The sequence below is a fragment of the Telopea speciosissima genome, chromosome 7, assembly GCF_018873765.1.
Source record: "Telopea speciosissima isolate NSW1024214 ecotype Mountain lineage chromosome 7, Tspe_v1, whole genome shotgun sequence".
NCBI classification, from domain to species: Eukaryota; Viridiplantae; Streptophyta; class Magnoliopsida; order Proteales; family Proteaceae; genus Telopea; species Telopea speciosissima.
In genome coordinates this window covers 17,312,719-17,371,831 of record NC_057922.1, presented here as the reverse complement: position 1 = coordinate 17,371,831, position 59,113 = coordinate 17,312,719, and the positions used below count along the sequence as shown (strand labels likewise).

Here is a 59,113-nt window from a genome sequence, read left to right as displayed (position 1 = left end):
GACGACTCGATACGTCTCGATACATATCGTTTTTTAAATATAATAAAATAATCTTTTTAAAAAACTCTCGACTGTATCGATACGTATCGTATTGTATCGGTACGTCTCGATCGATACGTCTCGGTCGATACGTCTCGATACAGTCGAGACATTTACATTTAAAAAAAAAAAAAGATACATCTCGGCCTGTATCGTATTGACCACGACCAATACCGAGACGTATCGGCCGAGACGATACGATACGGACCGAGACTTAAATCCTTGGTTGCAGGTGTTATTTTTATTTTTTTTCCAAGGGTATTTTTGTCAATTCACCTTTTGTTTTTAATGTTGTTAGCCCTATACTAATGGAATGGGGGCATGATTTCGATCACAATCGTGTTATGTTAGCTGAAGTTGCTTGGAGGCTGTTTCATGAAGAATTTTTTTCCTGTACGGTTCCCTGATCGATGCGGTTCCCTAGTTCCTCTCACAAGAGGAGGGTGGACCCCACCTGGGCAAACTGTTCGGTCAGGTGCCCAGGTGGGTCCCATCCCCCTCTTGTGAGAGGAACTAGGGAACTGCACCGATTAGGAACCGTAGACGATAATTATCCGTTTCATGAACCTCCTTCCAACTGGACAACTTTCATGAGATCGGTGTACTTCCAAGTTCCAACGGGGTGACTTTCTTCACGCAAGTATAGGGAACCAGCCGTCTTGGAGCATTCTATAGGGTAGGAAAGTCCGCTTACAAGGTCTTTTATGGAAAATTACCACAGGAGAACAGATTAACATTTGGGATGATAAGTGTATTCCCAATCTAAGAGATCGATCACAAGGGTACAACAACATAAAAAGCCCTATGATTGTGAGGTGAATTGGGTGTTCGAACTCAGATCGATTAGTCGAAGCCACTAAGTTTTCTTGTGAAATTAGATCATTCGATTGGCGTGTTGTTCCTCGGGATTGGCTAAATTGCACTCCTTGGTTGAAAGAAACTTGTATTCCAATAACTATGTGTTCTTTAGGTTTGAATGAATAAATGTTAAAACAAAGGCAAGGGCGATTCTTTTTAGATTCTAGACAATTCCGTGCAGTTAAAACAAAAGCATATGCTTCTATCATATAGAACATACACATATAGATATACATAAAAGGAAGGGTAGACTTTTAGGATTCCGAGATCCGACCGGGATTCAAAGAATAATCTATTTCTGTCCAAAAAAGAGTAAAAAAAATGGATGTTAGCTGGACTAAGAATCGGACAGATTCGCTCCATTTTTATGCCCTAATTCAAATTTGTCAAAAGGAACCGAAAGAAGGAAAGCTCGAGGACTTCACGTAGAAAACTAGAAAATGTCGGAGCGAATCAAAATTTGAAGTTGGAATATTCAAAAACAAAAGACGCGAGTTAGAAAGAGAAAGTCAAAATAGTGAGGGATTTGCCAAAGTCTCAGTCCTTTGATCACTGGGCGCCTAGAGAAGTAGGCCAAGGAAATACCCTGTATTTGTAATCCAGATCCTCTACGGTGTGATCTGCCCCCAACTGTGGTGCTGCTGCGCAGATACAAGACGGTTTATAATGATTGCCTTATTCCTACGTGAGTCACTTTGCTCGAGTGGGGGTATGGCGGTCATGGAGCATCGCTTTGTGTCTGCACAAGACGGCCGTTTGTACAGCTCGCTCCGCAGAGGATTGCTGGGCTGGAACTTCCAGCTCCCGCCAGCTGGAGGAGAGCCCAATACCTCACCCATGCGATAAAAATAAGTTTCAACGACTTATTTTTCAATTAATAATACTAAAAGTTGTCATACTGGAGGATGATACCGTGTGTTGACTTTCTCGATTTTGAATATCTCTCTTCTAATAGTAATATAAAAGGAGGTCTAACCTTCACAAACTTCCTCAAACAGATCGATCGTCTGCAATTCCAAACGAATTCATCATACCTCCTTATAACTTCAACCAAAGTACTCGATCAACGTTTCTTCACCTTTCTGGATTTCTGTTTGTTTCAACCATTCGTTTCTGTTATTCTCTACATCTCTTTCAATCTTGAGCTTATTCACTTCCACAGCTTTCCCTCCGGGTTTTGACTCGTCGACAAGTTCAAGATGGAGGAAATCGATGTTCCATCCTATTTTCTCTGCCCGATCTCCATGGAAATCATGAGAGATCCGGTGATTGTATCCTCCGGAATAACCTACGATCGGGGTTCCATAGAGAGATGGATATTCTCAAGCAAGAACAACAATACCTGCCCAGTCACGAGACAACCCTTATTATTGTCAGAAACGGATCTCATGACCCCAAACCACACTCTCCGACGATTGATCCAATCATGGTGCACTCTCAATGCCATCGACCGAATCCCAACACCAAAGCCTCCTGTCGATAAAGCCCAGATCCTCAAACTCCTCAACGAGGCTAAGATCCCGCAACATCAGATGAGATGCCTCCGAAGTCTCAGATCTATTGCCAACGAAAGCGAGAGGAACCGGAGAAGTTTGGAATCTGCAGGAGCAGTTGAGTTCTTGACTTCAATTGTAGAAGAGGACAATGAAGGCCCCAGTACTGATGAAGCCCTATACATTCTTCACCGTCTCCAGATCTCAGAGGTTGGCCTCAAGAAACTTCTGGTCAGAAGAAATGGTGATTTCATTGAGAGATTGATGATGTGGGTCTTGCAACATGGGAGCTACACATCTCGTGCTTACGCAACATTGCTTCTGAAATCCATATTCGAGGTATCTGATCCGATTTACCTGATGGCCTTGCGAGTGGAACACTATGTTCAGATCGTCAACGTTTTGCGTGACCAGATCTCGCAACAGGCATCTAAGGCTTCATTACAGATCTTGGTCGAGCTCTGTCAATGGAATCGAAACAGGATCAAAGCCGTGGAAGCTGGTGCAGTTTCGGTGTTGATAGAGATACTCCTAGAGACGACAGAGAAAAGAGATTGTGAGATGGTGTTGGTGGCGTTGGATCAGCTATGTGGATGTGCAGAAGGGAGAGCCGAGTTGTTAAGGCACGGAGCCGGAATTGCAGTGGTGTCCAAGAAGATAGTTAGGGTTTCACATGTGGCCACTGATAGAGGAGTGAGGATACTGTCTTCGGTGTCGAGGTTCTCTGCGACTTCAAGTGTTCTTCAGGAGATGCTGCAAGTTGGTGTTGTTTCCAAGTTGTGTTTGGTGCTTCAGGTGGATTGTAGCCTCAAGACCAAAGAGAAGGCCAAGGAGATGCTTAGGTTGCATTCTAGGGTTTGGAAGAAATCTTCTTGTATCCCTCTCCATTTACTCTCTTCTTATCCATCACATTCTTAATTAATTAATTTGTAAATTCACAAACACACAGAGAGAAACAGTGGGAAGCTAGGTGAGAGTAGTTAGTTAGTTAGTTATAGTTTTCTGTACATTCATTATAAATTGGCTAAAAGAAATACATGGTCATGGAAAAGCAATTTCCATTGAAGCTTCCTCAATTCTTTTAGCAAGTTTTCATTTATGTTCAATTCAAACAATGAGGTATGGTATCAAAAAGGGCAAACTTTTCCTCAACAACTAGTGGGATAAGTATATCTCAATGGCCCAAATATTTTCCGCAACCCACCTCCCCTCCCTCCCCCAACAAAAAAAAAAGTATTTCAAACACAAAGAAATGGAAAAGTCATAAATCCTCACACATTAATTAATGTTTTGAAACTTCCACTCTCTTATATACACGGTTTACACGACGGTGTATGAAAATTTTTTCCATGAAATTAAGAGAAAAAAGGATAAAAAAGATTAATTCGTAAATAAAATTTGATTAGGTGTTATTAATGTGTATATATTGGAAATAGGGACACCGTAACCATAGCCCAGCCATAATAACTCCATAAGACTAGGGATGTAAATGAATCGTCGAAATCCATTTTCGTATCCGTGTTCGTATCCGTTTAGCACTATTCAAATCTGTTCGAAAATTAAACGGATGTGGATACGGATAGGCTATAACTATCCAAAAAATTATATTTACATGTAAACGGATAAAATATCCAATCTATATCCATGTCTGTATCCTTTTAGTACTATCCGAATTCATTCGATAGCTAATTGAATGCGAATGCAGATATAACACTATCTGAACCGAATCCAATCCGTCTACAGCCCTACATAAGATTGCAGGGAAGGATCTTAATTAAAGGATCAAAATTGTGTGGTAGAGAGAGAGAGAGAGAGACTTGCTGTCATGTGCATGGGTTCCACAATTAGGTGCAAGAGTACATTAATGCCCACAACTTTACCTAATCATCCAGTGAAAGGTTACACAAGAAGATAGGATAGACGAATTGAAGAGAGGTCATCTCCATGTGTGTAGTCACACTCGCCCAATTGATCGATACATGTGTTGCAATTGATGTGCCACTACAAAAGGTCTACTGAAAACAGAGTGAGAAAAAAATGCAAGACAAAGCTATTATTGTCCATTAAAGCCCTCTGATCAGTCACTCTCCAAAATACGGCTCACTTCTAAAGGTTGACAGCTATCCAACTTAATTCCATCCAATTATGATTTATGACCCCTTCACGATTAACCAGGACTTGGTTCTGATGCAGCTGTGGCGGGAGCTGTACAAGTGTAACACGAAACCACACAAAATATGTGAGGTTCAGGTGAGACCCACCTGTGAAATAACTATCTTAACCTTGATTTTGTTGAAATGTAGCAGTGCTGCATCTGTAGCTCCCGTCACAATTGCACAAGATTTTTTTTCTGATTAATCATCACATAATAAGATTAATGAAGACTTTATCCAACGTGGATTTAATTGGTTCAGTAACCGCTAAATCTTAAGGTACTTAAATTCCTAATTCAAGATTGAAGCATGAACAGATTAAGTACACATTAAGAAAGGCTTTGTCAGTAACGTATATGGTAGTTTGACCTTGTTTAAATCCAAGAATTCAAAATCAATATTTGACATTCATGAGCTCTTAAAATTTTTTTGCATAAATTTGATAATAGGACCGTGCAGTATACACAATCGTTACAAGACCTGTTGCCAATTTATATTTACTAAAAATGTACTACTTTTATAAGGATTCAGATCTTCTAAAATAGGAAAGACAATTTGCGGCGGCTGCTAAAAATAGGAAAGACAATTTACGGCGGTGGGTGGGCACCATTTAATGCAAAGAAAAAGCCTGTTTTGGCGGCCATCATGTTACCTCTCTCCTCTTCCTGTCAATTTCTCACCAAGCCACCGAAGGAAGTAAAATTCTCCACTTTCCAATGTAAGGGGGCACCCACAAAAAAAAGAGACCATGTAGCGCTTCAATGTCACTCTTGAATGTCTCAGAAGGTTTAGTGGTGGCTTTTGGCATAACTCGTTAAGGTGATTAAAACTAATTAAGTCTAAGTCTTTCTCTTTAAACAAAATTAATCAATAAATTTTTTTTAGCACATGGCTCGTATGCGGTATTACAAGAAAATTAGTGTAGATGGTAGGTAATATTGTTCAAGAAAATAGTGGTACGCATATTTAACTTGAATTGTAGTTTTGAAAGAAATTCCAAATGAAGCGGCTCTAGGTCTTGTGGCAATACTAATGGGGTGAAATCAAGTTGATATGGTATACACGTCATGATTTAAGATGAGACTTAATGGGAGAAGAATTGGAGATAAGCTCAGTTCTCAAGTCTAGAGGACTTGCAATCCATATTCACTTAGACCATATGCATGAGAGAAAAATATGCTAGATAGATTCAACATTAAAACCATAGTGTGGTGAGGGGTTCTTCTAAACCCAACTTTGCTTCAGAATGTGCATCGCTGGATTGCTGACCTCAATATCCAACCCCCTCTCTTTCTTCTCCCCTTGGTTTATCTGATCAAGGGTATCTTGCTTGTTCCCCTAGCTGTGTTTCTTATTCTCTTCCTATACTAAAGCATCATACCTGTTCTTTTTATTAGGCATCTAGCTCATAAAGCAATGAGGAGTTGATTAAATTTTGTTATCTTTGGAAGCAATGTGGGTTAAGAGTGTCAAAATGAAATCAAAATCGAAACCGAACTGAGTCGTGTATGCCGAAATCGTGAAACCGTTTACTAAATGGTTTGGTTTGATTTTAAAATTGAGACCATTTAGTCAAACGGTTTAAACTGAACCGTTTAAATTGATGGTAAACCATTTAAAAAACCATTTAAACCAAATCAAATATTAGTAATATTTAATGACAATAATTAAGCATTAATGGTAATTCCTAAATATATAATGTGACAAATAAAAAAGTATTTAAAGAAAACCTTTTTTTTTTTTTTGTTGAAGTTTTAAAAAAAAACATATAAGTATTCAATTCATACTTTCATTTCAATAAAAAAAAAATTTAAAAGACATGTAATGAAATGCAGACATTTGAATAAAAAAGAAATTAAAAATCCTTATAAACAGTTTAAAATCGATTAAACTGAAACCATTTCCATTTATAAATGGTTTCGATTTTAACATATAAAATTGTTTATTAAATGGTTTGACTTTGATCTTACTTTAAAAAAAAACTTGTACCGAACCATTTAACACCCTTAAATATTTCTATACGCTTCATCATGTAGAACACATTATAATGACATAATAAGATGGGGGAGAGGATTCCCAGAATCGATCAAAATGAACAAAAGACGAACACTAAAAATAAAAATAAAAATAAAAAGAAGAAGAGCAACAAATAAGGAAAGCTTGATGACTTGACGTAGAAAAATAGAAAGTGTTGAACCAAAATTTTAAGTTCGAATATTCTTCGAAAAGAATAGTCAATAGACACAAGTTAGAGAGAGAGAGAGAGAAAACCTTTTTTTTTAAGTTTTTAGAGAGAAAAAGTCAAACGGAGAGGCAATGAAGGATTTGCAAAGCCTCACTCCATTAATGACCATTGTCAAACGAGGAGAACGAGTGGATTCCATGTGAGGGGAAAAATTCTATCCAATTCTTTAAAGGTGTAATCCACTGCCCTTAGGGGTGGAAATGTCGACACCCAGCAAACATGACATCCATCGATGCCAAGCCTTATATGAAAGAAAGAAAAATTGGGGTGGTGGAGCTTGGATTGTGAGATGTTAGACGTGTACCGTAGGGGAATTGGAGAGACTTTAAATCCCCATGCAAGTGGCCATGAAGGCGCCTCGGACGGTACATGTCCGAGGACATGATCCGGTCTCACCATCTAGACGTAGGAAGCAATCTCCCACCCATACAATAAAAAAACAAAAGTTTCGAAGATTTTTTTTTTTTTTTGGGTTAATAATACTAAAGAGTTTTGACTTTCTCCTTTTGTCAAAAAAAAAAAGGTTTTGACTTTCTCCATTTTGAATCTCCCAGTCTCTATTATAAAACCAGGTCTAACCATCACAAACTTCCTCGAACCGATCATCTGCAAACTCTTAACGAATTCATCATCTCCTAATTTCAATCAAAGTACTCAACGTTTCTTCACCTTTCTGGGTTTCCGTTTGTTTAAACTATCCGTCTCGGTTACTAGATCTCCAGATCTCTAGAGGAAATCTTGATGGATGAAGTGGATGTTCCATCCTACTTTCTCTGCCCGATCTCCCAGGAAATCATGAGAGATCCGGTGACTGTATCTTCCGGAATAACTTACGATCGGGAGTCCATAGAGAAATGGATATTCTCCAGCAACAACAACAATAAGTGCCCAGTCACAAGACAACCCTTATTATTGTCAGAAACGGATCTCATGACCCCAAACCACACTCTCCGACGATTTATCCAATCATGGTGCACTCTCAATGCCATCGAACGAATCCCAACACCGAAGCCTCCGATCGATGAAGCCCAGATCGTCAAACTCCTCAACGAGGGTAAGGCCCCCGAACATCAGATGAGATGCCTTCGAAGACTCAGATCTATTGCCAACGAAAGCGAGAGGAACCGAAAATATTTGGAATCTGCAGGGGCAGTTGAGTTCTTGGCTTCAATTGTAGAAGAGGACAATGAAAGCCCCAGTACTGATGAAGCCCTATACATTCTTCACCGTCTCGAGATCTCAGAGGTTGGCCTCAAGAAACTTCTGCTCAGCAGAAATGGTGATTTCATTGAGAGATTGATGATGCGGGTTTTGCAAAATGGAAGCTACACATCTCGTGCTTATGCTACATTGCTTTTGAAATCCATGTTCGAGTTGTCTGATTCGACTTACCTGATGACCTTGCGAGTGGAACACTTTGTTCAGATCGTTAACGTTTTGCGTGACCAGATCTCGCAAGAGGCATCTAAGGCTTCATTACATATCATGGTTGAACTCTGTCAATGGAGTCGAAACAGGATCAAAGCCGTGGAAGCTGATGCAATTTCTGTGTTGATAGAGATGCTCCTAGAGACGACAGAGAAGAGACATTCAGAGATGGTGTTGGTGGTGTTGGATCAGCTATGTGGATGCGCAGAAGGGAGAGCCGAGTTGTTAAAGCACGGAGCTGGAATTGCCGTGGTGTCTAAGAAGATAGTTAGGGTTTCACATGTGGCCACTGATAGAGGAGTGAGGATACTGTATTTGGTGTCGAGGTTCTCTGCGACTTCAAGTGTTCTTCAGGAGATGCTGCAAGTTGGTGTTGTTTCCAAGTTGTGTTTGGTGCTTCTGGTGGATTGTAGCCTCAAGACCAAGGAGAAGGCCAAGGAGATGCTTAGGTTGCATTCTAGGGTTTGAAAGAACTCTTCTTGTATCCCTCTCCATTTACTTTCTTCTTATCCATCAGATTCTTAATTAATTAATACATTCATATTGGCCGAATACGGGATTTCCCTTTATGGGGAACTCTTTATTCGGTTTCCTTCTCAAACTAGGATTCTATATATTATATAACTTGTCTCTCAAGACTCACTCATATGTTAGGTTTCTCATGGACGACTTGGGTGTCCCATGTAATGAATACTTTCTTTCATGATGAAATTGTGTGGAAAATATTATATTCTATCATGGTATCACAACACTAGGGTTTTTTTTTTTTTTTTTTTTTTCCCTCTCTTGCTCCCACGAATAAGGGTGCTTGTGCGTGCCTTCTTCTTGGAAAAGGATTCTGTCTAACTGTAGCGGGAGCTGGGTCGTCCAGCCCCGCTAAACGTACTACAGCAAAATCAAGGGTGAGCTGGTCAATTCATAGGTGAGTCTCACCTTCGCCCCACATGTGAAATGATCACCCCACCCCTGAATTTGCTGTCGTTTTGTAGGGCTGGACCGTCCAGCTCCCGCCATGGCTAGACAGGAGTCAAGTCCCTACACATTAGTTGCCTTAATGTCTACCAAGTTTGATTTCTCGGTTACCTCTTCCTCTTCTTCTACCATCCATATCATCCCAGCTGTCCTTTAGTAATAGAAATGAAAGGGGAGACCGTTGACGCATAACATAAATCGAAGAAGCTATTCATGAGGGAGGATGCCCTAATCGATGATGCCAGACATCAATGGAAGTATGTTGTGCTAGATGGACCGTGGGAGAGACAGGTGGAAAAGACAAAACAATGTAAAGGTCCCTTTACTCGGTCCGGAAAGAATAGTTGCCCGGGTTACTTGGTCTTTGACAAGAAAGAAAGATGGGTGAAATTCCAAATAAACACCTGAGAAAAACGTTGAACAGATAATAAAGATTTGGAAATAGAAGGGGTGAGAGTAGTTAATTTTGTATACATAATTGGATAAAAGAAATAAATGGGCATGAAAATTTTTGTCCATTCAACACAAAAGCAATTTCCATTGAAGCTTCTTTTAGCAAGTTTTAATTTATGTTTTAGCCTTTCTGGTTTACTTCAGACAATGAGATGTAGTCTCTATCTTTTTCTTCAACGGTGTTGAGATAAGCCTATCTCAATGGCCCAAATATCTGTCACAGGGCAAATTGGATGAGGCATAAATGATATTGTAGGTTGTTATGTGCCTAATGGGCCGGGCTCAAAGGCTTGATTTAACGTGTTCCATCAACTCTAGAGCTTTTGACGTATCGATCAAGTACCTAACAAAGGGACAGACCATGTTAAGTTTCAGATCAAACCAACAACGGAAGAGCATGTGCTCATCATAAGTCTGAAAATTGAAAACGAAAATAGTCATATTCTTTTGTTATTAGAAAGGCAAGCTCCAACCCCTTCTTCTTCCTGTAAGCCCAGTTGCTCCTTTCCCTTCATATTCTTCTTACAATCCCTCCTGCACCTCCTGACACTACTTCTTCTTCTTCTTCTTCTTCTTCTTCTTCCTGCAATCCCACCTGCACCCATTGCTGCATCCCAAACTGCCCCACTGACCCAATCGTTATCCCCTCCAATTCGCTGCCACCTTTCAATTCCTCCAATTCCTCACATGGGGGTGGAAATGACCACTTTACCCTCTGCCCGAAAACACTGCCCAAGGTGGAATCCACTCCCCCCTATTAGAGGAATTGGAAGAATTGAAGGTGCCCGCGAATTGGAGGTGATAATTATTCCACACCGACCCCTCCCTGCCCTCTCCTCTCTATCCTCTCCACCCTCACCGTACCCCTGCCTTCCTGTCCTTTCTCCTTCCTGCAACCCCACCCTATAAGAGGCTGGTTCAGAAATTCCTCCTGTTACCACTGCACAAAGTGCTAACATGGCTAGTGTCAAGGAATGTGTAGGAAACAGTAGGATCAGAGAGTACATAGATAAGGGATTTGTAGGTATGGCTTGATGTGAGGTCTTCGAGCTAATTGGTAACCCTAAACTGGGTCCTGTGATTTCTACCTCGTCGTATACATTTCCTTTATAAAATCTGAAGTTTTCCTTTTGTCTCCATGTCGTCAATGAAAACCCATTATGAGAAAGACAGGAATCTCTACACTTACAATTTTAACTATATATAGATTTTAACCCCACCTCTTCAAAAATGTTAAAAAAATTATTTACACAAGTAATTTTCAAACGATTTCTCATTCTCAATTCTAATATGTCAACAATTACCAATCCGTTTTATTTTTTTATAAAAATGATTTTCATCAGTGATTTTTTTAGTATGTCATAAACAAAAACATAAATGATACCAAAAATAACCTACATTATAATGTACAGACACAATGACAAATGGCTAAAGATGTAAGGATGCAAACCAATATTTGATTGTAATAAGTTTTTGAAATTTGAATTGTGGCTATTCCAAACATAGGCTAGCTTGTGATCCTTCTTGTCTACCGATGGTTGAAAACCCCCGCATAACTCAGTGTGGGGTTGAGATCTCGACACGTGGAAGATGTTAATTCAACAGCGCGAAAAAAAAAAAAAAACTAGGTCAATTGAGTTTGGTACCGTTGAATTTAGCATCTTCCACGTATCGAGCTCTCAGTCCCGAACTACATCGCACTGTACGTTTAGAAAATTGGAGAGAATTTTAATCCATAGGCACCAAGTTGTCAATTGTCATATTGTTTCTCGATCGCTTGAATGAGAACAACGACATTGAAAAAGTCAAAGCAAGTGGGTTACTATTATTAAAATTGAAGAACTAACGGAAAACGTAAGCAATGGAGCTGGAGACTGAGAATTCCATTTACTCCCGTCAGCTAAGTTGGGTTTGTTAAACCTATCTTATAACAACTAAACACAAGAGTATTTCTTTCTTAGGTGTTTCACTGCTGCAGTTCCTGTGCTCCTTTAGGATGACAAATCAGAAAGAAACGGAAACGGATTGATTGAGAAATACACGAGATCAAACTATGTGCATAATAGGCCAATAAGCCTCGAGCATTAGGAAACACTTCAAAATGTACATTCATGGGGGGGGGGGGGTCCTTGCATGCAAAATACAAATATAGATAGTCTCTCTGCATAGGGAGTGAGAAGAACAAGAAGATGATGACGAAGGAGAAATCAATTATTAGAGTGTGTTTCTGGGGAGAGAGAGGTGTAGAACAAGAAGAAGACTCTCTGAAAAAATGAAAAAAAAAAAAAAAAAAAAAAAAAAAATATTATTTGCCCGGATCTAGATTCAGGCCCAGGCCAGCCTTCAGTTTTCCTTTTTCAATTTTTCAATTTTTTAATTTTTTAATTTTTTCCGTTGCAAAACCCCCCCCCCCCAATTGGGCTCACGTTCACGTATGTGAGCGTACGAGAATGGCTCTCAGCTGTTCAGATGGAATCCATCCATATGATCCCACAAAATGGATATCATCTGAATAGCTGGGAGCCGTTCGCTGGACGTCCCCCATTCCCTCCCTCTTCCCTTTTTGGAAGGGGAAATTTTATTAAGTTATATAGAGCAAAAATTGATGTACAATCTGTAGAAGTCCCTGGTGAGGATAACTCACTATCCATATAAAAATGGAATGGACCCTTACATTTGCAAATATTCTAACTTGAAGGAAATAACCAGATTCGACACTTTCCTGAAAGATCGAGCTTTATAATCCTTTTAGATGGTGAAGCTTTATTTTTTTGAAGAGTATTAGTTGCACCTTACTCTTATCTTCTTTACCTTGTGATAAAATTCCTTCATAAATTAATGCAATAATGCTTGTCATACTATGAGGTAAATGAAAGCAAGTTTGATGTTTTTAAGAGAGAGAAATGACAAGATTTATATGTTCAACCACAGTACGTGTTGAGCTAGTGATGCATATCATTGAATCATTTTTCTCCAATCTCAATTAAAGAGGGGAATTCTGTAAACACCTTATTTTGTCAATCGAAACAGTTAATTAAGTGATGATGAATCAAAATATATTGCGGAACCCTTTATTAATATCTATGGAGGTTCTCCGTACCCTTAACAGTGTTACAAATCCACAAGATTTAAAAGTAGATAAAAATGAATTTTGTAACTAATGGTAAAAATAATTTTATCACGTTTGTAAAACCCGACCTGATCCAACCCAAAAACTCGGTCCAGCCTTGATTCAGGTTCTCACAAGTAACTAACTATATGGATGGATTCTCAGGAGGTGGTGGACTGACTTGCCCAAGGAAATTGTAATAAATGGTCTTGGGAAATGTTTGGGTTTTTTTTTTTTTTTTTTTTTTTTTTTTTTGAGATATTCCCTCCGATTCTGTCTAATGAAAACTTCTAAGAATGTATGTATAAAGAAGGAAAACAGGCTAGTTTTTTTCATAGGGCACAAGTGTGCCGTTAAGGCTAGGAGAAAAGGTCACCAACTATAATAACTGACAACATTTTATAGATTACCTCTTTAATTAATTTAATAGTTTTTTTTTTTTCATCAAAAATAAAATTCCAAGTCAAAGTTAATCAAAATTTGACTTGTTAATTATGACATGAACGTATCTAATGTTGTGCCTTTGAGCAGAATTTTTTTTTAAACCTATAGCATGAAGTTTCATGGCGAATTAATAAAAGCATTCTTTGGGGAAGTGGGTGGGGATGTAGAAAAAGCTTGTGCCTTATAAATTTTATCTGTGGACCCGATCAGAAGGAAGGAAATAAATCCTCTCCAGTGCATATCTGACGGTTAGAATTTCTTTGATCATTCAAATATTCTTATTAATCAAAATAAGAAACCAGTCTTATATGGACCAATGTAAATAAAAAAATAAAAAAAAAGACTGGACTTTGAACTAGTAAAGGAAGCACATTATTCTTAAACTTATCGTTTCATCTGTTTGACATAAATATTTGATTATCAACAAATTTTATGGACAATTTGTCTATATTTCTTTTGATTTCTGTGGTAAATTTCTGTTAAAAAACACAATATTGATGGATCATATGGTTCAATTTTAATATTAAAGTAAATGTAAACTTAACGTTGAATTGAATTGATTATTACAAACAATTGCTAGCTTGGTTGGTTGGAGGCATTGTAAGTTGAGTGCATACTCCCCAGGAGGTCAAGGGATTGACTCTCTTGGATTGCATATAGTGCCAAAAAGGCACCCCTCTCTCCCCGCCCCCCCTCCTCCCCCTTAGTAGTAGATTGTTGGCTTGTCTTAGCCTTCCCCCTAAGCTTGTAGTTGGCCTGTGGACCCTTGAGTAGGATAGACCCCAAAAAAAATATATATTTGAATTGATTATTGTTATATTTTTTTCTTTTAATAATTGTAAGATTATAGTTATTTATATATTTTAAACTTTTTTATTCAAAATATTTGAATGCCTCATAAACTTTTTAGTGGAATTTATTTACTCTTATCAAAATTGCTTATTCTAACCATAAATAACTTAATGGGGAAATTGTCTAGATGTACAAGATTGTAAAAAGAATTACTATATAAATTAATTGATTTAAATGGTTTATCGTTAATTTAAATGGTTCAATTCATTTTAAATCGTTTAATTAAATAATCTTGATTTTATAATCAAAACTGATTTTAGTGTAAACGACTCGATTTAATTTCGACAAATGGCGGTTTATGTTTGATTTTGATACCCGGTTTGTGTTTGTTTTTGACACCCTTTTAAGTGGAGGAGTATGAATCACAAGTCCTCCACCAAAATGTGTTGTGAACTTGTGATACACAATAATTGTTAACCAATTTCAAATTGCAAAAAACGTGTAAAGGACTGACCACCTTTTTATCTGTCCTTTCACCTCAGTAAAATCCTACATGCAGAAGCTTCCAATTTCAGCGTTTAACTACTTCAGTCAAAGTTAGGGTGTCAAAAAAGGAAAAAGGCAGCCGTAACGTTTTTAATTTGGAACCGCCACCATTTGAATTTTCAACACTGCAAAAAAGGAAAATTGGTACATATGAGACTGGTCCAACATTACCTTATGTATCATTATTGAGAATGAAAGTGACCATTTCTCCTACCAAACCAATGGTGGAAAGAAAAAACAAAAAAAAAACCAATGGTTTGGAAGAACTGCATTAACTAAGGGGCTAATCAATTTATTTTTGGATGCATCTCTTTGTAATCAAGAAGGTTATAAACAAAAGAATATCATGCACGCCATTCTTGTATCTTGATATAGGGGTATGTGAAATGATCGTCGTATTTTTTGAAATTCTAAAAATGACCAGACGTGCGATGATCATTTCGTACACCCCTAAGCACAGGGGCGGTGTATCTGGCATGATCGAGTGACATTCTTTCTTCTTAAAAAAATGATTAATTATACAATTTTTTTACCCTTATAACATTAGGAGTTAGTTATTTAATGGGACTAAAAATGTAATTTGGCAATAACCCTTATCCCTCCTCAATCTAAGGGGAAGTTTTAGTTTCAGTCTCCATCTTCATGTCCAACACGCGAACAAGGCCAAAGCAGAAGATGAGGATGGTGACATGTCTTACATTTCAAGTTTGTTGTCTTATTTTTCACATTAAAAGACACACAAAGATCTAGATGATTTTAAAATGAATGTCGGCTCTTGGGTCAAATCGGTCTATTATTGTGTCAAATTGGAATTCATCAATCATGTCTATGGTAGCATTTGAAAGAGAGAGAGAGAGAGAGAGAGAGAATAAATGGATTTTCTATGACAAAAGCATGCAGAATTAAGGATACTATACATTTAACACCTCATTTTCATGGTTTGAATTCCAAGCCTAATTCCTTATCAAAAAAAAAATTCCAAGCCTAATAATTGTAATTTCGAAAATCCACCTTCGGGAAGATTTTGTGATAACATCCTTGTCTTGACAAAGCCTCCCATTCCCCATCTCTAACCTTCAACTATCTAGTGATTGGTTATCATTCATTGTCCAACCCCCAACCCAAACCTCAACTTCCTGGTCACTTGTATCAGACCAAATCTGGTAGCCAATCACTGGTTGGAAATTTTTTTGGGTGAATAGATAAAGAGGGAAAGGAAAAATTCAAAAGCCACAAAGGCTGGATTAGACCCAACAAAAGAAAACAAAACAATCATCAAAAGGAATGAAATCAAAGGCAAAAGATGATACATCAAAACTAGGGGGGAGAAACAAAAGGGAAAAGAAACTAGGGACGAAATTATTAGTTGGGTGTTGTTTAAATTTCAAGCAGGACTTTTTCTAATTGCAAGTAATAATAATCACCAACTCATCTTCTTTCCACTATTGTGATTGCAGACTGAAAACCTATCCCAAAGCCATTAGTGTTAACTATTTCACAATAGTGTTGGGTTTGGTGTCTTTTATCCAGACTAGTTGATGGTTTGGTTCAACGATGTAATTAGATTGTCCATTAGGGTTTTCTAATACGGAAGGTGTGGACGCTTTAAGTAGGTGAAGTCTTCAAGGAAATTAATTAAGCCTTTTAAGAAAGTGGAAGAGTGTAGAGGTTTCCAAGTAATGGAGTTTTCAAAAAAGCACAGACTTCCAGAAGAGTTGAAGATGAAGAGTCTTCTAAGAGAGTAGGCTCTTCCAAGGAAGTGGAGTCTTCAAGACAGTCTTCCAAGGTGTGGAAGATGAGGAATCTATAAAAAATAGGGATGTATCTACCAATGTGAAAGAGAGTGTGAAGCCAAGAGTCCTGAGACACCAAGATAGAGAGACAAAAAGTGACTGAGTGATATCAAGTGAGACAGGAGAAGAGACAGGGGTGTGCAAGGGACTAACGTCTGAAAATCAAATTGCAATGATAGGATTCTATCTCTTCTCATGTTGTTAGTGGAAGATTATTAGATCTCACTTTGTGGGTGTAAGTGGTATTGTGGAATCACATAAATCTCTTGTCTCTTGCGTGCATGCTTGCTTTATTTCATGAGTCAGTTGTTCTTGCACACACATATTTGCGTATTGTACATAATTTTGTAGGTTATATAGGTTTTATGCATTTTACACAAATTCATTCGTTGCTCACATCGGAAACAAAACATTATTTTTCCAACAAAGTGGTATCAGAGTTTATGGATGATGATCAAGATTGAAGTTGGCGGTCCTAGTAGACAGTGGACCCATACGGTCTTTCAAAATAAATTGATTTAAGATTAATAAGATGGTAGGATCAACAAAGTTTGAGGTGGAGAAATTTGACGACAAGAATAATATTGGTTGTGACAGTGCACAATCAAGAACGTCTTGGTGTAGCAAGGCTCGATTAGACGTACTGCTGATCGGAGAGAAGCCAAAAATGATATCAATTGAGGATTGGAACGAGCTGAAGAAGAAAATGGTAAGCACCATCCACTTGTGTCTTGAAGATGAGATAAAGTATAGGATATTAAATGAAACTATTGCTACTAAGTTGGGAAAAATTTTGGAACAACGATTTTCTTGCATATTCTTGATGAACCATTGTTTGAGAATTAACAGACCCCTTTGACATCTTTTCATCTACAAAGAATTCTCGATGTGAAAACACAGAAACAAAGGGCTGATCTTTGAATAGAAAAAGAATGGATCTGCAGGGGTCCAACTGAATTGGCTTATTGGGAAGAAGCCTTGTTCTTTGGAAGATCTATCTCATGTTGGTATTGGATGGTTCTACTTTGCAAGAACTCTGAAGAAGTCATCACTCTACTAGAGCAATCCTCTTTTGATATTTCAGTAGGGATACTCACTTCCAAGACCCACTGCTAGTTCATGCCAGCAAGCCAACTCTTCACTCATCTCCATGTCGAAATCATGGCAACAACGATAGCAAGAGAGGTGAAGGGCAAGAAAATTACAAAAATAACTTTTTCTAAACGAGGATGGGCAAAGAAAATAAGTTACACAAATATTTCGTAACTACCTCCAGTACAAATAACTTTACCTTTTTTATTGGGAAATTGGCTAGATCTACGAGATAAAAAAAAAAAAAATTAATTACAAAACGAATAGGTTTGATTTATTTTTATACTTATTTTTCTTGTAAATTTATTTGTTTATAATTTTGTTTCTTATCTGATAGGTCCAAGAAATTGGCCCTTATTTTACCTATAAATTAGTCATTATTGGATGCAATCGTAATTCTCATTTCCATAGGACGGGAAAATAGGGGTGTCAATTGGTCCGGTTCTGGGCTATCGGTCTGGTTACTTAACGGTTCCAACCCTAAAGGGTTAGGACCAGAACCGGACCAATAAGCTAATTGATTCCAAACTTGGATCCAAGACCATTAACTAATGGGTGTGCAGGTTCTGATTCCTTCCAAGTTGTCCAAAATTTTTTTAAAAAAATCCCCTAACATATGCTATATATATTTAATAATATTATAATAAGGCACTAATTTCAGTCAGATTAGATATGCTTCATATTCCCAAATGGACCTTTAAATTTGTAGCCAAATATTTGGTAAAATAGTATATGAGACAAGTGGTACTAGCCAAAATTGAAAGACTAAAAAACTTAAGGGTTTGACCTTAGTTCTCATGATCTTGAGTCTTGAAAATTATATGTAATATATAGGATTAGGATGTGAATTTGTTTCGATTCCACCAATTCTTAATTGGTAGATCCGAAACCGGACCAATAACTTATCGGTAGATTTGGAACCGGATCAATAAACTATTGGGTGAGTTGGTTCTGATTCTAATTCTGGTCCAAAATTGACACCCTTACTGGAAGAGCACTCCAATACCATTTTACGAAAATATAAACCAATAACAGATAAAGAATAATCCAATTTTGTGTAATAAAGGAGATCAAAATTTTCTTGATCTCGTCCCCTTCAAAACTTTTCCAAATTTATCATTTACATAGAAAATTGCCACAAAATCTTGTAAACAAAAACAAAAACTATTTCCGAAATCTTAATTAACCATGATTTTTATTTCGATAAATAAGTTACATAGGATACCTTGTTAACAGATAAACAGCAATGCAAGGAGAATTGTTCCATACCTTAGAATGCAACTTAAGTATCCCTCTTGCCGTATCCTTCACGTTCACTTCACACTCAGCCTGAAGAACCATGCAAATCTTTGACACAGCTCCCACTCTTAACATCTCATTGAGAACTTCATTAGTAGCTGAGAATTTCGAGATCGATGCGAGAATTCTCACCGACGATTCATTGGCGGCCGGCGAAACTCTTAGAATCCTCTTTGTTACCATGGCAATCCCTGCAGAGTGAGCTAGAAATTGGGCTCTTCCATCTGCACATGAACATAGATAATCCAACACACCCAAGATCAACTCTGTGGTCCTCTTCTCAGGCATGGTAAGCTCTAGCTCGATTAGCTCCGAAACTGCACTTGCTTCAATGATTTTAACTCTATTTCTTCCCAATAGACAAGCTTCTAGTAAGACATGCAAGGTAGCTTTGGTGGCTTCTTTAGAGATCCCATCTCTCAAAACCCTAATCAAAACTTGAAAGAATTCGGGTTTTAACCGATCCAATAGATTAGCACTTGCAGCTTCAATGAAAGCTTTCAAAACAATGACTGCTTTTGTCTTCACTGCTTTATCTATCTCTTGCTTCAAAACCCATGTGATAGAATCTATGAAATCACAGTTTTCTGTGAGAATAAGCTTTGCTTCATCATTAGGGATCCGCAAACAAAGGATTACATTGAGAGCTCCTTGGATTCCATCTGTTTGGGTTTCTTTAAAGCACCTTACGATTAAAGAAACCATGGCCTTACCTACACCAGTTTCTACCATGAATTTCCTGTTGGTTTCTTTTTCAGAAGCTAAGGACTCTAACTTCTGAAGGGATTTGAGTTGTAGGTGAGGAACCCAAAGGTCTTGAATGAGTTTAAAGATTTGGTTTTTGTTGAGAGGTGGTTTTGGGGGAGGGATAGAGGTGTACCAAGATTGGATTAGTCGCCGGAGAGTATGGTTAGGGGTTAAAGAAGAATCTAGCTGAAGGGACTGTTTGGTGACTGGGCAAGTGGTGTTGTTGTCGGAGGACAACCATTGTTTGATGCTCTCGTAATCGTATGTGATGCCGGTGATGGCTGTTACTGGGTCTTTCATGATCTGAAGGGATATGGGGCAGATGAAATATTGAGGAATTTCTATCTCATCCATGAATTGAAATAAAACCACCAAAGAATGATACAAGTTTATGAAGAGAGAGAAGTGAGGAGGAGTTGTGTGTAAGCAGCTGCATTTGGTAAGAGAAAGCGGCTAATTTATGGAATGGATTTCAAAGGAGAAAGAGAGGAATAGAAGAAAATTCCATAAAGATGCTTTGCCGTAGGAGGGTTGGTCTTTGTTTCAACAATTTTAAAATTATTGAATCTTGTTTCTGTGGTCAAACCACAGAAAATGTAATAAAGCCACGAATTTTTACACTTTTTTCATGGTAGATCCACATGCTGCAAAGGTGGCATTAAAATTGACTTGTTGGAAACGTTGTTTGATCTAATGGGTCGCTAGAGTACTTACTGGTGGTGGCCATTTAAATAAAAAAAATCAGTTTGAAACCATAGACAATCTACTTCAATTGGTAAAACCCATGTGCAAAATAAGGGTAGATCCACGCACAATAGGAGTTGGAATGACCGCCATGCCCCCATGTATAGCTAAAATTCTACACCCTTTTGTACCATCGCATGCGTTTTCATTGACTGGCACACTCGGTGTGGCTCCTGCATCCCATCTAGAAAACAACGCCCCAAGAAATAAGATTTTTTATAAGATGGTACTTTTACCTGTCCTCTATTTCAGAGAACGAATAAAGAACTACCACATATATTAGAGTCTAAATCTCACAATAAGTATATACAATTTCATTCAAATTGATACAAATGTGAGACTGGGTAAGAGTCAAGTTATGGACTAGAGATAATAAACATTTTAAAACTATAATGTATCGCTCTCTAACTTATGAAACCAAATAAATAAAAAACAATGTACATAAAAAAATTTAATAAAGGGGAAGATGACGACATAACTCTAGTATATGCGCTACAAAACAAAGTTAGTATACATGAACAGCATGAAAAACTTACAAGGTAACCTAAGTTACTATTTATCAGAGAAAAAAATAACTAAATTAGAAGTAAGATGTTAACATCATTTTACTTAAAATGTATAAAATATCCCTATTAATGAATAAAAAGGAAAAATAATTCAAATAAATTGAAAGTATTCTATACTGACATCATAACATCTAAGTATAGATCCTATTGATCTTAAAAGGCCTAAATTAAAATGATTCAAAAATAGAAAAATTCAGAATAAGCAAATAGATCTAGAAACACTTACTGAAGCTAAAATGATAGAATAAAACTATCTCAAAAGGTCGTAAAAGAAGTAGTATGCCTAAATTGACTGAAAATCCCCTTTAATGTATAAATACTAAAAAATACCCATAAAAATTTGAAACATAACCATTGTACTTGGCACAACGAAATAGGCCTTTTGATAAACTTATTGAGGTTGAATAGTTAAAACCAGTTTTTCCATATAAACTATTTATTTCAGGGGTGGTAGAGGTTTAATAATCTAATCTAGGCCCCTAATTAGATTACATTGCCCCTATATGTGGACGCTAGAATCTGATTTTTCTTCTACCAAAAAACATTTAAAAAAAATAAAGTCTAATTTTTTAGTTTTACCACTTCTCAAAGCACGAAAAAAAAGATTCTGATTTTTCAGTTTTACCACTTCTCAAAGCACGTGTACACACACATGAGAGTTTAATAGCCTTTCATAGTTCTACGAGGAATATAGCTTGGATAGGATCAATGCCAATATATCTTAGGGATGTGTAAATATCTCATTTTGTCACCCTCAGATGATGATGACTCCAAGATAACTATACTCACAATATCTCTCTCTCTCGGGAAAATTCAGTTTAAGAGAAAAAGACTAAACTACCTTCACAAGTTTTTTATTAGTAAAATGATTTTCAAAACCAGTTTCAACGATAATGATAAGTGTTTTTATCATTTAAAAATCGAATATTAAACAATGGTGCAAGAACGGTGCAAAGCGGCCACATAAGAGATAAGTCTTATATTCCTTTGGTGTTGCATATTACTACACTTTCAGACTTTGTTCCTATTGATTCCACCATTCTCTCTCTCTCTCTCTCTCTCTCTCTCTCTCTCTCTCTCTCTCTCATCTAGATCCTCTACTTCCGTGCATCCCAAACACAGCAAGGTGAAAAAGACTTCCTTACCTTTGCGCGGGCAAGATACCCAGGTAAGAATAAGGTGGTCATTTTGCCGTCTTGCTGTGTCTGGGATGCACGTTGCAGTATTGGCAGCTCCGCAATAGAGGGATCTCTCTCTCTCGTTCTCTGTGTCTTTGCAGAAACTTCTACCTATCCTTCCCTCTTTCGGCTTCCCCACACACTATTTTCTGTTCGATTTCGGCCATTATAATCGGGTACATTCTCATCCTAAATTGCAATTATTAGGTCTTCTAACAAAAAAAATTTGAGTTTTCCCAGAGTATTCTGCTTTTGATGTCTATATTTAAAGCAATCCTGTTCTGGAGGAGGAATGTGGGTTGGGTTTTCAATGACATTGTTTTCAACCATGATGAATGATTGCATTTTTCTGGTTCAAGTACTTGTTAGGATAGTACTTCAATATTTCATGGTTAAGGGTCTTTCTGGTTCACTGCTTGTTATGATTGTCCTTTACTATTTTATGATGATTGTAAGTTCCAATAACATATTCTTGGGCAGATTAAAAAGGTAGTTGACTCCCTAACCAGGAAGGTGATATCCGTCAAACCGTGTAATCCAATAACTAAGAGTTTCTCACATAGCAATAAATAAAAGGAAAAATGACTCTGTTCGGAGAGTGTGGCGTATGCAAGTACTCCCATGACTTTATCTCTCTCCTCCCCATAAGAAAAGACAGTTCTGAGTTTCAGACCCCTTGTATGAAGGAGGAGAGAGATAGACACATGCGAGTGTTGATGTAGGCCACACTCTTGGACAAAAAAACTCCTCATAAATAAATTAAAGGAGAAAGATCACCACCCGATCGTGACAGACTCGCTGCTCCTATGTCTTGATACAAGGGCACGTGAATGACCACTACACCCGTGGTAATTTCTAGGGTTCCAAGGAGATGTAGCGGCAGAGTTCTACATGACTGAGTGGCATTCTCTTTACCATAAATTAATTTCTACCCAACAAAAAAAAAAAAATCTCCGAAGTGACATTCTCAAGTTTATTTACTTTCCCATGCCTTCCTTTTCCGTTGTCCTCATGTTTTCATAGAAATTTAGATCTAACTAGTAACTACTACTACTACTTCCAAGGCACGTCGCACTGTTTCGGTAGAGCGACTAGAAGTAGTTAGATCTAAATTTCGTATTCAAAAATGACTGCTTCTTAATTGGTATGCTATAAAGCTACCAATATAAAATCTTTCCCCTACATTCAATGTATAGAAGCCTTAAGACCGTAATAAGCAAGACAGCTCGATTTTTAAAATTTTTTTTTCTGTTTCTGGAAAAACGCAGCCTCAGCTTGGTTAATGCTAGCTAATTGATCAAACATGGTCATCAACAATACACCAGTCAGAGGTGGGAAGAAGTCTAGTAGAATCATGTTTCGATTGCTGCAGTCAATATGATTTATATTTTGGCATCACAAAAATGAATTTTCTGTCACGTGAACCAATTTCCTATTCCTCTTAAGAAAATTATGTCTAACTACATACACAAGTATGTTAATCAAATCGAACTGGTAAAGAACAAAAAAATCAATAAAGAACTAAGATATGGAACACAAAATAGTGCTTCTAGTCAGCACCCCAGGCCTCGTCCCTCAAAGTTTGCCTTGTGACTATACGATTCCTTCTGTCTTCCTCTTGTTTCTTCAAATCACTGGATCTGAAGGTTGTTGGCAGCTTCTGTCCAATTCCCTGAGCAATCAGCCTCTGGGCTGTCCTTGCAGATGTTTTTGGCCTTGGGTAAGGAGGTTCAAGATCTAAAAATAAAGAATGAATCCCAGTTAAATGACATAAAAAAAAGTGACAAAATTTCAAGAGTTAAACATGTCGCTTTCTCCAGACAATTCTCCATTTTACTAGCATTTTTTCGTTCTCCTTCCAAAAAATAGATATACAGCCACAGATAATATACAAAAGGGAGAATGTTCTCTATGCCGCAGCGCAGCCTGCGCCCAGGCACGTGGGCAGCCTGTGCAGGGGGACAGGGTGGTCGGTCATTGCACCCACCCCCATGTGCCTGGGCGCAGGCTGCGCTGCTGTGGCACAAAGAACAGCGTCCCTATACAAAAATAGGTGCAAGGTAGAGTTGTCAGTCCAATACAAAGGTGCACAGGTTCTGCATTCTGGGTCTTTTTTTTTTTTTTTGGTAAATGCATTCTGGGTTAGTACCTGGCTGAATGTAACTTACCTGGTTGTGTGCGGTGTGCGGCTCCTGCACCCAAACACAGGGCCACGTGAAATGACCACCACACCCCAAGGGATTTCCATAGGGGCACGGCGGTCTTTTCACACGGCCTAGTGTCTGGGCACGGGGGGCCGCATAACGCACACGACCAGATAGCGTTCTCTTCCCCTAATAGAATATGAAGATTCGTAGTCTTCCTCCTTTTGGTATCGTCGTATATTATCAGAATGTAACAATTTGAGGTTCAGACCAGGAAGATGGAGGTAAGGATACGGGCTTCAGTGTTTCACCATGAGGCAGAAGATTCCACAATGATTGCTGTTAGGCGAGACACCACGGAAGACTTTTACAATTTACTAATGCTCACTCAAGCAGTATGAAAACATGAAGGGATCAAAATCATAGGAATGGCAAAAGTTGAAGGAAATAAAGGCAGCCAACCCATAAATGTAATGGTTCAAATTAAGCTTTTGTAACTCTAATGAAACTGCTATTATTAGTTGTGCTTGCCATTATATTTTGCTTGCTGCTGATGGTTCAATCACATTATCATGGTGAGGGTAGATGGGGAAGGTTTTCAGAACACAACTATTCCCACGTTCTTTACTAAAATTTGACCACATGCAGTTCGAATGTCATAAAAGTTTCAGGAGGGGGAAAGCAGAGGAGAAGATAAATGATATACCTTGGGTTGAAATTGAGGTCAAAAGTACATCATTCTCATTAAGCCGACGTACCATGAATGGACAACTGACGCTGTTTACTGCCTCACTTGCTGTATTAAAAACGAATGCACGAATTGAATCCAAAATGTCTTTCAAAAGAAAACAGCATAGATAATGATGCAACAACAATAAACAAGAAGAGGGCCAGAAACACGAAACCAAAGAAACTCAATGACTCCATCTAGTTGGACATAAAATGATGAAAAGTATTTAAAAAATTGAAGTAGCTACATAATAGGAAATAGCTACATTAAATAGCAGTAGAAAATTGAAGTAAATTTGAGGGTCAGATGGGCTACCACGTAGCAGATACCAGCTGGGAGTGTCATTAAGCATGGTATCACATATGCACTGCATCCACCTAAAAATATGGCAGAACAGATGCATTGGCAAGCTTAACAACGTGTCCCTATTGAGTTTGGCCACGTGGCTGCTGCTGTGGCAGCTCTCAACCTGATGGATAGATAGTAATGCAAACTTGACCTCGAACCAACGGGAGATTGATTGCATCAGGATCAATACAATAAAAGGACAAAATTAAATAACTGAAACTCTTTTTTTTATTGCTATTTTCTGTTTACATATGAAAGAAGAACATCAAAGGATAGAAAAGAAGAAGAAAGGGATACAGAAGGGGGGGATAGGATCAGCTCTCTCAGCCAGGCAATCTCAGCCCATCATCCTTTCACCCAGGGCTTCTCACCCATGGTCTCTCACTGTTGCCGCATCTCACAGCTTCATCCATAGTTCTTTTTTCTTCAATCTCTGTCCTCTTCTGCTCAGACACATACATGTATTTATAATAAAACCTACGACAGCTTCTAGGAATAAAATAAAAATCATAAAATAGAAACTAACCATTACATAAAACACCCCTTTAAAATAGAAACTTGAGTCTAACTAGGATTTGCAATTAGGATTACAACTCAAATAGGAAACTAAATAAGTGCCTCATAATAAAAATAACACCTAAAAATGAACTCCTCTAAGACAGCAGTCCATATCAACCCCAAATTACTGTTCGCATGAACAGTGTCACGTGAACAGTAATTCCCCCCCCCCCCTTTTGGTCTTCTTCATGCTTCATCTACTTCAGATTGGGATTAACCACATGTCAATTTCAATCATAAAACCAATTTGTATTCAATTATTCCCATGTACTTTGGATGATCTATAATTTCTCTTATCTTTGACTTTTTAACCAAAATTTGACCTGCTTTTTCTTTATGTACAAATTGGGCTAAGCTTTTATATGTAAATATGGAATGGTAGAGCGTACTTGTGTACAAAATTTGAGAGCTAGATGGACTGCTACATGGTAGATATCAGGAGGAACTAGTTGTTAAGCATAGCAAAAAGCCATTCAGCTACCCACCTACCCGTCCCCCCCCCCCCCGCACACACACACACACATCAGCGCCAATCGAATTTCATTATAAAGAATAATAGAATTTTGCTGCCATACTTCTCTATTAAAATCAAAGTAGTGAGGATGCCAAGTAAATACTCAATTATTGCTGGTAATGATTAAAAAAGTGTTAGTTATATTGGGCCAGAATACCGTGGGGGTATTCTGGACTTTTTTCCTTTATTATTTGTTAGTTTCTTATGTGGTTTAATCCCACATTGCTTATGTAATTATTTTTACTATTTCATTATAGTTATAAATACAATGTGCTTGGGATGAACTAATCATCCAAGCATTAACCTAATTCAAATCTGTTTCTACATGGTATCAGAGCAGATTTCGAACTAGGGACACCAATTTTTCTCGGTTTTTGTTATTCTTCTCTCTCTCTCGATCTTCTTCTCTTCTAGTTCTCTCCTTCTTCTCCCTTGTTCTTCATTCCCATATAGGGCAGCACTGATGAGGTAATCATGCGATCCAGTTGCTGCCCCCATTACCTCATTTATGACTTATAATTCTGTTCGATAGACTCCAATCAACACTGCTGCGATATTGGTTCTTCAGTTCCTTCTTGGAGATTGCTTCTACATCAGATACAAGGGCTCCTCTCCTCTCTTTGAAGACCAGAAGCTGCTGCAGAATTGTTGTTTTATTGGTTCAGAAATTATTCCTCAAGATTGAAGACTTCCTTGAGATCGATTCCTCCATTATCAGGGTTTTTTTCAAAACCCTGACATCCATCGATCTTCGGGTTATTGCTGCCCACTGTTGCTGATTTTTTGCAGGTGTTTTCTTCACTTATAAGGGCTCCTTCGACAGCTATATCAGATTCTACAGATCTGTTTTTTGCCTAGGCTCATCCATCGATTCCATCACTTTAGAGTTTTGTTCAAAACCCTAAAAACCATAATTGATCAAGGTTCCTTTTTGGCTGCTGGTTCTATTTGTTTGGGACTTTACTTGAAGTTGTTTGGCCTTCTCTGCTGCCGGTATGGGTGACTCTACCAACTCTACTGCTACTTCTGTTCATGATGGCAATCACAAGACAGATTATCACAGCTTTCCACCTAACCCCATCAAACTGGATGGCTCAAATTACCTTATGTGGTCCAGATCAGCCTCCTTTGCCATTGCTGGCCGTGGCCTCACTGACCATATTGATGGCACTATTGTTAAGCCTAGTGATAAAGGCCCTGATCAGACTAAGTGGCTGGCCAATAATGGTGTTCTCATGTCCTACCTCATAGGCTCTATGACTTCAGCTTTACAGCATAATTTTCTTCTTCTGGATACTGCCGACCAGATTTGGGTTGCTTGCAAGGAGACCTACGGACAGCTTGGCAATGATGCCCAGGTTTATGACATTCGAAAGAAGGTCCTTCACACTACTCAGGTAGACCTTTCTGTTTTGGACTACTATGCTTCTCTCCGCAGCCTGTGGCAACAGTTGGATCATTACTCTGATTTTCACCCCTCTACAATTGCTGATATTGCCTCTTCTAAGAAACATGTGGACAAGATCAGAGTCTATGATTTTCTAGCTAGTTTGAATATGGAGTATGATCCCATTCGTGTTCAAGTGTTGGGCCATACACCTTTTCCCACACTTGAACAATCTTATGCATTGGTTTCTTCTGAGGAGAACTGTAGGGCTGCCATGTTACATCCTCCTATTACTGACAGATCTGCTCTCAAGGCTGCTGCCCCCATCACTCCTACACCTATTGGCACTGCTTCTCTTGGTGATTCTACTACAGGGACTGTTGTTTGTGAGCACTGTCACAAACCATATCACACCAAGGAGAGGTGCTGGAAACTTCATGGGAAACCAGCTGACTTTGAAGCAAAACGGGCTGCCAAGACCAAGACTAAGACAAAGCCCAAGGCCCATCGGATCGAGATCACATTACAGACCCTACTACTGACCCTGGTCTATCCCAGGATGAGCTACAGGCATTTCGACGTATGCTAAGGTCTTCCACTGTTGCTGCCTCTACTACATCAGCTACTGCCAATTCTTCCGCTCATTCAGGTTCACACTTTGCCCGGTCAGGTATTCCTTTTGGCGGTCATTGTGCTTCTGTAGCCTCCCATCCTTGGATCATAGATTCTGGAGCTACAGATCATATGACCGGTTCCTCTAGTTTGTTTCATCGATACTCTCCTACTTCTGGGAAGGACAAGGTCAAGGTAGCTGATGGTTCTCTTTCATCTATCTCTGGAAAGGGAATCATCAACTGCACTTCCTCCCTTCCATTAACTTCTGTTTTGCACATTCCTAATTTTACTACTAACCTTCTTTCCATTAGTAGTAGTACTCGTGATCTTAACTGCAAAGTTACTTTCTTTCCTTCTCATTGTGTGTTTCAGGATCTGGCCTCTGGGAAGACGATTGGATTGGGTAAAGTGCACGGTGGGCTGTACCTGCTTGATGATGGTCGCTTCTCTCCACCACCATTACCTTCTCCACTACACCAGAACTCCATGGTCTTTTCTGAACTCTACCAGTGGCACTCTAGGTTAGGTCACCCCCCTTTAGGAATTTTAGCACATTTATTTCCTAGTTTGGTCACCCTACATACTAAAGATGACTTTTTTTGTGAGACGTGTGTTTTGGCCAAACAGACACGTTCAAATTATCTTATTTCAAATAAAAGACAAATTATCTTATTTCAAATAAAAGAAGTTCTTCTTGTTTTGAGTTAGTGCATTCTGATGTTTGGGGCCCTAATCGTAAACCCTCTATTTCTGGCCATCGGTGGCTTGTATCTTTCATTGATTGTCATTCTAGGAACACATGGGTCTATCTCTTGCACACCAAAAATCAAGTTTTTTCATGCTTTCAACACTTTCATAAAATGGTCCAAACTCAGTTCCAGGCTACTCTCAAAATATTGAGAAGTGATATTGGAACAGAGTATAAAGAATCACAATTTCAAAAATATTTGGCTGACCATGGAATCATTCATCAGATTAGTTGTGTTGATACCCCTGCCCAGAATGGTGTGGCAGAAAGGAAAAACCGCCACTTGTTAGAAATGGCCAGAGCATTAATGTTTGCGAGGAATGTCCCGTCTCAATATTGGGGGGATGCGGTTATCACAGCAGCCTATCTCATCAATAGGCTGCCATCTCAGGTACTTCACTCCCGTAGCCCCTCTAATGTTTTAATTGGTAATTCTTCCTTTATTGTGCCTCCCAAGGTGTTTGGTTGTGTGTGTTATGATCGAGATACTAAATCTCCCAGCAAACTTGAACCTCGAGGACTCCGTTGTATTTTCTTGGGTTATTCTCCAACCCAGAAAGGCTATAAATATTACCATCCCCCTTCCCGCCGTACCATGGTTAGCATGGATGTTGTTTTCCATGAGTCCCTTTCTTATTATTCTTCGCCACCGCTTCAAGGGGAGAGTGCTGATGAAGATGTGGCTTTCGAGATTCCTCTACCTGAGGAGCCTCTGGCTGCCCAGCCCTCTTTACCACCCACGGCTGCTGTCCAGCCCCTTTTGGATGCTTCCTATCCACCCTTGGATGTTGCCCATCCTACTTTGGAGACCTCCCAACAACCTCTGGCTGTTCCTCCCTCACCTAATGGGAATCCTTTACAGGGGGAGACCATAGAAAATAGTGTTGTTAATATTCCTACTCAGGGGGAGCAGACTCCGGTCTAGAGAACTATTGGTGAATTTCAGAAGAGAATTGACAACTCCAACATGATCACCTATACAAGGGGAAGGTCCACAAGAGGACAGTTGCATCCCACTATAGCACTAGTACCCATCCAATTGCCGGCTCCAGACACAGATCCTACATCTCCTGGTAATCCATCTCCTTCCGACCTACCTATTGCACTTCGCAAAGGTACTAGGACTTGCACTTTACATCCCATATCTCATTTTGTTTCGTATAACTCTCTTTCTCCCTCTTTTCGTGCATTTGTATCTTCTCTTTCCTCTGTTTCGGTTCCTAGAAATTGGCAGGAAGCATCTACAGATGGAAAGTGGAAGACAGCAATGTTGGAAGAAATGACAGCACTACACACAAATAATACGTGGGATCTTGTGGCTCTTCCTCCAGGGAAAAAACCAGTGGGTTGTAGATGGGTCTTCGTAGTTAAACAGAAGGCTGATGGTTCGGTGGACAGGTATAAGGCACGTTTGGTTGCAAAGGGGTTCACTCAAACTTATGGAGTTGACTATCAGGAGACCTTTGCACCAATGGCAAAGCTCAACACTGTCAGGGTGTTATTATCTTGTGCTGCAAATCTTGGGTGGGATCTTCAACAGTTAGATGTCAAAAATGCCTTTCTCCATGGGGAGCTTGAGGAGGAGGTATATATGGACATTCCACCTGGTTTCTCTGATGACAGGACTACGGGCAAGGTTTGTAAATTGAAGCGTGCCCTTTATGGCTTGAAGCAGTCACCCAGGGCCTAGTTTGGCAGATTTCATAAGGCTATGATTTCAGCAGGTTACAAGCAGAGCAATGCTGATCACACTTTGTTTATCAGACGACTTGGTGACAAGGTTACTCTTCTCGTAGTCTATGTAGATGATATTGTGATCACTGGTAATGATGATGCTGCAATCAGGGATTTGAAAATTCTTCTTGGCCGTGAGTTTGAGGTCAAAGATCTTGGTCCCCTAAAATATTTTCTAGGGATGGAAGTTGCTCGATCTTCAAAGGGCATCTTTCTTTCTCAAAGAAAATATGTCCTTGATCTATTGACTGAGACAGGGCTACTTGGCTGTCATCCTTCAGATACTCCTATGGAAGCTACTACAAAACTTAGGGAGAAAGAGGGTGAGCCGGTTGACAAGGGTGCCTATTAGCGGTTAGTAGGCAAACTAATCTACCTTTCCCACACACGCCCTGACATTGCAGTTGCTGTGAGTTTGGTGAGTCAGTTCATGCATGATCCATATTCCTCTCATATGGATGCGGTCCGTCGTATTTTGAGGTACTTGAAGTCTGCTCCAGGAAAGGGAATTCTTCTATCTGCCAATGGTCACTTGAAGGTTGAAGTCTATACTGATGCCGATTGGGCTGGTTCTCCTTATAGGAAATCTATCTCTGGCTACTGTTCCTTTGTGGGTGGAAACCTTGTCACATGGCGGAGCAAAAAGCAGAATATTGTGGCAAGGTCTAGTGCTGAAGCCGAATTCCGCGCAATGGCACAAGGAATTTGTGAACTTCTGTGGCTTAGAGGGTTATTGCAGGATATTGGTGTTGCTGTCCATCTTCCAATGATGCTTCACAATAAAACGGCCATTAGTATTGCTCATAACCCTGTCCAGCATGATCGCACGAAACATGTGGAGGTTGACCGACATTTCATCAAGGAGAAGCTTGAAGCTGGCCTCGTTTGTGTTCCCTTTGTGAAGTCTTCTGATCAGCTAGCTAATGTGTTCACTAAGGGATTGAGTAGCAAGCTGTTTCATCCTATCTTAGTCAAGTTGGGCATGCATGATATATATGCTCCAACTTGAGGGGGAGTGTTAGTTATATTGGGCCAGAATACCGTGGGGGTATTCTAAACTTTTTTCCTTTATTATTTGTTAGTTTCTTATGTGGTTTAATCCCACATTGCTTATGTAATTATTTTTACTATTTCATTATAGTTATAAATACAATGTGCTTGGAAAGAACTAATCATCCAAGCATTAACCTAATTCAAATCTGTTTCTACAAAAAGTTTCCATTTTTTATTTTTTTTTCATTTTTTATTTTTTATTTTATTTTTTTTGTTTTAGATGGACTAAACATATTTGCTAAGTACCATGTACTGCTTATTAATCCCTCTTGTGGCTAGCTCATCATCCAAGGAATTAGCCAACCTCAATCTCCACCTCACATGGTATAAAATCTCGCGAAATTTCGGCGATATATCGCCACATTTCGTATATCTCGACATGTCCGAGATACGAAACACATCCGAAACCAAAAAATACAATATCTCGTCGATATATCGTGAGATATCGACGAAATATCGTGGATCTCACGATATATCGCGAGATATTGAAAAAGTGACAAATAGTGTGACACTAGGGGCCATTTTATACCATATTTCGCAGCTCTTGGTCGATATTTCAACCGAGAGCTGCTGAAACTCTATTTTTCTCTCTTCTTCCTCATTTTTTGCTCTTCTTCCTCCCTTCCAAGCCTCATCCAAGCATTGTTGAAGCTCCTTGTCGCCGGGAAGACGTCGGAGGGTCATCTAAGCTCATCATCCAAGCCTATTTTCATTATTTAAGGTAAATTCTATTTCTCTAAAACTAATTTTTTTTTAAATACTTTGTACAAATGTTGTTAGATGTTGATGATATTAATATATGTTAAGACACCGGAGGCCGATCTACTGCCTCACGGTGTCGAAATTTTTTTCCCATATGTATTTTTTTTATTTTTTTTCTGGTTTTAAAAATTCATTTTCCTACAACTAAAATAGGAAATAATTAGGGGCAATATGACTTAGATGGTAATGAATTAAATATATGTTAGACACCAATGGCCGATCTACGGCTTCACAGTGTCGGATTTATTTTTCTGCTCTTAAATAATTATTTTAATTTTCGAAAATTAAGAAAAATATATAAAAAAATTAAAAAAACAGAAATAAATAAGGAAAAATATGAGTTTTAAGTTTAAAAAATAATGAAAAAATATGAAAGTTATTTCTATATGTTTTGAGATGCATTAAATGTATATTATGTTTACTAATTTTTGGTTTTGTTGTGTTAGGTCAATACTTATATTAACATTATATATAAAAAATTGGTTTTAATTATGTGAAAAATATAAGGGTTAGGGGAAAAATATTAAATAACTATACAAGTGTATTAGTAATCTAAAAGTGTCAATTGAAGTGCATCTACATTAAGTTTTTTAATTATTTGTGTTACTTACATTGCAGTAAACAAGTATCATTATGGCAGATCGTGATAGACAACGTGCGAAGGGCAAGCGAAAGGTGGGGGAAAGTAGTCAACAAAGGGGGCGGAGGGAACAAAGAGAACAAAGGGAACAAGAGAGACCAGCCAGCCAGCATAGGGGTGACATTGGGTGGATATGGATATGGATCATCATCATATGGGCAGTTTAGTGGGGTAGGGGACTATGACTACCAGTCCCAGTCCCAGGGACATACTGGATCATCTTTTGTAGATAACATCTTTGCATACCCTAGCGGACCTAGCTACCAACCTCACCAGCCATACATGCAGCCAATGCCATCGCCTCTTACGCCGGCGCCAACATCATATCACAATGGATCATCTTCTTCACGGACTGGATCGATTGGTAACCCTAGTTTATATCCTAGGATAGGTTACCTACAGTATGTTGATGATTCCATTTACGTGACACTTATGGATGACTACACTCGTTTCTTCTCCGATTCTATACCGTGGTCCACATATGTCCTTCAAACAGAGAGCAATGGACGTCGACTCCAACGAGGCATGAGTGGGATTGATCCAGGGAGGCACAGCAACTACTATTAGCAGTTTAGCACTTGTAATTTGTAACTTAAGTTGTGATTTCATTGATCTATGAACTTGTGAGTTGTGACTTGCGAGTTGCGAATCTTGTGACTTACTAACTTTGACACTTAGTGTATTGCCTTTAAGGCTTTAAGCGAGTTATTGAATATTATGGAGTTTATGAGAAACATGGTACTCATCAATGTGTATTGGCTTTAACTTGATATGTGATGAAGTTAAATACTATTATTAAATATTAACTGCCTAATCTATGTGTATTTAACTATTTATACATTAGGGTCGGCGATCGTATGTCAATCAAGGGTGCAAGCCCAAAACACCAATTTGAATTCACATTTTTACAATTTTATGGTTTAAATGTGTTTATTAAGCTTAAATAAGGCTGTCCATGAAGTTTCAGGCCTAGATATGGCCAAATACCCCCTGAGATGGACCCCCGAAATATTGCAGAAAAAATGCAATATTTCGGTCATATTTCGGGTATCTCGGATATCTCGGTAGGCCCGAGATACCGAGATATCGCGAAATATTAAACCTTGCCACCTCAAGACATTCCCATAAACACAAAGCCCTAACTCCCTTAAGGAGGTGGATATATCTCCAAGAACCATCCTCCCTAGCCTATAGTCACCAAATGACCAAATCATGGCCACCTTCAATCACAACTTCCAACACGGTTCATTTAGAGAGGCTTATACACAAGTCCCTGAATATTTGTGAGAAGGCTGCTTGGTTGGATTTCAACTTCCGTGGACATATTGTCCACACCTTGTGTCACAAGGCAAATATCAGCCTAAAAGCATTAAACTACAAGGCAGAATCAAAGGGTGATATTTTATAAAGCTTCAAATGGCTAGAGAAAAGACTCAATACATGGTGAGCCATATAATTCATTGGCTTTGAAACTTGATTGATGGCAAATACAAAATGGTCCCCTATCTACCAACTGTTGGAACTGCCCACTTCAGCCCTCCATTGATTTGATGATTTAAAACACATTAGAGAAAAGCCACTGGATGGCAGGCCAAATGGTTGCATTAGGCCATGAAATTTGACATATAACAATCCAAAGGGTGCTCTATCCATCAAATAGTCAAATCAACTAAATCACCCCTCCTCATTGCTCAAAAATGGACGACCATGTATGTAAGCTTATCTACATGGGACCTTGTAAGAAAATTCCCATAATACTATAACTCTGTGAGGGAAAATTGCCACTTCAAGGTCCAATGTGAATAAGCTTATCTACATGGCCCACTTAATTCTGTCGCATCGTAGAATGATGTGGCAATTCTGTCCGTTTGATAGGTAAACTAACATCCAGATTGGCTGCACAGTTTCAAAATCCACAATCAATATACCTCCCATGTCTGTCTGGAGTTGGGCTCAGGTTCACGTACGTGAGCGTACGAGAACGACTCCCAGCTTTTCAGATGGAATCGATCCATGTGGGTCCCACAAAGTGGATTCCATCTGAACAGCTGGGAGCCGTTCTCGTACGCTCACGTATGTGAACGTGAGCTGGACTCGTCTGTCTGCACCTCAGTCCAGATTTTTCAAAGTTTTGTTTTGCCACTTTGTCAACTCAGATTGAGTCTAAACTTAACATTTGGACAGGGGACCTTGGGTTCTGCCCTAGTGCTGCAAATTTGAGCCCCATCCGACATGTGCCACATGGCAGACAAGCATGGGACAAGCAGATAAGCTTATCTTAGTGGACTTAAAGGAAATGTTCACCCTTATCATAATGCACATAAGGTTTGTTTAAGCTCAAAAAGGTAGTTAAGTTGCGATATTACCAATTGATGGATTTCGAAATACTGCAAGGGCGACAGTGTCATGGACCCAACGGATTGCAACACCAGAGTCACTGTAGTTCACAAAATACTTCTCTAAATCCGCCGTTTTTGTACTTGGTGGGAAACCATCCAGAACAAGTACATGATTCGTACCAAATCTTGCTGAAATCACAATAATAATCGCAATAATTGTTAGATTCTTAATATGTTTTGACCAACAGATCCTCACAAAATGGAAAACAAAACTAGTGTTCAAGCATGAGAATAAAGGTTCAACAGAAACAATAAGGCACCAAAGCATATGGCACAATTACTTTCTCAAGCATGAATCATGCACACCTCCCTATATATTTTTCTAGGAGCAGAGGAATGAAAAATAAATAGACCCTTCTCCCCATCCCCCCCCCCCCCAAACAAAAGAGAGAACAAACCCCGTGAAAATTTCATAAATAACAATTTACAAGGCGAAAAGAGTGTAGTAATCTCACAACAGACATGGTCTAAAGTCCCACCCCCGCCCCCCAAAAAAATCATAAATATACAAAAACATGAGCAGAACAACTATTTCATACAGGTATACTATTCCCAAAACAGATTTGAATTATAAGCACACCCTGCCTTGCTAAATCACGTGTAATTGCATTAGCAGCTGTCAGCTTCTAATGGCTCGAGCAATTCAATTGGAAAGCAAGGTCTCTAATCATCTTAATGAGATGTCAAAATCTCCAAGGTTCCAGAGCTATATCCATTTTTTATTTTTTTACTTAAGAGGAATAATATCTCCAAGATATAACTCTTACAACAGAAAAGCACGAAGTAAACCAATGATATGTACGACAAGATTTATTCTTCAATCGCGATTGTCTCAAATTGTCACATGTAAAGGACTTAATTAGGGGGTTCTCCCTTCTAAACTGAAAATGGAGATCTCTGACCATTATATTTGAATCATACTTTGCAGAACTGTCTTTCTATTAAACTGGTCACTTGACCAGAGTTTCAAGCCAATCCTGATGAATTTTCTCTAATGTGGTTTAGTTCCTATCCTGCAGTACTGAGAATTTCTGAGGTTTTCTAAACCCAAATCCCTTAGGTCCCATCAGGTTGTCAAAATCACCCTCGACTCGTGCTAAATTTCAGCTAAAAAGGATTACAACTTATGGTATAATCGACAAGTCAACTTTGGTAGATATTTGTAGGGTAAGAGACAAGATTCAACACAGAGAATCTAAGATTGACTTTGGTTTGGAATTTTAGAGATGGCTAATCCAAATGGTTCCCTATCGATCCAAATATTGGAATTTATGCATCAGCCTCCAAATGATGCTGAAAATACAAGGTAGAAAAATCCATTAAATGGTTGGCCATATAGTTGAGATAGCAACAAAATTTGACAAGTAGATTCACAGGGTCATCTATCTATTCAACAGTTGGATTAGCCATATGGTCCATATCAACCATCGACATTGTAGAACCATGTCTCTGACCAAGAGATTCTCCAGGTTTGTGCACCTAGAGAAACTTTTGCCATTGTAAAATAGCAATGAAGTGACAAAACATAAAAGAACATAAGCTTCCACAACACAATATGCTTTCGGATGCAGACGATTAGACCAAACTGTTGAAGTGCATGTGACTTACAATTTCTTATTTCTGTATTTTCTTCTGAACTATGGCTAGGAGCTTCATCCTCTGACTCATTATCCCTTGCAATATCAAGTTTTTTATCACTATACAAGACATTTTTCCTGTACAAGAATTCCCCCCTTCCCCGCCGCTTAGGAGTCTGAACTTTGGTATCTTCATGTGAAACTTTTACTGCACCCTCTTCAACTTTTATTGCACCCCCTTCATTTTGTGGAGAGAATAATTCACCAGGTTCACGATCAGCAATAGCTTCCCAATCTGAACAAGATTTAAGATTCAAAGTTAACTTATAACATTATAAGAGTCACCAAAAGTACAAGGAAATTTTATTAGACATTCTACAACGAAGCAATGGAAGAACTCTTTCTAGTTGAAATGCAGAACTATTTTAACATTATAAGTCACTAAAAGTACATGGAAATTTTATTAGACATTCTACAGTGAAGCAATGAAAAAACTCTTTCTAGTAGAAAAGCAGAACTATTCTAGTCATATTTAAGAACTTATTTGATCAGTAATAGGAACACAAGATGAACATCAATACAGGATAAATTATGAGAAAGAGACACTGTACTAACTTCACTACTACAAAGTACAGAAATTACAATAAGGTAAGTGGTTTACAATTCCCCAAAAAGCATAATTAGTGTTACATTTCACCAATGCCAATATGGGCATCAAATCTCTCCCTAACACTGCACAATTTGTACAATTAACTTCACTGAATGTCCAATTAGATAAGATAACACTGCATAGGTATAGGCGGCAAGGCGACCAAGGCGTTGGAGAGGGTCCAAAATCAAGGCGATACCAGCAAGGCAGACCAAGACACCCAAGGTGCCCGCCTATGCGTCCAAGGCGACCAAGGAGCCTGGACGCCATGATGACTATGTAACACTGACATAAGCAAGTATCCTATGCAGAATTGACTTCAAAGATTTGTCTGGTCCATTTTCTCATACCCAAATTATACTGAAACATCCTCTTGAAAATAGATCCTCTCACAGAAAAAGAGGTCTGAGGTGGAAATCCTAATGGTTCTTGATGTCAAATCCAATCCACAACAAAAAGTAAGTAACATCAAATACCTCTAGTGGTCTTGGATGCAAGATCGATGATTAACAACTTTCTCCTCACATCCGTACAGGAAGCACCAAGTTCATTGAATCATCAATTGCATGAACCCTATTAAATCCCAGTGTGGAAAAGAAAAGAAGAAAGGGGAGAAGAAACAAGAAGCTGCCAAAAGAACATTACGAAACAGGGAATTGTTAACATAGGGTGGGACTGGGGAAACTAACAAGAAAACTGTATTGCCAACCCCAACAATTTGATAACTATGAAATTTTAACTCTTGAAGAGTTTCATCTATTGAAAATTGGCTGAAATTTTTGCAACAATTTGATGTGTGGCCATAGAGATATCATAAATCAACCTATCAGAGACCAGGATTTGGTAAAAAAAGTCAAACTTGAGATAAGACTAAATACTTTATAGGAGTGGTCACCCAAGCCCTTAGACAATTTGCCAAAGATTGGTCAAGTTTTAAGAAATTAAGAATGGTTTTATATACTAATCAGATTTTGGTAGCTAGTTTCCTACTTTCTATGTAAATTTTTGTAGGGCACACAAGGACCATTTAAGGGTGTGATTTTACTTTAACTTGGTCGATAATTAAGGTAAAACAACGAATAGAGTTAGGGCATAATTACCTACATGTCTGACTAGCTATAAATAGCACAGCCTGCTTAATATAATTAGAGGCTTTTGAGATGTTGAGGAATGAGAGAGAGAAGCTTCTCAGGCCAGAATAGCCAGCCAATCTTCTCCAGTAACTGTCTGGTATCAATATTCCCTCTAGAATGTATAGTGTCAATATCTGTGTCGTTCCTTTTATCCCACTTGAAAAAAAATTATGATTTTATGTTCATCAAAATATGGCACTCCAAAGTCCAAAGCATGAGTATGCAACTAAACAGCAGTAAAACTACAACATCAAGACTCTAGAAACAACAGGAAATAAGAAAATATGCACTAATATAAACAAAGATATTAGGATATAAAGAGTCCCTTTGCAAAAGAAGTTGTTTTCTTGAAGGCCAAAATAGTTTGAATATTTTCTATCTTTGAGAAAACCCATGATTGACTCAAATGGCTAATTTGTTGCCTATATAAAGTCTTGAGTCATTTGAACTATAATACTTTTGAACTTACACGAAACTATCATCTTGAAAAAGGGCTTGACTGCTTGTGAGAATTATTGAGCTTGAATTGGTGCAGTTTCCGACTTGTACGAAGTCATATTGCTATGCTTAGCTTGTAGATGTGTTCTACAGCTAATGAGGTTCTTGCGGATGCGTTCTACAGCTGAAGGAAGAAATCTTTGATCTGTAAAAATCCTTGGCCAGTGTGGCTCGGGTAAGAAATCATTGGCCTATCTGATACGGGTGCTCAATCCGAAGGACTGTGATTGAGAGGTGTAAGGTTTGATTTCTGCCATTTGGAAAGAGATCCTTGATAGTGGAAATCCTTGGTCTGTGTAGCTCAAGTAGTGAACGAGGATTGATGAATCTGAACCACTCTAAAATCGCTTGTGTCTCCCATTGTCTCTATCTCTTACTCTTGCATTTTGTTATTACACTTTTATTTTAATTTTTTGTTACATATTGCAAGAAAGCATTGTCACATAATTCACCCCTCCTCTTGGGTGTTGCCATTTGATCCTACATGCTGTTTGGACATGTCTTTTGGAGACACTCCATGGAGGTGTCTCTTATATATATTTATTTATTTATTTATTTATTTATTTATTTACCTTGGAGGCTGATTCGTAAGAGCCCAAATTGCACCGTAAAGGGCGTCTATAGTCTTAAGGAGAGTGACTAGTGGCACAACTCAGCCCCACTGATTCCTTAAGTTTCACTATATGTTTTCAGGTTTGTGATGCTATATATAGCGCTTGTGGTTGCCGTTATCAACCTCGATTTGTCTATGTTATAAGATAAGTACTCATTTCCTTATTTTATTTTGGAATATTTCCAACAGGAAACATTCAAATAAGTCTCAAATGATTGATGCATGGATAATAACATTGATCACACAAAGTTTCAAGACAAATCAAAGCAAAGGACTAAACAATTATTAGAAGTAAAAAGCACAAACTGGATTCCAAAGAACAAAATGCTCTTCTTTTCTTTGGAATGAAACGAAAACAAATAAAATATTCTCATAATGAAAATAAAGAACACTTAAATCAAAACCAGATAAAGACCAGAGAAAAGCACCATCATCCGAAGAAACAGAAGCATTGGCGGCCGCATAAGCATCAGAAGGCGATGCTGCATCAGAAGGCGAAACTCTATTCCCCTCTTGATCTTTCTTCCTTACAGTATCTGAATCCCTGGAGCATGAAATAAAATGAGGAGGAAACACGAACACTAGGAACTAATTAAACTGATTAGAACACGGAGGAAGAAGATCAGGAGCGCAGCTAACCCTGGAGGACGAATATGTTGACGAACTGCTTGTTTTATGAGAAATGCATGGGTTTGAAGTTCGTCGGCTTTTAGAGAAAAACCTCGAGATGAGTAGAGATTAGCCAAGTCACCGAGAGCTGAGGCCAACTCCAGATCCGAAGGCGATGAAGAAGGTCCACTTTCGAGCTTCGAAATCACAGATTCGAGCAGAGAAATCGCTCCTTCAACATCCCCACCATCAACAAGATCTTCCACTGCTACGCTCCAATTACTTTCTCCTTCCATATCTTCTTGTTTCCTCTTCTTTCTTTTCTTTCCTTCCCAACTCCAAACTCGCACTTGTCCCCCCAGCAACTGCAAAGTCGTCCTCACGTCTTCGAGTCGACAAGCCTGTGGGTTGGGCCGATTGGGGCCGAACCAGACATGCCTTGGCCGGGCTTAAATTGTTCCTTTATATTCAGCTCTTAAGCGAACATTGCCAAACCGCCAGCCCAAGGCCCAGGTGTGCACTGTCAACATCATTCACCAACCACTAACAAAAAGTTGCTAAACATCTGCATTTATAATTAAGATGGTATAAAACAACTTTCCAATTCTTCTTACTAGTGGAAATAAAATTTGATGTGTCCCTACAAAATTTCTTCTTATTTAACGGTTCCAATATCTCAAATCAAAACTAATTAATAAACGGTTCTAAGTTTCGATTTTATTGTCGATTTTACATACCAATTTTGGTCTCAATTGGGAATGAACCTTTTTTGGTGGGCTCAAGGTTCAAAATCCAGGTATCGGACTTGGGATCGGTCATGGCCGAAACCTTTCCGGATCAGGATCGGATCGATGCAAATTGATCAAGATCGGTCAAAAAATTCCCCACAATCATTTTTTGATGGATCGGGTCATGTATCGGTCATACTTGGTGGGTGTTATGATCTTGGGATCGGATCGATCAAAATCGGTTGGTATCAATCAGTATCGGTCGATATCGGTCAAGATAATATTAAAAAAAAACTTAACAACTTTGAAAAAATAAAAAAATATTCAATTGGATCAGTCAAGGATTGGATCGGCCGATGAGTTGGGCGATCCAAACAACGATCCAGTCAAACCTTGTTGTATCGGTCAAATATCGGGATCGGCCTTGACCGATACCGATATCGATCCGATCCGGCCAATATCGGCCAATCCGATCCGATACCTCAAACCATGGTTGGGCTTGAACCACAACATTTAGACTCCCAAAAAATGAAAACAATTCGAACCCAAGTCCATTTTATGTATAAGGTCTCAATCTTAGCTAGGCCCAAATCAGGTCCAACATTTGGTACCCATTGGGCTAGCCTGACCCTTGTATAAACCCTAGATGTTGTAGGAAGGGGTTATGAGACAGGATATATTCATCTCCAATAGATTTGACATATCAAAAAAAAAAAAATGGGAGAACGTTTCCTGTGCAGGGGGGAGGGGGGGTTAGACAGCGTCTAGACACATGGGGCTAGGCAAAATGATCATCCTGCCCCCCCTAATGGCAGACCCATGTGTCTGGGCGCAACATCAACCCAAAAAAAATAATTCTAGACGTGAAGCTTTTTGTGCAGATGTTCCTTGATTTCTTCCAAGGAGTTTGGTCCTTCCAGGGATTTGAAAGAGAAAATGATGGAAAGTGTCATGTGATTCTATTTTCTTGTGGCATAAATGATGATCGATGGCGTCACTTTTGGAACTACCAACCTAATTCTTGTGGAAGAATTTTTTTTCCCTTTTTTTAAGGGTGGAAGAATGGGAAGAGAGAGAGAACATGAAAGTGGGAATCCACCCTAGTGAATGACATTCTATTGGCTTTGTCGATGCTTTGAAAGGAATTTTTGAAACTAAATACACTTAAACAACTTAGCCCTAGATCTTAGGCTAGAATCATTCTTGATCTCTAGTCTTAGATCATTTGGCTCACATCAAAATCTGTCCCTAGGATCATGCTTAAACGGGTTTGGGTTTGGGTTTGGGTTTGGAGTTAGCCTATGTCTTGAGACTCGTAATCTCCCTACACTCTCCCTTCTTTGGGACTTTGATTTTAAATTGGTTTAGTTTAGTATCGGGCTATCGGCCCACCAGTAGGCCAAAAATCGGCGAGCTACCATTAGCCCAGTATCGCGTTTGATCCAGTTTGAAAATAAACCCAATTGGGCCCATTTTCAAGAATTGCTTTCGAACCCACTTGTTTACAACTTTTTTAGTAACCTCTTTTGAGTTTCATTTGACAACACTCCATGGGAGTGATTCTGGTTTTTTTTTTTTTTTTTTTTTTGATTTAAGGGAGCACTTTGGGAGTGGAATTATGTTTGGCAGGCATTTGGTAGTTCCCAATTGATTTTGTGTTCTAACGGAACAAATCGATCCAAAAAAGTATCTTGTATTGTTGTCTCTATTACTTGTCTTGCACTAACATTGTGTGAAAGTTATTCAATCAAAACAAGAATTTGTTGTCACCCAATTCACCCCGGCCCCTCTTGGGTGTGCCATACGACCCTATAGTTAGTTAATTAGTTGTGTAGTGTAGTGTAGCATGGTAAATTAGTTAGTGCAATTGGTTAATTAGTTAGGTATTTAATTAGCTTGATAGTTGACTATTAGTTAAATAGTTAGATAAGCATGCCTAAAGTTAATTAGATTAGCATTTTGATCATTTCTTGTTTAATTAAATGATCATGATTTAGGGCAGTTGTTTAATGTAATTAAAGTAAACATGTAGGGATAGCATGTAGTCCGCTTTCATTCAATGGTATACATTAGTAGGTATAACATAGAGATACATGTGGGTTAAGACATACACTTAGGGATAATGCTCGAACTTCTGCGTCTAGTAGAAAGATTGGCTTTCACCGGGTGGAACGGGTGCCTAACACCTTCTTGTATCCATAACCTAACCCTTACTCAATCTCTGAGTAGACTACGGGTATTGAGTTAACTGCTCTTCCTTATCGGTGATGAGCCTTTTACGGGTTCTAGACCCTTACCCTAGGTGGTGACTCCTCTTTCCCGTTCTCAATTGAGGAGGACAAATTGTATGAGCATCGTTTTGTTTTGAGTCAAGACTAGCTCGCAGATATTTTAACTAAAGGCTTGTCCACCCCTCGGTTTCAGTTTTTTCAACCCAAGTTGAGTGTTGCTTCCTCCCCCACTTAGCTTGCAGGGGTGATGGAGGTTACATATGGCATATGATACGAGCATGAGAGAACTCAACCCTATAAACCAGCTTAGGTGACGCCGCACGATTGCACCTAAGAGACGTGGTGCTAGCTCTGATACCATCGATACGAGTTTAAGAGAACTCAACTCTATAAACCAGCTTACAAAGTGAGGAAACCCAAGAACTTATCAACCCACAATAAGTTTTTCATACAACCGATGTGGGATAAATGTGATCGTAACATTAGGTTTACAAAAATCCATTTGTTTATTTCTTTCCATGTTTCTTCAATAATCTTTCCCTGTAATGTCTTTCTATTATTCTAATTCATTTGTACAACTATAAGCTGTCATAGGCGATTCAAATTAATATTTAGGGGACGCACTTCACTGTTAATCAAACCTTTTATTTCATAACCTTCACACCCAAAACTTCCACAATTGATTTGCTGATTGTATCTCCATGATGATTTACTCATTTTTATGATACTAGTTTTCTTGGTTTTCTAATTTGAACTATTTAGGTTTATGTTGCTTTCAATATGGTTTTCATGGTTCCGCACCTGTTTTTTTGTTACAGGAGTTCCATAAAGTTTTGTCCATACACACCCTCTCACCTTTGGAAAGAAACAAAAAAAAAGGTGGGGAGAGGGGAGAGGGCCAGAGAAAACAGTTTAAAAAACTAATAAAAGTCTTTTTTTTTTTTCTTTTGTTGGGCAAATATCCATATAACTTTTAAACATCAACCAACTGAAATCCAAGGGTTAATTTTTCCACTTTTTTGTGAAACTTTTACTGAAGGCCCCATGCTTTTTCATGACAAGATTTTAACATTTTATGGGACACCACTGTCAATCCCTTAATTAGATTGGCTTTTCAAGTCAAGATTTAACATTTAATGTGACACTTTCAACCCAATACCAATATTAAGATTGGCTTTTTCATCAAAGAATCTTAAGAATTTGTTTACATTCCTTTCCAAGAGATTGTTCACAGCAGTCTTATTCTAATGGAAAAAAAAAAAAAAAAAAAAAAAAAAAAAACTTTATTTTATAAAGAAGGTTAATTTGTTGTGACTTCTTCACTTATTGATTATTGTAGAGTCAGAATATATCACCCTTATTTATGATTGGTGGAGCCTAGCTACTATATATATATATATATATTTTTTTTTTTATAAGAAAGCTACTATATTGAGCTTTACTTACTTACCACCCGCACATGCAATGCATACCAGATATCCATCCATTTGGTATTTTTCCCTTTAAGGCCTTCTTGTACCCAACAGTACTACTTATTGGAGAGAGAGAGAGAGAGAGAGAGAGAGGGGATGAGGGAGGGAGGAAGGAACCAATATTGTCTAGTTGGCAATAATATCTTGCATGTTACATACTGTGAATGTCATACTGTCTATGTAGATGGAGTTAGCTAGTGGGTCTCTACTATCGAGTTGCTCGGTAGAAACGTGCTGTCGGGACACAGTGAGGCGATAAATGACCGTCTTACCCCTGCTGCCTACATGATCATGCATCATTTATATATATATATATATAAAAGATTGTCATTAAAGAACTGTACGTACGGAATCCACTGACCATATAGGAGTCATTCATAATTCATGCTTTAATATCTTGTAGGATATATATATATAGTATAGCAGTGGCAATAATTAAGATGGAGAAGAGATAACAATATTTGTGCAAATAAAGCAATATTCATAAAGTATTGACTGGATATATATAATGTAGTAAAAACCAAAGAACTACTTGGCTTACTTGCTTCTTTTGCCATTTACTTTGAAGATTGACAAATCCCAATTGCAGCTTCTCTTTTTTTCTTTTCTTTTCTTTTCTTTGGGTATAGTATAGGTTGACAGAATCTGAAGGTGACAAAGACTGTAAGTAAATAATAAATTTACAATCCAACATTCCTCCAAAACCCTTCTCTTGTGGTATAGTTTGACAGAGACTGTTAGTAAATGATAAGTTTACAACCCCCCCCTCCCTCTCTCTCTCTCTCTCTCACAGTTACACGCCCCCATGTCATTTTCATAATTACAAACGTGAAGGCAATAATAAAGTAATTTACAGATAGAGACAGATAATAACACTTGGACCGATTAAAGAAAGCGTGAAATAGAGGATCAATGTGAGGATCTACATAAAAAGAAGCATTTTGTTGTAGAAGAAAGAAACATAATGTATGACATGGATGATGGATGGATGGATGTTGTTATGTATTTAATGGTGTTTGATCTAGTGTATGTGTTATTGGTGAAGTCTGATCTCATTCCAGAAAGTGTTGTGGTGATTCTTTAGCGGGTCATTTAGCCTTTGAAATGCACTAGAATGGTCTAAAAGTGCATACATCAGCATCATATGCTTTTCTCCTATAGAGCTCGTTGAGGTCTTTGATTTGATATGTACGTATTTCGATCATATGTTAGTTCAGATCCGAACCAGACCCGATGAGTTTTTAGGGGCAGTTCTATACTTTCTGGGTTAGGATTTCTTATATATTGTTGTTATTTCCTTGAGGGAAAATTAGCTCCTCCAATTCCCTGTCTAGCCCAGTTCCCCAGTTCCTCTAATAGGGGGTGGTGGACCCCACCCAGGCAGAGTGTTAAGACAGGGGTAGGGTGGTCATTCCAACCTCCCCCCTTGTTAGAGGAACTGGGCCGGGCAAGGAATTGGAGGAGATAAAGATCCCTCATTGAGAGATGAGAGATTGAGGGTTTGTATTTTCGCTTCACAAAAATAGTGAAATCATTTTATCGCTCGACTGTGGATGTAGCCTTCCTACTTGGCGGTGAACCATGTAAATCTTGTCTTATGTGTTTGTTCTTCTCTTTCTCTTCGTTTTTCTTCTACAAAATCGTAATTTTGGATGTCGTTTTTCTAACAGTACGTATGAGCGCTAGATTGGACCAGTCTAGTATTTGATAGGTTACAAAGCTTGATTTAATGCGTTCTATCAGCTCTAAAGCTTTTAGCATATTGATCAAGTTACTACGTCACAAATTTGACTCATTAAAAGGGCTACTTAGAAGAGAACTATCTGAACTAGAGTGAAAATCGTTAAAAAAAGGTTACTTGCTGCCGGACAGAAGCCCTGAGACAAAGAATGATGGTTACAGAAGAAGCGTACGTGGTAGTCAATTTTCATGAGAGGGAAGTATATCATTTCCTATATACATCAAATGGATCCGAAGATCGAAAACCATATATTTTCTTATTCCTACTCAATCTAATTCTTGTCTTTACCCCAAAAAAAAAAAAAAAAAAAAATCTAATTCTTGGACCACCACAAGATCATTCATGGTCGTCGTCATTGTAGTCACCGTCACCGCCGTTGTGTTGTTACGGGTTGCCGTCGTTGTCAATGAGGATAAATTAATGAAAACTTTAAGAACCTTCCCGGCCATGTTATATATAGATAGATTGTCATCATCAAAATTGGGTACCGTACGTACGTTTTAAGCTTATCATCATCATCAACAACTTATCCTTCTCTTCTCTTCAAGGGCCAAATAATTAGTTCAATGTGGGCGGGGCTAATGAAGTCTCTCATGAAGTCTAAGGGTCATGAATGTGTTTGGATCTTCTATTATATATAGTACACACCAAATATTAAAATCGACAATATCTTCTTTTCACATTTTATTTGTAATATAAGAAGATTTGGTACCCTTGCAAGACAAGCAAGGCATAATATTTAATTTAAATTGATTAAGTAAGCTAGGGGCATCTCTACTTAATTAAATCTGCTATTCTTTGTACAATTTATGTATATATATATTCAAAAATCATTTATTCATTTATTTATAGAAGAAGAAAGCTTATCCTCCTCATCTTTTGTCTTGTGCTTAAAGACTTTCTTAATTGAGTCTATATCTTCATTAAATATGGATTAGAAAATCATTTTCCTTTCTAACTAACTATCCACCCTAAAGGCATGGACATTGCATGCATCCATCCCTATAGTTTTTAATTTGAATTGATTTGGCCAGCTGAATTGGTCAACTAGGAAATTGACAACTGCCCACCTCTCAATAAATATTGTGTGTGTGTGTGTGTGTGTGTGTGTAAGAGAGAGAGAAAGAGAGAGTCTAGCTAGCTATCACAAACTAATCAATGTTCTAGAAATATGCTTAGTTGTTAAAACAAACAAAACCTTAATGTGAAAGGACTAGAAGCACTAGAAATATTACATCCTATAAAGGTTAGGGGTAAATTTCCTTTGTTAACAGATAATTTTTTTGCAAAAAAGAAATCTTAATTTTTGATCAAATTTAATTATATACATTGGATTTTTATGTAAACAAGCTCAATATATCCTATAGACCAATCAATGAATGTTTCATGAAAATGCATATTTGTGTGCATATGGACTCTAGGTTCTTTATCATCCATAATATACATTCATTATCAAAATATATCATGTTGTGGGCTTCTTTGAGGATGTTATGCCTTGTTGCAAATGAAAGAGGGGTGGAGTGGATGCTCCAGTACTGAATGGAGCTGGAGAAGAGATGGAGGCCTTCCAAAAGTTCTATATGGATCTTCTAGCACAATCGAAGGATCATTCGGTTTCCTCCTCTAAAATGAAGACATTAGTTTGCGAGATGCTTTTAGAGTAGGAGTCGTGTCATTCCTCTTCCAAACGGAGAATTGTAAGGACAAGTGAAGATGCGGGCTGTAATGCCTAAAGTAAAGATTCCCTGCCTATAAACTCTTCTCAGAGAACTTGTTAGCATTAAAAGCCAGAAGCATCTTGCAAGGTTTGCACCATGCAATGGCACAAGGACTCAAGGAGAAGAGGTATGGGCGATAGCTTGGATCTTAGATGATTGTAGGGAAAGGCCAGATGGATTGGCCTTTGGATCAGTTTGATACTCTTTTGTGTATTTGGAATATCTATATATAATCAATATCAACACACAAATGCTCTCATACATCTAATTGTATTTTGAGAAATCAAATCATGTGACAATGACACTACATAAACTTTCAAATATTTTAAAAACTATTTTTAACCTCTGACTTAAATAATTTACTAGGAATAAGATAAAGAACGATCAAAAGAAGGTTACATCACCTCACCACTATTTTGGTGACAACAAGCTACAGCCAGTAATTAATTATTCTTTAATATATTTCTATCTATTAGTTATAACAATGAATTTACTTCCTTATCTCTATGACAATAAGAAAAAGGTTACATCACTTCACCATTTCGGTGACAACAACTTGCACCCGGAATTTAATTATTTATTTAATATATTTCTATGTATTAGTTATAAGAATGAATTTATTTACTTGTCTCTATATATTCTTTGTCCAATAAATTTGTTTGATTATCACCTTCAGCCTTGCGCATGTAGCTGGCAGTTATAGTTCTACAAGTGTTACTTATCAAAACAATTCATTCGATAGGAGTTAGTTATAGAATTATTAGGTTAAAAAATGTCTTAATACATGCATTCTTACGGACACATTGGCTACCTTATAATCAATATCCACATACAAAATACTCCCATTACATCTAATTATATTTTGAGAAACCAAATCATCTTTTAATTAGTAATTATTTAATAATATAATTTTTTTAAAGAAGAAAGTTTTTTGATCCGTTGATCATGTAACTGACACCGTGGTTTGAAGTGCTAGACCATGGAAATGGAATAGAACCCATCCAGTGGCCATCCCCCTATTTGGGCGATACTCCTTTTGGTTCTCTCTTCCAATTGTAATCTTAAAACTGCATGGTTGGCAGACCATTGAATCCCTTCACAATTTCTATATTATTAGGTATACTTATCTGTAAATATTCTTTGTCGAATAAATTTGTTTCATTTTTCTCTTCAACTTTGCGTATATACATGGTAGTTTAAGTTCTAGAAGCGGTGCGACATATAAAAAATAAATCATTAGGTAGTTAATTAAATAACCATTTAGTATGTGTCTCAGAAGTTTCATGTGTTTTGATGTCATCCTTTACAAAAAAACTATTTGATCAAATTATGGGTTGATATTTGATTAAAATAATTGGACAAGTATTTAATGAAAAATGAGAAAATTAATTTATATGGTATGGCAAAACATGAAAAAAGGCCAACATGGAATAATTCTCTACCCCTATGGGTTTGCAAATACCCCTATAAGTTATAGTATTTTCCAAAATACCCCTTTTAATCGGAGCGGTATTCCATTTCGGCGCCTGCAATTACGGGCAGCATTTGCATGAAAACTTTGTCCCATTTTATATCTACTTTCCACACCACACAATCAATCTTTTCCTCATTTTCTTTTCAGTTGTCATACTTCAACCTCTATATATAGCAATTAATTATAAATGATTCTCTATCATTATCAGTAAAATGCAATTGTTTTTGGAACTTATTTCTGAAAACAGCCTCTCTGCGAAACAAGGGTAAGGTCGCGTACATTATGAGCCTTGTCCAGTGGATACTACACCCTTCAACTTATTTTAGGGTAAATATATCAACCCATTGTGATTCTACAAAGTGATTCAGAAGTGAAAAATTATAACTTGTAAAAAAAAATTCTTATCCAGCATCACCAACTAAATTCCATGCTAGAGAAAGAAATTTCTTACCAGTATGGTCCTCCTCCATTCTTTCAATTAAACATGTGAATATGTGATGGATTATTACAATTATAAACATGAATCAACATATATAAAGTCTACAAACATATATTTGTATACCCAATAACTGATTTGCATATTAATTTAAGACATCTACATATCTCCAAAAGGTATAAATTTGATATACAATCCCCAACCATAAGATCTGAGCTCCTACACTATCAAGAAACACAAATGGATCTCCTGAAGTATAAATCTAGCTGTACTACTAAAAGTAACTTTCCTTCTTTCTTTACACTAACTAGGCTTAAAATTAATCCTCTCTTCCTCAGAAAAGAAGGCAAGAGGAGGAGAGGGAGAGTACTGTGTCACATTTATCTCCTCGGTCTCCTTCTCTGTCTTCCCCTGATCCAATGATTTGGATTGGAAACCCTACAAGCTTACCCAAATCCTCAAAGAACACATCTACTGAGATGTGTAATTGAAGTGATCAGAGAGATTGAAGAATTAAGGTGGAGGAAATGATATATGGTTCATGGTGCCCATCGATCCTTCAGGCCACGAAATCCGGTAACAACTGTGCTGCAAACCTCTTTCTGTTCTGAAGGTTGATGCTCTCATAAGTGGCAGTGGAATGAGAAGTTGGAGTAGTAGTGTTTATCCCACAGAAATCATTATTAGGTTCTCCAGTATTCCCCGCCATCTCGAGTCTCCTTCCCAGTTGAATATTGTTCTGGTTTGGTAGGTAGGTCTGTTGATGATGAGTTCCTGAGAGAGAGAGGTTTTCACAATGGGGAAGACCAAGAGTAAGTGAAACTCCATTGCCAGAGAACCTAGGTGGTGGGAATTGCTCAGGATCAAACCTCCCAAGCTCCCCAATTGAATATCCACCAAATCCTCCTCCTCCTCCATGACTTGTTCCTCCCATTAATAATGAGTAACCATCTCTGCTCTGTCTTTCATCACCGAATTTCGCACTGAAATCTCTGTTGTTATTCTCCCCTGCAGGCTTCACGTCCATGTCCATGGATGCAAAGCTACTCTGTGAATTCTGCAAGTTGTTTGTCCTGGACTTCTTGGGACTTCCTTGCATGAGCCCTGCTGCTCCCACATCCGAAGATGGTGACCCGATAAGGGAGAATCCACATTGGGCTTGGATGTTTCCACCCATTGTCGATGTTGAAGGACTCGAAATTGCAGCAGATAATGGAGAATTATTTGGGTTGGCATGAGTTGGATTGCCTTCAATATTTAACTTGAGATTTTTGTTGCGGTCTGCTCTAACTGGAGTACTGTTCTCTTGCTGAGCAGTTAATTTAGACACAGATGACTCTTCATTGAGTTCACTTTTACTTGTTTTCTCCTCTGATGACCCTCCATTCTGTTCATGTTCTTTGATTTCCTCCAGATACATTTCTTCAACCATTGGCTTCCATAGACGAACTCGAGCATTTATGAACCAGTTGGAGACCTGCATCCATTATTATCCCATAATTAAAACTCTTTTTAAGTCAGATCTATGCTAATTTTGAAAACATAACAAAAACTTGAGAAAGCAGAACTGAGGAAGAAATTAGCAAATTGTTGACCCAACCTGGCTCCTAGTAAGCCCTGTTTGCTTTGCAAGCATGTGTTTGTCTGAATCCTTGGGATATCTGCAATATTAGCAACACAGGTGCAGAAGTTCAATAATAAAAATTACTTTGTGGTTAAAAAGCAGAGACGTCAGAAGGGGATTATATAGAGATACTCACGGGTGAAGGAAGTGCTCGAATAGCCAGGCACGAAGAACAGAAACAGATCTTTCCGGCAATCCTCTCTGAGGTCTCCAAGCATTGTGTTGCATCATTCCTAGCTGTTGAAGTGCCCGTTGTTGTCGAAGTTGATGATCAACGAACCTTAGTCTAGAACCTTCAGTTTTCCCTCCTAAGCACTCTTCTTCACCTAAGCTCTTGCTTGTAGCTCTGATTTGAGCTGAAATTGCATCTTTCAGACACCTGAATTGCTTTGAGATCGTCTGCAGAGCAAGGGCTGTATATGTTTTCGCAGAACCGAACCCTGCTGCTTGTTCAAATGAAGAAACTACTATCTGCATTTGGTGATGATATTGCCTGTATCTTTGTTCCACCTTCAAAATCACAAAGAACCCATTGGGAGATATTAATGAATTATCAATCAAGGAAGAATATATATAAAAGAGTAATCAGACTTTGATTCTTGATTCCTTCGGAAGAATAAGGAATCCAAAGCATACTCTATGTTTAAGATTGAAACAAATTCAACCAATAAAAAGAAAAAGTAAGAAACAAATTGAAACCAGACAAATCCTCATCTGAAATTCCTGAGTCCTCCACAAATATATATTAAAAGGCATTTGAAAAAGAGAGAGAATTTTTTCCATGAATGAAATATTTTTGCAGATTTTAACTCACTAAAATCAAATCTTTTTTCTTGAATTTATTTCTTCGAACAAAAATAATAATAATAAACTGTAACCCAACTTAAATTGATGGATACCCAACTTCTCAAAATTGATCCTTTTATGTGATTCTGAATTGATGGGGTTCGCTTTCAAACACCAAACCTTACTGGAATTGCTGAAATGAAGTCCCCCTCTATGTACAGAATTTTTGAAGAATTTATTGAAACCTCACTAAATGCGCCATTAACATACCTCATCAAGCATACTAACAAGCTTAGCCTTCTTCATCTGAAGCTCCTGTCTCTCTGCAGTTGTGAGCTCTGCTCCACGCTTTGTGCTTGTTTCACCTCCAGCACCGCTTGAACCTTCTCCGGTGGCAGTAGTAGACTCTCTGTTTATTTTATCCTGCTCTTTAACCCCCTTTGAAAATTCATTCTTTATTCCATTCCCGACATTAACGACTTCATCGAGCAGCTGTTGGGCGGCCTTCAAGTACTTGGAACCCAACAGAACACTCTGCATACCAGAAATCCCATTGGGCACCACCGACGCAGACGGAGATGAGCCGCCGCCGCCTGACATCCTCATGTCGTTGCCGTTTGTCGGAGATATCGCTGAGGCTTGGCCTGTGACCGGAATATCAGACTCCGGACGGTAAGACCCATAAACTGACTGCTGCGGCGAGAGGCTCAGAGACAGCCCTTGTTGAGACGGCGGCATGATCGACCGACGAAGACCCAATTGCGAGGAAACGTCGGTGACACCGCTACTGACCGAATTGTTTGCAACTGACGTCGGAATATGGTGCTGTTGGGTGGTTTGCTGGCCTCCGGTGGCTCCCGCCGTCGGGTCCATGGACGTCCATAGATTGTAGTGAACGCGAGGGACAAAGCCATGAATGAGCGACATCTCGTGGTGGGCATGCACCGATTGGCGGCCGGGGTCTTGCGACGCTGCGGAAGTGGCGGCTGCCGCGGCAACGGAGGCGGACTGAAGTGGGATTCCGACCAAGTGCTGGCTCTGCTGGGGTTGTGGTGGATGAGAGAGGTTTGCAGAGTTCAAGGTATTTCCGGCGGAATTGAGGAAAACCATGTTGGTTGGGGGTTGTGCGTCAGGGTATCCGACATAGCCAGGGTTCATCAGATAAAGCGTCTGTAACCCGTCAGCTTGGATTTCCGAAGTTCCATGAAAGTACGTCGCCATCGATTTGAAAATAGATCTTCTTATATTTGCTGAAAAGGGACTACGTTAGGCTTAGACCACCACCAATCTACAATCTTTCTCACTCTTCACAGTCACTACCACTGCTGTCTTTCTCTTTCTTTCTTTCTTCCTCTTCCCCTTCTCCTGCCTCTCTTATATCTAATCAAAGTATCAATCCATATCTGCAATTCAGCCCATTTCGTAGCTTGGGTTGTTGGTTCGCAATCAAAATTCAATCTTCAGATTTCTATGCTGCTAACTCCAATTCCTCTGATCGTCTTTGTCTTGGAGAGCACCTGAAAGTAACCAAAATGGAAGGAAAACGATGATGACCAGATAGAAAGCAAGAATTTTGGTTTGAAACCCATATACCATAACTATGAACTCCAATCAAAACCCATATTTCATAATTCAGTTTAAATTCAAGGTTCAAAAGATCCTTGCTTTTCTTCTTTTCTCTTTCCTCTTTTCTTCAGCAGAGTACAAAGTCTAAAGAAGAAGAAGAAGGAGCAGATGTAATCATATAGATGTAGAGAGGGAAGACAACTTTGCAGCAGCCATGGGTTTTATATATACTAATGGCTTAGAGCAAGAGAGAGAGAAGGGAGAGTTTCGATTAAAATATTAATTGCTATTGATATTGTGTGATGGAAATCTGATTGCACGTGCTTCATCATCTGCAACAAAGGAGGAGAATTTAACTTACAGTGACACACAAAACCCATCAACAATCTTGCAGAGACAGAGCTAAGGACCATACTATTATAGCTTTAAAATACTCTAATAAGACTGATACATCAGAGCACAGAACAGAACAGAACACCCTCTCATCTATCTCTCTCTTTCTATCCATCAATGTATCACTCAATTCACTTTGGATTCTCCCCTGTCAGATTCAATTGTTTACAGCAATCCCTATGAAAAGGAAAAGCGTGGAGAGAGAAAGAGAAAGAGAGATGGGTTTAAAAAACATGAAAAAAAAAAAGATACCCAAAGCTTTTCTTTATTCATTATCCAAACATTTATAGCAAAATCTTCCATAGAACAACAACAACAACAGAAGAGGAGAAGATTGATAATAATAACAAAAAATTTAAAGGGGTAGTTGATTTGGTGATGAAAGGGGGAGATACGGCTCTTACCCTTCTTCACACGGCCCCCTATTTCTCTCTATCTCTTTCTCTATTATTATGGTTACGGTTTTGTGTAGAGCACCTGCGAATGGATCAACACAAGGGAAACTTCACTGATTTGACGCTCCTTTTCAAATCATTAGATGCAGGCACGTTTGATGAAGAAACAAAGAAAGAACCTTTCAGAGTGAGAGAGAGGTGTTAAAACCTCTTTCTAAGTGTGTCAGAAGATAGAAAAAGCTGAAAAACGAGGAAACGTCTACTTCCAGCCAAAATTTATTATAATAGAAGCCTGTGAGAGAGAGAGAGAGAGAGAGAGAGAGAGAGAGAGAAAGAGAGAAAGGAGGAAGAGGGCCTTGCCATTAAATTAAGAGATATATCTACTTTTGTCTTTTATTTTATTTTTTTATTTTTAATTTATTTATTTATTTTTTGTAGTTAGATGTCAGAGTTCGCAAATCAAACAATTTAAATATTAAAAAATCCATCCAACCACCACCATAACACCAACTACAAAGATATACATAGAGAATCCATATAAACTAATTTGAATAAAAATAGTTTTGATCATGGTAATCAAAGTTAAGACAAAATGAGAATTATCTAAAAATAGAATTTATTTATTCTACCTATGAGCTTTTAACCATTTTCCCCTGATCATCAAGTGGAGAGCAAATTGTAAAAAAAAAAAAAAATTTAAAATGAAGTTGGATATTTATGACTGTCCGATCAAGCTGGAGTCTTGAATCATAAGGGGGGGGGGGACCCATTAGGCATCAAATGAAAAGTCTAGATCAATGACTAAAGGCATGTAGTGTTGCTTTTCATTTAGGAGTGTAAATGAATAGCTGAAATCCGTTTTCGAATCTGTGTCCGTATCCGTTTAGCACTATCCGAATCAGTCCGAAAGCTAAACGGATGCGGATACGGATAGGCTATAGCTATCCGAAAAGTTATATTTACATGTAAACGGATAAAATATTCAATCTGTATCCGTATCTACATCCGTTCAGCACTATCCGAATCCGTCCAATAGCTAATCGGATGCGGATGCGGATATAGCACTATCCGAACCGAATCCGATCCATTTATGACCCTATTTTCATTTTTATATTAAAAAGAAAAAATTGATTCTATTTCTATATATAGGTACATTTCATAAAAATTTCTTCTTTGTTACTTTGGTGCTCTAGTGCTGTTCTATTTACTGTCACTATCTTCACTACATATTCTACTTCTTTTCCTAAGAAAGAGACTAAAACAAGAAGTCACACATGTTATTTCATTCTTACAATATTTATTATGAGATAAAACTTGAAATAAATCAAAAGAAATATTTTGATAAACAAAACGGATAGCATGTGTGGCCCCCTCTGACCTGCTCAACTACAACAACATATCTGATATATATATAAATTATTTATCTTCGATAAACATGAAAAGAAGAACGAAACCCCCCTCCTCCCTAGAAAAAAAAATTTAAGTGTAATTTTCAGAATGTAAGAGAAAGAGAAGGAAGATTTGCTGATGTGTGTTTTGCTCTTATGTAAGTTAGTCTTTAGAAAGTGAAACTTAAGGAAGTGAAATTGATTGATTAAGAGTGATATTAATAAGTATCTCATGCAATCATAAAGTGTGAGACTAAGGTTTAAAATTTACTTGATAGAAAATTAAGGGGGACAATAAGGTTCAAACCCATTATTTATTCAAATCTCAGTTACCCTTGGTGCGACAATAAGATTGTTCCATTGTGATCAAGTGGTCACGGGTTCAAGTCTGGAAACAACCCCTTTATTTGTAAAAATAAGGGTAAAATGGCATACACTATGACCCTCACCAGACCTTACAGTGGTTATTGTTATAAGACAACTATATATTAGTAGTACTAATAAGGAATTACTTTCCATATAATAATTCTCAGCTAATCCTTCAATAATCTTTTTGATGTCAATGTGGTACTTATAGCCATATGATCCAATAAATTAAAAAAACCCATATGGTGGGTCATGATTAAAATGGAGATGGAGTTTCATGAACAGTCAGACATCAGCATCACTAACTTTTGCACGTCCATCTTCAAAGAAATGACCCATCAAATTAACCAAAAAGTTTGAACAGATATTGGTTGCATTCATTCATAGAAAAAAAGTTTTAAATTTAGAAAGCATGAAGCATATGTACAATATGAGATTTCCCAACTACACAAGTCTTGATGTTCACAGTGAGTCCACAAACATATATAAAATGTAATATATATACATATACAGTGATCACCTCTTCATGGTATGATAGATAGTAGTAGTACATACAGCTGAAAAAGTCATAAAGAAGGAAGGAAAGAAAGGAGACGAGGAGAAAAGGGGAGTACAGTATGAATTAATCCTTTAGCTAGAAGACAATTTAGAGAAATTATAGATTCACAAGGAGAGTGAAAGGGCCCCATCTCTTAATTGGGAAGAAAATGTGTTGGTGCATTTGTGGTCTTTAATTTGCGTCTCTTTGTTTTTGTTTTCTACAAGTCCCTCTCTAGACGGAACTGCCTCTCTCTCTCTCTCTCTCTCTCTCTCTCTCTCTCTCTCTCTCTCTCTCTCTCTATAGCTCTCAAGACTCTTTCATGGCCACAAACGTTGAGGCTAAGTCCTACTAACTCTTTGGCACTAATTAGCCCCAACTCTCCCTTTGTCCCTCCCATCTCCCCTTCCTTTAAGCTCACCCTTTGCCCTGATCTCCCTTCTTCATGGCATGGCAAGGCAAGGCAAGGCAAAATCGTTATCCCCGTCAATTTGCTGCTCCTTCAATTCCTCTAATTTCTCACATGGGGATGAAAATAACCATCCTCCCCCTTGCCTGAAAGCACAGCCCAGGGTGGGATCCACTCCTCCCTATTAGATGAACTGGAGGAATTAGAGGTACCCGTGAATTGGAGGAGATAATTATTCCAAGCAAGATAAAATATTGAAAAAGAAAAGGTGTGCGAGACTTCTGACACCCGATTTGTACGAATTTTTATCACCTGCGATTCCCCTGCCCAGTACGATTCCCTAGTGCCTCTAATAAAAAGGGGGGTGGATCCCGCCCGGACAGTGTGTTCGGTCAGGGGGTAAAATGGTCATTTCAACCCCCCTATGAGAGAAACTGTACAACTGTACCGGTCAGCGAACCTCAGGGGATAAAGATCCCAATTTGTACAAAGATTTTTCGACTTGAACCCATGACCACTAGGATGCAATGAAACAACCTTATTATTGCACCGAAGTCCACTCTCTTTAGTAGATTAGGCATGAATGCCAACCTTAACCCGCCCCCCTACACACACTATTCCTTTTGAACACTTGAGATGGTTGGGATTGCGGTCGCCGGAAGATCTGACCATGCGATTTCCATCGAAAATTTATCGCTCATTAGCAGACAAGTGTAGCACATATGGGCCATCTTGCTTTACATTATTTAATGGCAGTTAAAGCTAATTCAACGCTATTAGAACCCTAATTTCAACCTATCCATATCCACTCGATGATGCTTTAGGAATAGTTAATTGTCGAGACTCAAAATTAATAAAAGTGATGATAAATGTATGGTTTTGTGAAGTCCATATTTGAACGAGTTCAACTCCTTCCCTGATTTAGACCTATAACTACAGCTTCCCTTTTAAACACTTATTAACATATATTTACGTTCATATCCAAAATTAATTAAGTTTGCTTTTAAACGTCCATCTAATATCATTTAAGGAAAAAGATTCCCAGGCGGATTATGTGTGGATGCTTTATCACATCCTGACCATGTGGGTCTCGTATTAACATTTTCTCTTATTTCTGAGCATGTGGATTCTCTATCGATGAAATTGTATCCACACTGTAATTGGTGTGATGTGAAAAATCTCCCCT

General features: G+C 38.3%; 5 protein-coding genes across 5 annotated transcripts; 2 read left to right on the top strand and 3 right to left on the bottom strand.

Annotated features, from left to right (window-relative positions):
- Positions 1-2,015: 2,015 nt before the first annotated feature.
- LOC122669860 (E3 ubiquitin-protein ligase PUB23-like) lies at positions 2,016-3,338 on the top strand. Its single transcript, XM_043866737.1, has one exon. The coding sequence runs from the start codon at positions 2,097-2,099 to the stop codon at positions 3,306-3,308; it is 1,212 nt and encodes a 403-aa protein (XP_043722672.1). The 5' UTR covers positions 2,016-2,096; the 3' UTR covers positions 3,309-3,338.
- A 2,146-nt stretch (positions 3,339-5,484) lies between these two features.
- Positions 5,485-41,019, bottom strand: LOC122669863 (R3H and coiled-coil domain-containing protein 1). The gene is made up of 8 exons (XM_043866741.1): positions 40,693-41,019; positions 40,482-40,597; positions 37,192-37,455; positions 35,551-35,712; positions 24,802-24,891; positions 23,461-23,688; positions 15,870-15,880; positions 5,485-5,496 (listed from the first exon to the last, which is right to left on the bottom strand). The coding sequence occupies exons 1-6, from the start codon at positions 40,956-40,958 to the stop codon at positions 23,501-23,503; spliced, it is 1,086 nt and encodes a 361-aa protein (XP_043722676.1). The 5' UTR covers positions 40,959-41,019; the 3' UTR covers positions 5,485-5,496; positions 15,870-15,880; positions 23,461-23,500.
- On the top strand, positions 7,530-8,751 carry LOC122669862 (E3 ubiquitin-protein ligase PUB23-like). The gene has a single exon (XM_043866740.1). The coding sequence runs from the start codon at positions 7,530-7,532 to the stop codon at positions 8,682-8,684; it is 1,155 nt and encodes a 384-aa protein (XP_043722675.1). The 3' UTR covers positions 8,685-8,751.
- Positions 18,561-19,817, bottom strand: LOC122669861 (E3 ubiquitin-protein ligase PUB24-like). The gene has a single exon (XM_043866739.1). It carries the CDS (start codon positions 19,815-19,817, stop codon positions 18,630-18,632), a length of 1,188 nt encoding a protein of 395 aa, XP_043722674.1. The 3' UTR covers positions 18,561-18,629.
- Positions 41,020-50,546: 9,527 nt separating the features above from the next.
- On the bottom strand, positions 50,547-54,177 carry LOC122668080 (BEL1-like homeodomain protein 1). The gene is made up of 5 exons (XM_043864632.1): positions 53,143-54,177; positions 52,223-52,596; positions 52,063-52,123; positions 51,022-51,939; positions 50,547-50,940 (listed from the first exon to the last, which is right to left on the bottom strand). Exons 1-4 carry the CDS (start codon positions 54,091-54,093, stop codon positions 51,022-51,024), a joined length of 2,304 nt encoding a protein of 767 aa, XP_043720567.1. The 5' UTR covers positions 54,094-54,177; the 3' UTR covers positions 50,547-50,940.
- Positions 54,178-59,113: the final 4,936 nt, after the last annotated feature.

Excerpts from the sequence above, each read along its gene's own strand:
- LOC122669863 (XM_043866741.1), bottom strand. The coding sequence starts at position 40,958 with ATGGAAGGAGAAAGTAATTGGAGCGTAGCAGTGGAAGATCTTGTTGAT. Across the intron at positions 35,713-37,191 it reads AAATACAGAAATAAGAAATT|CAAGATTTGGTACGAATCAT; the intron begins GTAAGTCACATG and ends TTGTGATTTCAG. Across the intron at positions 24,892-35,550 it reads ATTTCGAAATCCATCAATTG|CAAGTGAGGCAGTAAACAGC; the intron begins GTAATATCGCAA and ends TTTTTAATACAG.
- LOC122668080 (XM_043864632.1), bottom strand. The coding sequence starts at position 54,093 with ATGGCGACGTACTTTCATGGAACTTCGGAAATCCAAGCTGACGGGTTA. Across the intron at positions 52,597-53,142 it reads TTGTTAGTATGCTTGATGAG|GTGGAACAAAGATACAGGCA; the intron begins GTATGTTAATGG and ends GTGATTTTGAAG. Across the intron at positions 51,940-52,062 it reads CAGGGCTTACTAGGAGCCAG|GTCTCCAACTGGTTCATAAA; the intron begins GTTGGGTCAACA and ends TAATGGATGCAG.
- LOC122669860 (XM_043866737.1), top strand. The coding sequence starts at position 2,097 with ATGGAGGAAATCGATGTTCCATCCTATTTTCTCTGCCCGATCTCCATG.
- LOC122669861 (XM_043866739.1), bottom strand. The coding sequence starts at position 19,817 with ATGGATGAGATAGAAATTCCTCAATATTTCATCTGCCCCATATCCCTT.
- LOC122669862 (XM_043866740.1), top strand. The coding sequence starts at position 7,530 with ATGGATGAAGTGGATGTTCCATCCTACTTTCTCTGCCCGATCTCCCAG.